The sequence below is a fragment of the Silene latifolia genome, chromosome 1, assembly GCF_048544455.1.
Source record: "Silene latifolia isolate original U9 population chromosome 1, ASM4854445v1, whole genome shotgun sequence".
Classification (NCBI taxonomy): Eukaryota; Viridiplantae; Streptophyta; class Magnoliopsida; order Caryophyllales; family Caryophyllaceae; genus Silene; species Silene latifolia.
Genome location: NC_133526.1, coordinates 30,856,894 through 30,928,982, shown reverse-complemented (window position 1 = coordinate 30,928,982; position 72,089 = coordinate 30,856,894). Strand labels below are relative to the sequence as shown.

At 40.7% G+C, this 72,089-nt stretch overlaps 1 protein-coding gene and 2 long non-coding RNA genes across 6 annotated transcripts; 2 read left to right on the top strand and 1 right to left on the bottom strand.

The window, feature by feature from the left end:
* Positions 1 to 32,264: 32,264 nt before the first annotated feature.
* On the top strand, positions 32,265 to 41,101 carry LOC141602211 (protein PIN-LIKES 3-like). The gene is made up of 10 exons (XM_074422517.1): positions 32,265 to 32,513; positions 32,655 to 32,734; positions 33,085 to 33,209; positions 38,393 to 38,514; positions 38,613 to 38,876; positions 39,332 to 39,424; positions 39,512 to 39,612; positions 39,776 to 39,828; positions 39,921 to 40,109; positions 40,784 to 41,101. The coding sequence occupies exons 1-10, from the start codon at positions 32,376 to 32,378 to the stop codon at positions 40,909 to 40,911; spliced, it is 1,293 nt and encodes a 430-aa protein (XP_074278618.1). The 5' UTR covers positions 32,265 to 32,375; the 3' UTR covers positions 40,912 to 41,101.
* LOC141602216 (uncharacterized) lies at positions 38,217 to 44,493 on the bottom strand. Of its 4 annotated transcripts, none has more exons than XR_012524386.1 (4): positions 43,403 to 44,493; positions 41,452 to 41,533; positions 39,373 to 40,939; positions 38,217 to 38,543 (listed from the first exon to the last, which is right to left on the bottom strand). It is a non-coding gene; the product is annotated as an uncharacterized LOC141602216 (long non-coding RNA). The 4 variants fall into 4 exon arrangements; XR_012524387.1 differs by having other exon boundaries at positions 39,373 to 40,508; positions 40,633 to 40,939; positions 41,452 to 44,488; XR_012524384.1 differs by having other exon boundaries at positions 41,452 to 44,492.
* A 13,354-nt stretch (positions 44,494 to 57,847) lies between these two features.
* Positions 57,848 to 59,542, top strand: LOC141602207 (uncharacterized). The gene is made up of 2 exons (XR_012524383.1): positions 57,848 to 57,933; positions 59,296 to 59,542. It is a non-coding gene; the product is annotated as an uncharacterized LOC141602207 (long non-coding RNA).
* The last annotated feature ends 12,547 nt before the right edge of the window (positions 59,543 to 72,089 follow it).

Below are 72,089 nucleotides of genomic sequence, written 5' to 3'. Positions count from 1 at the left end.
AAAGTGTTGCAGCGCTGTATTGAGGTTAATCTTGTGCTGAACTGGGAGAAGTGCTACTTTATGGTCAACGAGGGAGTTGTCTTAGGGCACTTAGTTTCTGATAGGGGAATAGAAGTTGACAAAGCAAAGGTGGAAGTGATTCAGCAATTACCACCTCCTGTTAATGTTAAGGGGGTGAGGAGCTTCCTTGGTCACGCTGGCTTTTATCGCCGGTTTATCAAGGATTTCTCCAAAATTGCTAAACCACTTACACAGCTGTTGCTTAAGGATGCCCCTTTTGTGTTTACTGACGCTTGTCTTTCTGCTTTTAACAGGTTAAAGCAGGCCTTAGTCTCTGCGCCGATCATACCGCCTCCAAACTGGGACTTGCCATTTGAGATTATGTGTGACGCGAGTGACTATGCACTAGGAGCGGTGCTGGGCCAGAGGAAAGACAAAGCCTTGAATGCTATTTACTATGCGAGCCGAACTCTGGATGAGGCTCAAGTGAAGTACACTACCACTGAGAAGGAGTTGTTAGCTGTGGTTTATGCCTTAGAGAAGTTTCGTACTTATTTAGTTGGGTCAGAAGTCACTGTTTTTACTGACCATGCAGCTTTGAGGCATCTCCTTGCTAAGAAGGAGGCCAAACCACGGCTACTGAGATGGATACTCCTTCTTCAGGAGTTTGATTTGCAGATTAAGGATAAGAAAGGAGCCGAGAACGTTGTAGGTCGATCACTTGTCGCGGTGATGCGACAAGAAGGGGAAGATTCTCTACCCATTGATGATTCTTTTCCCGACGATACTTTGATTCTTTGTTATATCGTCTATTGTTGACCAAGAACCTTGGTATGCAGATATAGCTAACTTCGTTGTCGGTGGCAAGCGCCTTTGACCTTTCTCATCGCCAGAAGAAGCGTTTTTTACGTATAACGCTAGCGATTTCCGGGACGATCCTTACTTGTTTAAGGAATGTGCAGACGGTCTCTACAGACGGTGTATTCCGCAATGGGAGACCAAAATAGTCCTGGAAGGCTGTCACTCCTCTTCATATGGTGGTCACCACGGTCCATCGCGCACCGTGGCTAAGGTACTTCAGTCTGGTTTTTACTGGCCTTCTTTGTTTGCTGACGCTAAGTCTTTTGTTTCAGCTTGCGATGCTTGCCAACGATCAGGGAACATTTCAAAGAGACATGAGATGCCACAGAACGGCATCCTAGAGGTCGAGGTCTTCGATGTCTGGGGCATTGACTTCCAAGGACCGTTCCCCTCCAGTAAAGGTAACAGGTATATCTTAGTAGCTGTAGACTATGTGTCAAAATGGGTTGAGGCAATTGCTTTGCCTCATTGTGATGCTAAGACCGTGATAAAGATGTTTAAAAAGATCATATTCCCCCGTTTGGTGTCCCTAGGGTCGTCATTAGTGATGGGGGAATGCATTTTAAAGAAAAGAAACTAACTTCGATACTGTCTAGAGTTGGTGTCCAACACCGGCGTGGTTTGGGGTATCATCTCCAAACTAGTGGTCAGGTAGAGGTCTCTAATCGCGAGTTGAAAGAGATCTTGTCTAAGGTAGTTTCTAAATCACGGAAGGACTGGAGTCTTAAGCTAGATGACACATTATGGGCTTACAGGACTGCCTTTAAGACACCAATTGGTGCATCACCTTATAGGCTAGTTTATGGGAAATCGTGTCACTTACCTGTTGAATTGGAATGTAAGGCCTGGTGGGCAATTCGTGAGCTTAATTATGATCCTAAGTTGTGTGGTGAGAACCGTCTTTTGCAGCTAGATGAACTGGAAGAGTTTAGGCTTAATGCCTATGACAGCTCGCGCATTTACAAGGAAAAGACGAAGAGATGGCATGACAAGAGAATCTTACCTCGTGAGTTTCATGTTGGGCAAAAGGTGCTTCTGTTCAATGCCCGGCTGAGATTATTTCCTGGCAAGCTGAAGTCCAGGCGGAGTGGTCCTTATACGGTAACAGTTATTACTAAATTTGGATCCGTGGAGCTAGAAGAATCAGAGGGTCGTAGATTCAAGGTGAATGTCCAATATGTGAAGCATTACCACGAGGCGAATGAAGCGGACAATCGTGTCGAAGTCTTACGCTTCGACGAGCTTGATGCGCCAGTAAATTGATGCCAGAAAGGTCGTGCGGGACCTCTTAAACCAGCGCTCTCCGGGAGGCAGCCCGGACTGTTTTATTGTACTTTTGTTGAACTATTTATTTTTCTTTAGCTTTACGTTGAACTTTAGACGCTGTTTTACGAACTTCCCATGTTTTTCCTTGCTTTTCATGCGTATTTTACAGGTCAATGTACTCGATCGAATGATATTGTGCTCGATCAAGCACTTTTTGAGGAGGATTTCACTCGATCGAGGGATGATAGTCCTCGATCGACCAAAACCAATACCACGTTTACTCGATCGAGTAGTTTTCTGCTCGATCGAGTCCCTCCATGCAGCAGTTCACTCGATCGAGCTGTTCCAAGTGCTCGATCGAATGGTTATGACTTCCAGCCGCTGTTTTACGTCTATGGAGCCCTGCTTGACTTTTCTTGACCTCCCATGTTCATGGTCGGTTTGGGGAGGTCCCTCCTTATGACGTTTTGTAAGTTTCCGACTCCATTTATCCTTTTCTCCTTAGTTTGCATTTCTTTCTCTATCCTTGGTACAATGAGGGCATTGTACGGTTTGGTTTGGGGAGGTATGCATCCATATCTGTGTCTGCATGTTTTCTTGCATTTTTGCTTCCATGTTTATTATTCCTGCATGCATTGTTGTTTGAAAAAAAAAATCGTATAAAAATCATATAATTTAAAAAAATTTCAAAAAATTTCACGTTTAAATTGAGTCGGAACGTTTGAACATTGACGCTACTTTGAATCCTTACTTGAGCCCTGCATATTCTTGACATTTAGTTGGCGTGGTCATGTGCATAATCTACGAGTTTTTGTTTCTTCTTTATCTGAACGAATAGACTTGATTCATTATGTCGGCAAGCTACATTACATTCTGAGGTTAGAGCTTATTAAACTGGTGACATTCATGACCGGTTTCATTTAGGATGTGAGTAGTACTCTCTTTAAGACATGTAACACCAATTTGCATAAGCATGAGTCTAGTCTTCTTAATACCTGTATGCATTCGGTCTGTGGATGGTGACACGTGTTAGGAGAGGCAATTCCCTTTATTTCATTCTACCCATGAACCTCACATAGCCAAATTGCCCTTTTTGTCCTGCCAACTACTTTCTATAATATTTCCTACCCTAGCTGAGCTAGTAATGAGTAGTTCTTGGAATGCTTTATTGCAATATGGTTATTTCATCTGATTTCAGAAGATGGTGGAAGAAAAAGGGAAAGAAGAAAAAAATTGTTGAATTGTTGCGAAAAATGAAAAGAAAAAAATGAAACGAAAAAAAGGAGATCGAAAAAGAAAAGAAGAAGAAAAAGAAAGAATAATCAAAAAAAAAAAAAAAAAGTGAATTGGATAATGATTTTCACTCCCATGTTTTATTTATATTTTATGGGGAGTTGACGGTTTCTGGTGTTTTGTGAGTTTAGTGCATAATTTTTGCACCGTTCCATCTTGCTGTTGTGAGTACGAAGTTGGGATGCAGTTTATATTTGGATTCGTTGTTGCTAGCCTAGCTATTAACTCCACATATCCAAATTCATTTTAGCCCCTTCTTACCCATTACCTCACTTACCCATATGTAAGTCCTCGGCACGTGTCTTGGTCATTAGTATGGTTGGAATGCATATGTACGGTTGTAGAGACTTTATTCATGTTAATTGCATGCATGTTCTTATAGGTCGAGTTAGGTGAGTGTCTGATTTCTTCCTATCTTTCACATTTATACTCACCTTATGCCTGATTTTGAGTGACGAGCGACCCGTGAGAGTCGGATATCTTTTGAGTCTTGCAAGGTCGACGGTTCAGTAAGTTTGAAACATTAATTTAACTCGTTTGCACTTTTCACTGCCGCCTTGTCATATTACTGCATTAAATTGGTTCTGGTGGATGATTTGTAGCTGATGCGTTGGTCCCGTTCCGTTGTTCACCCTTAGTTGCATTCATATTTGCTTAGGGACAAGCAAAGGTTTGGTTTGGGGAGATTTGATGCGTGTCTTTTATATAAGGTTTTCACCTCATTTTGCCACGCATTTTTGTGCTTTTTATGTAGCATCTGGCTACAAATACCCCCGAATATTCTACTTTGGTCCGTTTATTGTAATTTGCAGGAATTGACCGAAGAGGAGCTAAATCGAGCCTTAATTGTCCCAATTGTATGCATTCATGGAAAATAAGGAGCCGGAGCTTGGAAATCTAGCACTTGGAAGACGCGTGAGCTGAGTTCGGGAAGCAATTCAAGTCCTAACGTGCCTAATTAGCTCGATCGATAGGTTTTCTACTCGATCGAATGCTCTATATACTCAAGACTGGTCGATCGACCAGTTTAAGGAGCCATCGAGAAGTTTTTGCAAGAGCTGCTCGATCGAGTGATTTGTATCCCCTCGATCGAGTGGTTTGGTGATGATATTGCTCGATCGAGTAGATTATTCCTACTCGGTCGAATGGTTTCTCGTGCTTTAGTCCATTTCCGCCTAAGTTACTTATGGGCTTTTGTAATTAGTCCATAGGTTAGGTTTTAGAATGAATTTTAGTATAAGACTGAAGGAGTAACTACGTGACTCCTCTCTTCTATCTCACGTTGTTTTTGCTCTAATTTCTGCGACTGTTCTTTGGATTTCGTTGTTTCCTTTGCTCGGATTTGAGACACGATCGGTATTATCATTTTTAATATCTCATTTCTTAATCATTGCTGGAATTCTTCCCTCCTTTTATTGTTATCGTAATCGCTTTATTTAATCCTTTAGTTCTATCATTATGTCTAGTTTTGATTATCAACTTGTTGCTATTGTTGATTCGATGATTATGAGTAACTAATTCCTTACGCTAAGACTATAGGGGATCCATAATATGAAGGGAGAGTAATCGACTTATTATGTTAATGCCGGTACGGTTTTTGTTGGTTAAATGCTACATTTAATTGTATCTTTCTAATTGAGTCGACGCAATTAGACCTATAATTCTTAGTGATCCTTGACCTGGACCGAAAGGTTGGAAAAAGTAGACTAGTAGCGAACAATAGAGTATTGCAGTGAGGGCGAAAGTTAAGCTGTTTACACTTTAGGGTGAATTAAGGACCGAAAGGTGACGTTCGCTACCCCTTAAACCGCATTTGCATTGACTTGAGACCTAGATTACTTGACCGGATGATTATGGTGAACCGTTTGTCTTAGCTATCCTTCTCTATCTGTTATTTCCTCCCTTTTATTCTCTTTCCCTTATTCTTGCTAGTTTAGACAATCACATTTCACAACCCCCCAATTTGGTTACCTTGACGAACCTAGTTTTAGCCGACAAACTCCTACCTCTCTGTGGATTCGACCCGACTTCCCTAGCTATATTAGTTAGAGCCAGTTGGTATTTTTGACAGGTACGCGACAGACGTGTCATACACCCACGCCTGCAGACAAGATAATCATTTATTTTTCCTACAATAATGATCTTTCATAATTCAATAGCATTAAAAAATGAAGAAATAATGATCTTTCATAATGCAAAAGAAAGGTTCATACCTCTAACAGGAGCCCAGGACCAACAGTAGCAGGAGAAGTCCCCTTCTCCATCAACTCCGGACGTACCATGGCCCTCATGTAACGAGTGAGGACCGCAAAGCTAGGAGTAACCCAGTCCCAACGACCTAGGCTACTCAAGTCAGCAAGGAAGGGAAGAAGCTTCGTTGACAGCCTCTCCCCCTTGTCTCCGAGGTAAATCGAAGACAAGAACCACCACAACCACAGATGAGCCCTCTGCTCAGCAGTGCAAGGAGGAGGAGGCATCATCCTCCCATCCATCCTCACCCTCGTCGGGGTCCTATCCGCAAAGTAGTCCCTGACGTAAGAACTCGGCACTAACCCAGGAACGCTGGCAGCCCCCGCCGCTAGGTTCCAGCCGATCGGCCTCCTCGCCTCATCCGAGTCAACTCTCATGGTCGTCAACGGCCACACCAAAGTCTCATCTCCACACGGCAGACCCGAGATCATGTCGTAGTCCTACAAAGTGACCCCGACCTCTCCAAAAGGCATATGGAAAGTCGAGGTCGTGTCCCAGTACTGATCAAGGAAAGCTCGAATCAGGCAAAGCTTAGCCTGAATCTTCCTTTCCTTAATCGCCCTCCAAGCTCCGACCAAAGCCCCGAAGCTCGACGATGGCCTTCTCTTCCTCCAACAGTCTCTCGAAAGCCTTCATCATCGTCGTGTAGCCGGAAAAGAACCTCATGTTCCCGGCATCCTGTATCAATTCAAAGCAAAAGCTATCTTTAGCACAAGACGAATGAGAAATGAAACGACAAACAAATAGGAAAGGCAATGGGAAATGACAAGTTCAAAACTTACCAAACTCCTCACCGTCCTGTAAGACAGGTGGCTCTCTTCCGCCCAAATGAGATGTCTACCATCCCATTTCTCGGCCCACTCGGGTGCACCCACAAGCTGACGACCGCCTCGTCCCACGTTAGCCCTCCTCGGGACCTCCTCAACCTCCTCCTCGAGCATCTCCTCCGGTCTCTCTCCACCCACGAGAGTAAGAGAAGGGTCTAAGTCCACGTACATGAGGGACCTCCCCGACGTAGAAGGCCCATCACCTGCAAAACCATGGTAGACAAGGCCGTGTCAAGCCATGACAAGCCTCTTCGAGTTCATTTCAAGCATTTTCAAGCTCTAAAAGGGGATTTTCGGCCATCTTTGGCCTTTTGTTTCAAAACTCGATCACACACATGGAAGGTTGGGGCAGGTCAAGTCTAAGTTCAAGCCTAGTTGCGGGTTTGAGTCGAAATTTCGGCAGCATTTCGCTATAACGGCGATTATGCCCTAAAAAAAGTGTCCTGAAAAAGTTGTCACAAATCGAAAATTCGACATGATACCAAGTTTACCCATTACACAAGGGTTCCAAAACACTAAATTTCATCAAAAATGGACAATCTTAAGGTCATTTTCGAAGCAATTTCGAAACAGCTGAGAAACCATCTCATTTTTCGCCAAATGCTCAATACTTGACGAAAATGCAAAAAGAATACATAGTTGTGTTCCTAACATTGCCAATTATCCATTTCTAATGTCAATTTTATCAAACAAATCCGTTTGAGGCAAAAGCCCCAATTTTTTCGACATTAAGGGAGGGGGAACCCTAATTTTCGGCCCTAATTCAATCAAAAACGCAAATTAAAAGCAAGAATGAGATACATACCTCGATTGGTCATGATTTATGGCACAAATTGATCAAGTTTTGATGAGTTTTTGGTTGGAATTTGAGAGAATTTGAGAGGATTTTGTATTTTGTTATTATGAAATAAAACACGGGTTTAGTCGGGTTTTTTACCCAAATAGGGACAAGCCCAGGAAATGACGCAGCACTAGCTGCGCCCCTTCCAAATAACGCAGCTCTTGCTGCGCCTGTTCCTCAGCGTCGTTCCAGCTCAAAATTTTGAAAGTTCGTCATAAGTTTGTTATTTGTGGGCCCAAGTTTATGCGCCTTTTCTCCAACATCCTATATATTATACTTGGTTCTTTTGGGCGTTCTTTTCGTCCAGACCCGCATTATTTTTCTAAAATGGACTGCCAAGCCATCACGTTTTGTTTCCCGACAAGGATTTTTTTTGTTGAACCCAGTTCACAAGTTCATTCCTTTATTATCAGAATTTCGTTTGCAACAACCGAGCAGATTTCAAGCGGTGCTTAGGACGCGCCACTGTCAGTCAAGCCTCTCTATTTTCCTCAACGGTGTTTAGGACACACCTTTGTCAGTACATTTATCCTAGCAAGATTTCATGACAGCCGATGCACTCCTCGAGAAGCGGAGTTTGTTTGAAAGCAGATGCAAGCAGATCTCCCGAAAATGATTCAATCCAGACAGAGTCATCCATATTTCTCCCCAGCGCAGTAGTATTTTGCAGTATTGCTCACTCAAGATTTCTTCCACAACGATCAAGATGGTCCTAATCGTCGATATATGCTTCTCCAGCGATATTTTGTAATGTTGCTGTTGACAATCAAGACATTATATATTTCCCCAATGAGAGTTTTCTTGAGGACAGAGACAGGCAGATTCCCACAGTCAAGACATCTACATTTTCCCAGCGAGAGTTTGTTTGAGGACAGAGACAGGCAGATTCTCCAGGTATGGTTTCTTCTTATGGCTGGCGAGCTTCCTTACGTAGTCTAATGGACTTTAAACGACCCTCCCCGATAGTCGACAGACTCTAAAATGTTCCCGACGACAAGTCCTTGGTTCAGTCCCCTTGAGCCGCCTTGCGTCGCCATAGTCGTCAGGTTTTAATCTTCGATTGACCTGATGGCTATACTTTGACTTTCGCCTTGTCCAAGCCTCAGTCAAAGTGAGGGCTCTGTAGATACCTCATTTCTACACCTTCCGCCAACCACCCAGTGATGATTGGGCCGCATGTTTGGTACGCGGAATGATTTATGACAGTCCGTAAGTTTATCATCAAGTGATATCTCAAACACTTGTGTCTACCCCTTGGTCGTCATCTACGCGCCGATATAGTCGTTTTGACAGTAATTAGAAGAGTAAATTAATAATTACTCCCTTTTATATACCACTTTTCTAAAATAACTCCCTTATGAAAACTTTTTAATAATTTACTCCCATAAAATGTTCTCAGGTCAAATATTGCACCCATTTGCACTTTAAGACAAAAAATATTTTTTTAGGACCGTTTTGCCCCTGTCTTCTTCCCTATTTGTAAAAGGTGTTCTGGACTTTTAATTTTGAAGAAGCATAAAAAGCCAAACACTGTTACGTCAATGTTATAATCCAAATAACAAAAGTAGATTGTTCTTTCACTAATGTTCCGTGAAATTCCCTGCCAATCAAAATCCATTACCGTACTTTAAACTTATTATTATCCTAATTTTCAAGCACCATTTCCCACGTCCCTCTTCTTGCCTCAACAACGCATACGCACAAATGACACAATACACCGACCGTGGTCCATTTCCACCGTCTGAAGTCGATTTGCGCCGGCCTCTGATACGCCGGATGAAGCTTGATTGGATGGGGATAGCTCGTGGTGAGCACGAATCTGGGCTGCTTTGTGCTCGAGTTTGACACTGTTACGGTACTTAAGTGACGTGGGTGTTGAATTGAAGGTGAAGGAGCTGCTCATGTCGGAGACGGGTGGCTGCCTAGCTGGTGGATGTGAACGGAGGAGTAGGTGGTGGTTGCATCGCATTGAAGCGGTATGGCAATCGAGGTTCGATTTCGGTAGTGGAATGATGGCTTCGTGGGTTGAATGGTGGATTAAGTGGTTAATTGTGGGTTAATAATGGAGATTAATAGAGTTTGGGATTAAGTGGAAATTTACTCAATTGAAATTGAAAATGACGAAGAGCTTGGAGTCGCCCACCGCCGGCGATGGGTGTTGGTGTGGTAGTGGTAGTGGTAGCCGCATATTGGTGGTGGATGGTTATGGAGGATTGGAGGAAGTAAGGGAGTTAAGGAATGTGAATGATAAATGAAGAAGATGAACATAGAAGGGTATTTTCGTCATAAAATTAGGTTTTAAATCAGAAAATTCAAAAATTGACGGAATATGTCACCGGATCGTCCAAACGGGTGTAATTTTTGACCTGAGAACATTTTATGGGAGTAAATTATTAAAAAAAATTCATAAGGTAGTTATTTTAGAAAAGTGGTATCTAAAAGGGAGTAATTATTAAATTACTCTAATTAGAATTCATTTGGAGTCCGGGTAAAAACCCGCTTCATTTTCTAAGAAACCGTTTAAAATGCTGAGTCGGAACGTCCTAGAATATTCCAGATATTTATTCCATAATTTAATTTTATATCTTTTGGTAAAATATATCTCATATATCAAATTTTACGGAATAAGGAAGTAGAGATCTACCGCAATTCCCTAAAAGAAACGCGAAAATCTTTCTTCCGCAGGAGGAAACCTCTGGGGAAATGACGCAGCAGGTGTTGCGCCTCTTGGAAGGACCGCGGCAGCTGCTGCGCCTCTTCTCCAGCCTGTTTTTGCTGTTTACGGAATATTTCCGTGATTTCTTTCCAAAATTTGTGTCATCCCAAAACTCTTCACATTTTTTGGTATAAATAGAGACCTCCGGTCTCCATATTTTTTACGCAAGTGTCCGCCCTTCTCTTCTCCCTTTGCATTCTAGACCTTGCTCTAAGCATTTGACGCCTACGTGCTTGATCAATCGACCACGTAAGCTCAGATTTTTCTGAGTACCAGTCACGTTGCATGACCGACCAATTTGACCACTACACATCAATCAAATAAATCTAAAATCCTCCAACGAGGGCACTCTCTACATACATTCGAGTCGAGCAATCACTAACGTTAACTTAGTCAATCTCGTTTCGTCAATCATGTAAGTCTGAGGGTGTAAATCCCATCTTTTTTATTATATTTTATTTTTGTACTCATTATTGTAAGGTTTACGTCAAAAGTATATTTAAAACCAATTTTAAAAACCTTTATTACAAACTGTTTTTACGAAACAGCAGTAATCAGACGTCGAGAAGAAACGCAACAGCAGCTGCGCCTCTTCGAAGGGTCGCAGCTTTTGCTGCACCTCTTCCAGAAGTTGTCGCTGCTTCTGCTCTTCTTCTTCTTCCTCGGGTTTTCTGTGTTTCGTTCCTTTTGTCTTATTTTTCTTATTTTGTTTCTTTCTTTAGTACATAAACTATGTTTTTAATAATTCCTTTTAACTATCACGTTTTATTTTTCGACTTAAATCCCTTGTAATTCGATATTTGCGGGTTTACGTCATTAAATCAAACCCGGATGTTAGAAACTCGATTTGTTCATATCAAGTTTCTGGGATCCGTCTTTGGTACATGTTTCCTTGTTTAATTCTAGTTTATCAAGTTCTATTCGATTTTCAAGTTTGTTCCTTTTGTATTTTTTCGACATCGTAAATGAATTCAATTCATCCTAATTCGTTTTGACTCGTTTTAATCCGTTTTTTTTATCGCTTTTATGACGGTTCTAGATGTAGTTAATATGCTAAACCACTTCAACTTGAGTCTAAACATCAGTAATTAATCCTAAATATACCAACGAACATTAACAAATAGCGGTTCTAACTTTACAGCCAGAGCTCAACTCAAAAACAGACGCAGGAATAGCTGTGCCTCTTCCAAGGGACACAGCAGATGCTACGCCTTTTCTGAGATGATTTTTGTCCCTGGACTTTTGTTCTCTCTTTGACCTAGCCTTTAATTACGTAATTAATTAACTAATAATCGTAATATCACCCTTAATCTGACCTATTTTGTCACTTTAATTTCTACCTTTTATTTTCCTCTCTTTTATCTTCAGAATTCCGTCTTAAGTGTACTCTTGACGTAAATCAATTTAACCTTTGTAATTCAATTATCGTTTTTTATTCATTGTATTGTTTATGTATGGTTTATTTACTTGCTTTTTTACTTGCAATTAATTTCTAAATTCCGACTTCGACATTATTAATTGCTAAATTATTTATTCACCGACATAGTTTAATTCACATGCTAGGATTAATCTGTGGATGTTGCATTTCATGCATATAATCGACAACATATCAAATACAAATGATTTCCCTAATCATTAGTAGAGGCCGCTATCGAGGCGGGCGGGATTAGGTGTTCGATTAAAGAGCTTCCTAATACGTAACCTCACCCCTTACTCCAGATCTCTGTGAACATCCGTGTTCATTGGCATCCACGAGAGTCATTCTAGACATAGAATGCTAAGGGTAACGAGTTCTTAGTATTCATGTCATTACTTTGTGTCTTGACATGACACGAGGTATTTGAACGGTTGCAATTTCCCACAAAAATTGGTGGCGACTCCACAAATGCAGGCGTATTCAACCTTTCACCGGTTTCAATGCCTCACAAATCGGTAACGGCCCATGACGTTCTTTGGCTATCCAAGGTTCTGTGGGAGAAGTACCGCCGCCTTAAAACAATCATAAACACGCGGGTGCGCGCGGCGCGGGTGGCCCATGTCCACAGTGAGTAGTCAGTCTTAGAAGGTGTTGATATGTGGAGTTTCGCTGGGTGCTTTTGAGGGACGAGTCTATCACGAGTCATGGCATGGATAGTATCACCGTAGTTAATAATGTTTGTCACCAGTTGTATCTATCTTTTGTTGAGTTTGACTTGTAATAAACTTAATTGTTCTTTTATTGCCGTTTTATATTTACTATTCCTCGGCCAACGAGATGATAACTCTTTTATCTGTTGGGGAAGGTCTTGTTAAGGCTCCTTGGTAGATGGGGGTGTTACAAAGTGGTATCAGAGCGACGATTTTGGAACTTGTAACCAATGAACCTAATGAACGTAGTGAGTCTAATAAAATGAACCTGGTGTTTGTGTATTGGGAGCCCTAGCAATTGCTTGATTTTGGGTGAGAAGGCGCCCTCTTTCCAAAATCCTGGCCCCAATATGCTTAAGCCAGCCACTCCAAATGGGAATATTGAGTCGGGAATTGTGTGTGTGTGTGTGTGTATGTGTGTGTAGTGTACGAATGGATATAGGTATATGTGAGTCTGAGATGAGGTCTTGTGTGTACAAGTGGTAGAGTAGGAATGAGTAGTTGTTTGCATAGTTGTGTATACGTAATTGTATGTTGATGTATGACGGGGTGTTTGGACAGTCTATATGAGGATATATGTTGATGCGAAAGTTGGTAATGGGTTACAAGAGTGCTATATGTGATAGGCGATATGGACTTGCTATGTAGTGTTGTGGAATTTGACATATGAATAATGTAGAATGCCGTTTTGAATGTGCGTAAATGTGTGGATTATAACATGTGATCGCAGAATTGTATGTGGTACGGCAAGTAATAGAGTTGAGATATGAGTAAGTGGTAGTTGATTTACAGGTTGTAATATTTAATAAAATAGAATACACATGTTGTATGGTAGAATTTTATATGCATAAGTATGAGTAGAACATTGTTGTTGTTGTCGTTAAGATAGATATGTGAGTTAAAGTATGTCATGGTCGAATTGAATCGTGTGTTGTTTGGAATGTAATAGAACGGGAGTAGTAATGTTGATTGCGGTAGTCATGTTTTAATCGAGTTTGTAATCTTTTGTCACTTGTTTTAATATTACTCGGCCGAGTACGAGTGCCTACATGACCAAGTAGGCCTTACTCGATCTAGTAGTTGGGTCACTTGATCGAATTCCCTGAAAAACAGAATCGTTGTCTCTTCTGCCAAGCGGAAACTCGATCGAGTAACCCTAACTCGATCGACTAGAGGCTACTCAATCGCGTACCGCAGTTACTCGATCGAGTAAGTATAAATTAGTAGTAGGTAATAGTGTTGGATTTTCTGAAATTTCGATTTATGCCCAAAGTTCTTGCATTATAATTGTTGTATTTTGATAAGAATCACTTTAAATCATTATTGTTGATGTTATAAATTGCAAAATCAAACCGATTTGTGACTATATGTGGGCCGAATTTTCTAGGGTTTGCTCTTGAAAATTTGATTTATTCATCTTTTGCATGTTTAAAGGTTGAAATAGAGTAGGGAATGCTATTAGTATCATGTTTAGTGCTTGATTTTGGTTAATTTCACCCCAAATTTCATCTTAAAACTCCGTCTTAAAAGTGCCCAAAACTGAAATTTTGCCCCAATTTTGGTGATAATAATCAAATTGTGAAGTTTATTTTGAGGGATTAAGGTCCAATTACTTCCACCACATGTGAAAATTTGATGTTTTGAAGATTTGAAATCATCTTTTTCTAGAATTATAAGGGAAAAAGAAGTGGAAAATTCTTGTTTTGTCTCAAAATTGTACTTGTTTCGGCAAGTAAACCCACTTTAGTTGTTGTTTTTCTTCACATGAATCCTTTGAAAAGTTTACTTTGATTATATGAAACCCGATGTGTGTGGCTAAAAACATGTTGAAATAGATGCCGAGAGTTGCAGCTGCAACCCGCCAAGGCAAGAGGTCAAGAGCCGCTGAGCCTGAGGTAGGGGAGGGAAGTCAGGGGCTTACTGTTCCATCGGTTCCTGAATACCCTACTATAGTCTTTGCTGATTTTAAGCAAAGGGATGTTTTTTGTTGAGTTGATGAGTCGTCGCATGAGACCTACTAGGTGCATCGACACGGGTATTTTGAAAGACCTGAAAATAGAGGTAGATGTCAGCCACATCTTGGAGATACTGGGGTTGGAGGGGTTGTGTCATCTAAGGAAATACTCTTATCCTTTTATGACCTTAGAGTTTATGAGTGCCTTCACCTATGATGTGGTGGAGAAGACGGTAGAGTTCTGTCTGATGAACACTAGCTTTTATCTGACCATGGACCAGTTCATCGATCACCTAAGGCTTTCGCGAGCCAATAAGGGATATCTTAGAGATGTCTCGACTGAGTGTGGTGCCAGCAGCTACATGCCTTGTTTCACCGATAGACCTGCCCCTACTTCAAGTAACATGTTGATTAAAGACGTTCAACATGTTACTTTGAAGATCTTTCTCCTAGCCCTGACCTGTTTACTCTATGATAGGAAGGATGTGAGTAAGCTCAACTCACACGAGGTTATGTTGTTGGTCGCTTACCTGAACCCCACCCGAGTGCAGCGCATAGCTTACAGTGCCCCGGCCATCGTGTGTGCCAGTTTGGCCTTGATGGATAAGTCTCCGACCCGTTACCTCAGTTGTGGTGCTATTGCCACCCGTTTAGTAGAGAGGTTGACTAACTTTGAGGCCTCTTCGGCTCTCAAAACTTTGGTTCTGGTTGTTCCCACTATGAACATGGCTTACTTCATCGCTCAGAAGTGGCTGAGAGAGTTAGAGGAAGGTGGGTTGGCTTTAAGGGTGAGAGGTAGGAGTTGGATTAGAGTACCCGACCCGGACCATCTTCTAGTTACTGAGCCGTTGACTATGGTTGTGGTTGCATCGGACACAGATGATGATGAGCCCGCTCCTACCCGTCAGACCTATCTGATCCTAGACGACCTTTTGGAGGAGATGCTGTTGGAATATGTGTCCTCCGACAATAATGCGATCACGACTGATGATCATGATGATCACATGTTTAAGTCTCATTAAAATGAATACAATTGGGATGTAATTTTGTTACTGTCAACTGGTCAACATATATCGGTAATGATTGGTCGACTAGAGTTTGACATTCTCGTCGTGTGACGGTGGTGATCAGTTGACCCCCTAGGTCATACCTAAAGGGCAACACTCTTAATTGATTATTTAATTAATCGTATAATGTTACGAGTTAATTAAATTACTTGAAAATTGACGGACGATTTTGGAAGTAAAATTTACGTATCATATTAAAATGTGATTAAATTAGATACGGTCTGAGTAATTAAATTGTATAATTACTCGGATGAAATAAATTGTTTAATGAAACAATTAAATTTGAATGAATTGTTATAAATACAATCTGTTGTGATTTATAAATGGTAAAATATTTTGGCACAAGTAATTATGAAATTACTAAGTCGATTTTTGTATGTGACGTATTTTTATTAATACGTTGATTTTTAATATGTTAAAAATACATAACATATATATGTGACATATGACATGTAACATATAGACAATTGACAAAAATAATATGGATTCCATATTACCAAATGGGCCGAAATATAGAGGGATTTAAGCTAATTATATGTTGTTTGTAATTAGTGGAAAACACAATGATTAAAGGCAACCCTAGCCATGCATACCTATTGTTCCTTGTGAAGAACAATTTCTTCATGCATTGGCTCCCCTTATGTCCTCCTCTTACACGGTTTGGAGAAGCACAATGCCATCATTGTTTTTCTTATAATTTTCACCTAATAACACTAAAATGTTTTAGTGTATTCATTCTAATTCCATCATCAAATATAGGGATTTCTAGTGAGATAAAATCCTCTCTTCCTCTCTCTAAATAACCGAAAATAAATAAGAGTTTTATATTTATTTTGGTTCAATTTTCTACTAAGATTAATATTATACTAGATCTTATAATATTAATTGTATTAAGGGTTAAGCCTTGGGTATAATACATAGGGAGAGATCTTACACTTAGATCTTCATTCTTCCATTGGAAAAGCTCAAGAACAAGAAGAGAAAGGTGATCTCTCTTGTGCCCTAATAGCCGAAATCTACTATGTAAGGACATGATTTCTCCTCTATTTATATTATTGTTTGCATGCATAAGATCCGTAATTAATTTTATGACAATTTATTTAGACATATAAGAGTATGTTAATTTGTATATGAATCTACATTTCCTTCAATCGGTATCAAGAGCCACGGTTGTTTGCATGCAAATTGGTTAAAAGTTTTTCCGAGTTATATGAATAACAAAATAAAACTTGTAAAATTTGTGTTATTATGATATATCACGAAATAATTACATGCATGTTAATATTTCTGGTCCTAAACTTGTAAAATTTGTGTTATTATGATATATCACGATAGTGGAGTCTTTCACTCCTACGGAGTGGACCCGGCCACGTTGGGAGTCCTTGAGAGCTATCCCTACGAATGTCTAGCGCCATGGAGAGCATGAGGAGACATCAGCACGGGAGCGACGACCGGAGGAGGCACGTCAGGAGCCGACACATCTGGAGGAGGAGGAGGAGATGAGGAGATAGAGGAGGACCGAGGTGGCGACCCCGAGTGATTTCTTGTTGTTGTTGTTTAGCGGACTTATGATACTTGTTACATTCGTTTTGATCGTACTTGGATTTATCTTGGTTTGTAGTTGGCCATAAGGCCGTATTTTGTTGGATTTCTGAATTTGTCATGCAGGTATATGATGTCGGGGTGAAACCCCGGAGATTTGTTATATTTTTTGGCGTAACGTTGCATGAAGAGGGAATTCTGACCTGCAGCTACTCGATCAAGTGCCCTCAACTCGATCGAGTACCTGCTTTGGACCATTTAGGGAGTGTTCTGACCTCTAGATACTCGATCGAGTACGCTTCACTCGATCGAGTAGCCTACCCTGGACTTGATCGAGTAGGCCCAACTCGATCGAGTGCCCCCTGTTGTGTTTTTAATCCGTTTCTATGTATTAGTTGGCATCATAAGAGTACCATATTTATAATATATTTCGTTCTCATGACTAGTAAACACATTTTTATGCTTTATATTGCAATACATGTGATATCAAGACGGTTTACACTAGTTCTAATCCTATGTGCTTAACTAAACTCCTTCAGTATTATCCTGCATGGTGGTTAAGTTATATCATCATTGGTAATAATTTCAAAGCTAGTTATGTTGAGTAATCATGTTTGTAATGTCACCTAAACAGTTAAAATAATTTCCACATATATTGGTTTGGTAAGTTGCGCTTCATTTAGTCGTTTGTGCGTTGTTTTATTTAGTATACCCATATGCATACATGTTATACAAGTAATGTCAAAGGAGGTTAGATTGCAATTGTTGGTTTTCAGCATGTGTTGGATCATCTCATAATGTCAAGATAATGTGACAATTTTATTTCCATGTAATTTTTTATATCTCATCTTGAAGGTGAACTTCGGGGACGAAGTTCCTTTTAAGAGGGGAAGAGTAATGTCGCATGAGAAAAATGTCAAAAATATCGTGTTTTGTGTAATTTATTAGTAAAAGTTTAATATGTTGTACACCATTTTGTTAAATAAAATTTAAACTTTGGTTGCGTGAAAGTAATGTAAGTAATTGTTAAGTAAAATTTATTAAGTAATTTAATTTGTTGTGCAATATAAGTGTTGTGTAAATAATTTAAATGAATGTTGAATCATTTATTGAATAATTGATTGGTAATTTACTGTACATTGGATGCTTAATGATTAATTGTTGGATGAGTAAGTAGAGTGTTTGTGCCAATTGTCTATGATATGTATGGTGCATGGAGTGGTGCAGTGTTAAAATTTGGTTGGTAAAATAGAAGTACCAGTCTGTGATAGTGTGTCTTTTCGTGGGCAATACGTGGTTGATGACTCAGTAGGAAGTTATGTGGATGGTCACATTTGCGGAAGTAGATGCTGATGATGAGTAGTCGGTATGGAAATTGGGTGGTATGTTGGGAATGCCTAAAATCATTTTCGTCAAGACGAGTTGTCGTCGGTTACCTTAGTTCATGTTACACCTTGAGTTGTGGGAGACGACGAGTTGAACTTCGGGGACGAAGTTCTTTTTAAGGGGGGAAGACTGTAATACCCGCCCTGTTAGGGACCCGTTGATCGTCGTTGACTGATCTTAGACACGTGTCTAGACCTCTTGAGACCTTTGTTGGTTCGATTTTACGTTATGATAACTCTTGGGATTGGAAGCTCGATCTAGAGTAGGCTACTCGATCGAGTAGCTTAGTGACTAGATCGAGTAAGTCGAGTTCAGCGGTAAAATATAAATCGTGAAGTCATGAACCCAAAATCAGTTTTCATTTCATTTCTCCTAAACCTAATCGTCGATACATCTCCCTCTTTCACCAACCTTCATTCCTTGGAACCCTTTGAGCTTTGATACACCATGGGATTTGGAGGCATGAGTCGGGTAGCGGTCTTGTCGCCGGAACACTGAGCATAGGTAAGTCATCATCATCATCGTCTTCCTTATTTTTGGTTGTGGCTGTGATTGATAGTAATAGGGTTTGTCATACTGTTTGTAATAGGTGGTAATGGTGGTTGCTTGTCGTCATATGGTCATATGCGGTGTTGTTACTGTTTGCTGAAGGTAGGTTTTCCTACTCAGTATTGTTGATTGTCTGGTATGTCGGTTGTGTTGATTAGTTTGTATTGGTATTGTTGATAGTGTAATTGGTTGTTGTTGTTTGTCTGTGGTTCGCGAGGTGCGCCCTTGGCTGAGTGGAGTCACTTGTGGGAGTGGCTTCATGCCCTTGATTCGCCTGTTGTGGAACCCGCCACAAGAGGGGATGTGAACATTAAGGAACATGGGTTTTCCCTCGGTAAAGATGAGCGGGGCTTAGGTGGGAACGGCTGCGGTCCCCTATTGGCGGTTTGGAATATCTGTTGCGATGGATATTCTGGCAGGACTTTACCTTCGGGTAGTCAGATGAGTGATGGGTGATTGGAAGTGGTGTTGGGTTGTGTATGTTGTACCTAGTGTTTTGTGTTGTTCTGCAGTTACTGACCTTGTGTGGTGTTGTCTGTGTTTCTTCTTGTGGTGTGTCTGTCGTGATCAATTATGGTGAGCAGTCAGTCTTAGCAGGTGTTGATATATGGAGCTTAGCTGGGTGCTTTGGAGGGACGAGTCTATCACGAGTCATGGCATGGACAGTATCACCGTAGTTAATAGTGTTGGGCACCAGTTGTATCTATTTTTTGTTGAGTTTGACTTGTAATAAACTTAATTGTTCTTCTATTGATGTTTGATATTTACTATTCCTCGGGCAACCGAGATGGTAACGCCCTTATCTGCTGGGGAAAGTCTTGTTAAGACTCCTTGGTAGATGCGGGTGTTACACATTATCCGTACAAAAAGACAAAAAAAAAACTAGTCGTCATACACGTCTTCATAGTAGGGACGCATGTCCGCAAACAAATCCTCTAGACGCTCTCTCTCCATCTCCTCATTGGGTTGTTGGAAGACGTTCTTGAATTGACGACTAAGAGCTAAGGCGATCTCCGGCTCCTCATGAAACTCGACAGTACGAAAATGGAGGCGGTGTGAGGGAGGATAGAAATAGGGGTGTGAAATCTATGCATACCAACTCATGTACCCCTGAGCATGCTGTAAAGGCATAACTGCTTTAGTTGACCGATGCCGGAATGATATGATAGAAGTTGGGATTCCCCATGACCTATCAGGCTCTTCCCCGAACTGAAGCCTTTAATTCTCGTTTCCCGGGCGATACTCAAGAGACGGAATCGGCATCGGGTACGGGATAGTCTGATGATAACCAAACCAACGCATGCACCGATCGGGCTGGTACGGCTCTACTATATCAAGATGTCTGATAAAACCCGAGTAAAGCGACACCCTACAAGATACCTGGGGACGATTCCTGTAGGGCAACCATCGGACATGCTCTATCCTAAGATCATCCAAACTATGGCGATACATCTGAAAACTCTCGGAATCACCCTTAGCTCGAGGCAAGCGGGCCCAAGCCTCGACTAGATGTCGGTCCTCAAGAAAGAATCTGGCGCCGGGTCGGAACTTGGGAAAACATTTGTATATCCATGCCTGGAGTAGCGGTAGACACCCACTAACACCAGTACTATCTCGGCGCGATGTTATCCCAAACTATCGGTATAAGTAAGCCAAACAAGCGGCACCCCAAGCATAGGAATCAACCTGATCAAGACTTTCAAGCAAGAGCAACAACTGAGCGTTCACCCTATCACCGCTCTTATCCATGAAAATAGTATGTCCCAATAAAATCAAGAGGTAGGCCCGGAACGAGTCATGCAAGGCATTCCTCAGCTCTGTCGTAAGTAAACTAATATTCTTATAGCGCGGTGGTACAACCTTGGACTTAAGAACTCCATAAAACCTAGCAATCTTCCTCCTCAAACCACTATCATCAGCCTCGGTCATATCGTCCACAAACACCCGCTCACCACTAACAGGTAGGCCAAGAATCTAATCTCTCCAAAAGGTATATGGAAAGTGTTAGTATCCGGGTGCCACCTCTCGATAAAAGCACCAAGGAGGTTATCGTCTAGACCGGTGGTAAAATAACCCCTCAAAACCCCAAGCCCGCTCGCCTCTACCCTAGCGGCAACAACCTCGCAGAGATATATCTCCTTAATATCTCTCGCAACTTTCGGCCTCTCGTAGCACTTGAGCCACAACCTCATAGTCTCCGGGTTAGGATCCAACCAACACTTGAATGAAACTTGTCCGGCAAAACTCCGTAAGATGGCAATGTTACTAGGACCACCAGGAACGGGTTCTCTCAGGACCCAAGAAGTATCCCTCTTCGGCCTCCTCGCCCTATCCGTGCTAGAGGACGTCTCTCTAACACTCGAATAGCGTCCTCTACGATCCCGGTGAACCCTCTGAGTCAACACTCTCTTGTATGACGGGTTCTCTACGACCCGATACTCTCCAACATCCTCGTCCTTTGATCCCTCATCCAACGGCTCCTCCTCTCCAACATGCCAGTAACTATCGGCAACCTCTCGTGACCTCGCCTCCTCCGAATCACTACGGACGTGACCAGGAGTAGGCATATTAACCATGCGAGTCGGCTCTCGAAGTGGAGGTCGCTCTAGGTGGGCTTGTTTAACCCGTAAACGACACTTCGACATCGTAACAATCCGACCATGGTACGGTCGTGTCCGGGTGGCGGAGGCGGAGGTTGCATAATGGCCTTTCCTCTCTCATTTCGATCTCCCATCATCATTAATCAAATAAAAATTGTTATAAAACACACTCACCGACTAGAAAACTTATAAAGAAAATTTGGCAAAGAATAGCAATAAACACGGTTTTTAAAAATAAAAATTGAACGAACCATGGACAAAAGTTGACATTCAACAATCGACCATGGACCAAATAAGGAGATTCAACGTTTGACCATGGGCGAAAGTTGAATCTCAACGTTTGATCATGGACGAAAGTTGAATCTCAACGTTTGACCATGGATCAAACGAAGAGACTCAACGTTTGCCATGGTACTAACGTTCAAATCCAACGTTTGTCCATGGTGCGTGGCAACGTTGAATGCTCACGTTTCAGCCATGGTTCAACATTGAAATCCAACTTTCACCATGGGTTCAACGTTGAACACCAACGTTTCATCATGGCTTCCCCTTCCGCAATTCCTTCGAATATAATTCGACACCAACAACAACATAAATCGACATATAATTCAACCTATTTCGCATACAACAAGACAATTACAACTAATTAACACGAAACAACTAACCAATTCAAAAATAATTCAACTAATTGGATACATCCAAAAACATAAACTGATTACACCTAATTCAATTAAATAACCAAATCCAAGTCATATAATCGATTACCAACAACAATAAGGGAAAGAAACAATTATAAACAATTTAATTTCAAAGTTTAAATTCAATTATAAACAATTTCATTCAATTCCTAAACTAATTTAGCAAAAACAAAAACAAAGGAAAATTCACTAACCTTTTATAGTGTTGGACGACGGTTAATGGCAGTGGTGGTGGCGTGGTGTCTGCGGCGTGGTGATAGCAGCGGCGACGGCGTGGCAATGGTGGTGGCAGAAAGAAGGGAAGGTGGTGAAAGGTGATGGGTTTATTTTTGAGTTTTTTGAATTAGAGAAGATGTGTGTTTGTTTAGTGAGATACTAGGGGTAATTATCGTCTTTTTTTTTGGAAAAATGTCGTCGATAGTTACTAAATCGTCGTTGATGTTTACAAATCAGGATATAATATAGGAATATCCTTGGATTATTCCCCAAGATAACTCTGTTATAAATTGTATCTGATTCTCATCAATGATAATCATCATTCATCTCATTATATCTAATTATATCGTCTTACAAACCCATATATAAAATCATATATAGTAAGAATCTAGATAACTTCTGGATGATGGTAATGGCTTGACTACCATGTCCTAGGAGTCTAGGACTCTTAGTAAATACTCACAAAGGGAGGCCTAGAATATGAAAAATATAGTGAAAGACAAAGACGACATCTGAATTCGGTAAAGCATCGATTTTGAGGTAGTAAAAGTAGAAAATCAAAGCATAATTTCTTTTAGGGTCCATGTAGATAAACCATAAATGATGGAGACTGATTTTTCTCTATTTTCTTTTTTCTTTAATGTTCACACCAATTAGCTTCACTTAGGTTTTCGATCAACTCGAAGTGAAATCAAAACCTTTTTTTTCCAACCAAAAGCTCACCAAAAAGTCAATATCTCACAACTCATTAGGACTCAAACTCATTAGGACTCAATTACTCAAATAATATATAAATACTTAATCAGACCTTCATAATACGCATAAAAGTATAATCTACTCCGTATTAATCAATTTTATCAACAAATGTGCTTTTCAATACTCTCCCAACTTTTTTTCCGCAAGTCTCAATGCCGTTGTAAATTCTTCTTCAACTTTCTAAAATTGGCGGCTTTATCTTCAAAGTTAGTAGTACAATATGACTACTGAGTAGGGGATAAAGCCAAAAATTTAATCAATAATCAATTGGTTATGCAAACAACTTGAATTCAATTTTTTAGGGTAAAAACATTGTTGTTAAACTCCCGATCTGGACAATTCTTGTGACACCCCCGGATTTCTACGAAAAGAAAATGCAAACTTTGCAGCGGAAAAACCGATGTTTTAAACACTTTGATATTGAAAACCACGGAGTCACTATACAAACCAGAAAGTTGAGTTTTAATAAAGTTTTTATACAAAATACAACTTAGCAAGGTGAGCGGGATCTTAATCCCTAAATAAAACTCAAAGATAAAAAAAATATGTACAATTCTAAACTACAACGAGGAAGGTCAATCGTTGTAAGTACAACGCTCGCTAGCTCACACGTCTTCACCCCCAAGAAGCAACATTATCACCTGTCATTCCACTACTACAGATACAGGCTATAACAACGGTTAAAAACCGTTGTTATATAAAAAAGCGGACGTTGTTAAAGCGTCCGTTGTAGTAGGTTTTAACAACGGTTGGTTTTTCTAAGAAACCCGTTGTGAAAACTATTAACAACGGTTTAAACTAGAAAAAACCGTTGTGGAAAGTGTGACTAAAATTTGGTGGGAACGTTATAACAACGGTTACAGTATAAAAAACCGTTGTTATAACTAAAGACAACAGGTTTTTTTTAAATAACCGTTGTTATTGATTTTTTTTTAAAAAAAAAATAATTTATATATTACTAGATGCATGCATTACCATTTACTGATGCAAAATCCCTGCATATGAAAGGACATAATATATGGAATGAGAAGGGTTATAAGATTTGAAGAAGATATGATGGCACAACTTCCTAAACATATATTAATTAAAAAACAACTCAAAGGACACATTACTAAGTATAAATTCATGCATTATCTCAATAATCATTCCATATTATCTCACTATCACGTCCTAAACTGCTCCAAACCCTAAATCTTTAAAACAAACTTCAAACTTCCTTCAACACTTCCTTCAACAATGAATGATACCATCCGTAATACATGCATCATGACCAAGTACAACAAGAGTTTCATCCGCCGGCTGCTGGACATCGAGGACATGTTCAGGAGTTACCCTGAGGACGCTCGGACCGCACTCAAGGACGCCAAAAAAAACGGCTTGACAGAGCAGAAGCTGTTGCAGCTATATGACGTTATAGCAAATGCGGAACGAAACCTCCAAATAGCAAAGGAGGAGAGGATGGATATCATAGAAGAGAATAAGACTCTCTATGCATATCTAAGAATTGAATTTTTAGCAATGTAATTCGTTTTTTATGTATTTATATTATATATTAATTAATTAAGTTTATTATGCATTCCTCTCCATCATCTTCTTCTTTTGTTTTATTTTATTTAATTTGTTTTACAAGCTAATAAACGCAGAAAAACAATAGTGACAAAACTAATAATGCAAATTAAATGAAATAATTAGAGAAAGAAAATAATTAATGAGATGATGACAAAACCTAAAACCATGCATATAAAGCGATACCTGATAATTAGAGAAAATAAGAGATAACGACAACAACAGTGCTGACGGAGATGATAAAGCAGTGACGATGAGAAAGAGAGAAAGAGACGATGATAAAGTGTGTGTTTGTGTTTCTGTATGTGTTTGTGTTTGTGTTAGGTTTAATTTGTGTTTGTGGCTGTAGCTGATCTGTGTTTGTGTGGTTTATATTATGGAAAGTATTGACAACGGTTTTTACACAAAAACCCGTTGTCATTAGATTATATATTAACAACGGGTCCTTAGAAAACCGTTGTTAAAAAGTATTAACAACGGCTTCAAATATAACCGGTGTAATTACTTTTCGCTAATTTTGCGGCAAATTATTAAAAACTGTTATTATGTATTACAGAGTAAACTGTTGTTATTAGTTTTTATATTAACAACGGTTGTGAAAGTTTGACCCGTTGTTAAAACCTATAACAACGGTTATCAACACATAACCGTTGTAGTTAAGTTTAGTAAAATTCGCGCCATCCATTCTACAACGTCTATGGTAATTTTCGTGAATAAGCGTTGTTAAAGGGGCGTTGTAGTTGCCTGGATTTGTAGTAGTGTTCATGTAAACATGAACGCCACAGTCAGTGGGGAGTAACTCAAGGTTCTCCCAGCCACATTATATCAAAATGAACATAACAAAGAACTCAAATAAGGCAATGCATAATAAATACGGGATACAATTCACTTGAACAAATAAGCATGGGATCATTCATGTTAGAATAATAAGAGAAAGCAAGATAGAATAGCAAATGAGCATATCATAGGCATATTTAAGTGAAGTAAAGGAAAGAACATAGATACGGTTATTTAATCACAAGCACTAATTTCAAAGAAATGTGACATATGTGACTATCCAAATTACACAAAACTAGTACTTAAGTCATGTGAGATAGATAAACGAGTAGTCAATCATCGCAACACATATAGTTGAAAACCATAGCCATTACTTTGGAAATCTTCTAACAAACATTGCATGGGACGTGGCTGTTAACGTCGTATGCGCACTCATGGCTTGCATCTCACCATAAGAATGGATGAGCATCAATCCCGGTGATCATATCGCAAGTAGAAGGCTTGCATCTCACCTCTAGTGTCTGATAGGACCAAGACTTTCACATTCAACCACATAAGACGTAAAATCTCGGGTAGAAAGACATATGCCAATGACCAATCAAGCAAGACATTTACTACTCTTAGACTAAATTTTCCCCGGGTAGGACTACGATAATAATACGGTCCTAGTCTAAACCTGGTCAGACTCTCGGAATAAATATTTTCCGATTCGATATACGGCAGAACGGCCCGTATCCAAGACTCGATGACAGACAGAAATTGAGTACCCCAATCGCCAGAACAGCACGAAAGTGGCGGAAAAGACTAAGATAAAACTCACTTGCCAGAACAGTACAAGTGGGTCAAACCCGTACTTAGCAGAACAGTGCAAGTAGGGCGTAAATATAAGTCAAGCAAGAAGACATAGCATTATGGCATTTTCACAAGAATACGACTCATTACAAGTAGTTACTTAGAATAAATCACTCATACTTGAAATATGATGAAACACGTGAAAAGGAGCAAGTAACAACTCATAAGTGAAATATACTATACCATTTCATTCTTTTATACCATGAATAAACATTATGTGTCATATATACATGTTGCTTAAGCATAGTATAAACAAACGATAGCAAATGAGTTAAGTAATGCGAAACACTAGGCAAAATGTAAACAAACCCAAACCGAACCACATTTAAGCTTAACAGCCAAAACCGATGTTTATCATGTGAATAAGACATAAGCAAGGGCTCCAATGATAACAAGTATCAACACACCATACACAAGCATTAGAGCCAAGGTTAATAAGTATACCCATCAAGAAACTAAAACCCCAATTCAAAACAACAAGTTTAGAACTCGATTACAACAAGGGTCAACTTCAAACGACCATAACTCAAGTTTTAAACATGAAAATTATGTGAAAACAATTGTAGGTGATAGCTTATCCTCTTACGGTTCTAACGGTAGGTCATAAGCCTAAAACGAACAAGTAACGAAGGAGTTAGGGCCATTTTACGAAAACTGGTCAGGCTGAAACCGGAACGGGCGGCTTCCCGCGACACATACAAACTACATCTTTATCCCCAAATCAATCTTATCTTATCATTACAATCCAATTGAATAATAACATGTAATTAACAAGGAATTTCATATGTATACTTGAGACGGAAATCAATAGTTTACATATCCAAGCAACCAACTTTACCCAATTGTTCTCAACTCAATAGTCTACAAACTAACAAGTTCATGACATAATTAAACACAAATATTAAGCATGAACAAGACGGTTTACTCACTAACTAGTTTAGATCCCGCGCAATGAATGCGCGGTATTCATAGAGTTACTAATATAGACCTCGTGCAATATATACACGGTATTTATTGAGTGTTACTTTTTAGTGTGTTGTTTATCACTTATTTTTCATGTTTCTCCTCAATGTATTTTGATTAGAGAAATAAATAAAAGTTTAAATCGTAAGAACTAATAAAATGAGTATTTTTTTTTTTTACCGAGAAATTAATGATGTTAATTTACAAATATTTACTAATATAACATATTTTTTAGTTGCAATTTTTTATCATTAAAATTCAATGAATTTTAACAAATATTTACTAATACCATATTTTTTAGCCGCAACTTCTTATCATAAAAAGTCAATAATTTTTTATCAATAAGTTCTTTAAAAAAAGAATTTCCTTATCCTAAAAAAATCGGAGATAAATTTGTGCAGAATGTCAAATATTAAATGTTATAAATATTTAAATATAAAAGATTATATCCATTTATAACTTATCATGTCCACACATAGTATATGCTAAAAATACCAAGCACTATTCTAGGAAATATTTTTAGGCGGGAAAAGTTGGAGTTTCGTCTATTCATTTAGTAAATAGGGGATTCATCCATGTAACTAACTAAATTCACATCCATGTAAACACTCATGTAACCAAAAGACTAGAAATTTCTCAAACAACCATAAGATGGTTTCACATACAAACTTATTCAACAATAAACATGTAAAACATGTAAAGATTCAAACTTTAACACACATGTGAGTATACTACAACATATAAACACACAAAATTGACATAATGTCGAGTAACCTATCACTGTTACTTTTTAGCTCTTCTATGAACACGATTCCGACTCAATACTACCCGGGAATGCTAAAGCTTCATCCTAGAACAAGTTTAAGGCAAAAAGGGTGAGAAAACTCATCTCACAAAAAGATGGATTTTCTAAAAGGTACAAAAGACTAGAACTTTCTTACCTAGAAAGATGGAGGACGGAAAGAGGAAGAATTTGGTGCGAAAATGACTCGATTCGGAGGAGAATTGAGCAAGTAATGGTGTTTTGAAGATTTGTAAGAGAAATGTGTAAAAATGGTGATGGTTGTTGAAGATGGTGTGCTGAAAGTTTGAGGAAGAAGGAGTAGTTTGGGTTTCCTTCATGAGTTTTATGAGGAGAAAGGAGTGGTAGGGTAGCCCAATAGTCATACTAGGCCCAAAATGTAAAATTGAGTCGATATACACTAAAAACACTTAAGACGGATATTATTATCATCGTTATTATTATTATACATCTAAAGCTATATTTTTATAAAAATAAATTTTTAAAGTATAATTAATTTAAATAAAAGGCTAAACCGATTTAAAACCGTAACGAAAAGCGCGGGTGTTACAATTCTACTATCCAAAAAGTGGTGACCGATCCCGATCCTAGGTAGGATCTTAATTTTGTTGGATCTTACAATTCAACTTGGGTCAATTTTTTTCAAAGTAGAATCTTAACCCGATCCTAGGATCCTATGGTTATACGACCCGATCCTACATTATTAACATTTCAATTTCTTCGGTTACTAAAATTTTATATATGACTTTTAAGATAAAAATCAACTATAAACGAGATTAATTAGTATACACGTGCTAAGATAATAGTTCTCTGAGATTTAAGCTTTTAACATATTTTATTTGATAACACAATTTTGTATTTTAGTTAATTTGTAGGATCTTACGATTTTACGATCCGATCCTACCGATTCGATTCTAGGAAGCTCATCAATCAAAAGTAGGATCCCGATCCTAACAACTGTGTAAAAATATATTACGGTGTAATTATGGTAGAAATCAATTTGTTTTGCAGAAAACTTAACTCAAAAGCCCGCTTATTTTTCCCGTCAGTCTCAATGTCGTCATACATATACCATGTACTGTATTTTTATGGTAGAAATGTATCACGGTGTGATTAGTGTATTTGATGATAAATCACATACGAGATATTAATGATATATTGACTTAGATTTCACGTGGGAGCAAAGTTAAGAGGTTGAATTTCACTTATTAGCAAAGTAAATAGATTTATTTACCACTTTTGCGGATTTTAATCTTGATTTTTAGTTGCCAATTGAAGAAGCGTAGTTTACATAGAAATTCCATTGGGTGCTTGGTTTTCTTGTTCATGTAATTGAACTGTCAATTGGTCTCCCTTGTGACGGGTTACCATTTGTGGCGGATATTTTGTGAGATAAAATGGTAACAAAATGGGTTAGTGGAGAAAGGGGACCACATGAATAGTGTTGCAGAGAGAGAAAAAGTGGGTACATTGTGAGGTAAAGTGGTATCCGTCACAAGCTTGTGACGGATATGTCATGTCTTCAATGAGAATTTGTGTTGAACTGTAGGCAACTTTTAGTGGTTATGAATCGCATACGGTCTATTTTATCGATGTACACAGGAAAAGGTCGGGACCGTGTAATTCGTATTGAATACGTATACATATTAGACAAAGCTTTCAAAAACCAAGTAAAATCTCTATATATACAAGTTTGACCCTTCAGTACGATTACAAGGTTAAACTAGGGATTAAGGTAATTTTATGTTTGAGTCAGAAGATAACTGCGTCCAGTGACAACCAAGTACAGAGGTGCGCAAAATTGACCTGATCCTGCACTTTATTACAGGGTTTAGCGGATAGGTTTCTATGGCTAGATAGATTAAGGTTAGATTCTTTCAGGATTTACTGTAAAAATAATTCTTTTTCGTGACAATTAAATAACAAGTTATTATAGATTGACCATTTTAATGTAAAGGGAACACAATTGAATAATACAAGTACTTGTGTATGAATGTTAGTTTAGACAATAACCTCGGCCTTTTATTCAATTATGGATGTATTAAGACTTAAAGTCATAACCTTAACATTATGTAACTGAATATTATTAACGATGAAAAAAAAAACTATGAAATATACTCTCCCGTCTCACTCTTGAGCCTAATTTTGAACTCTGTTGGCTTAGCCAATTGACTTTTAAGTTTTAACCTGAAATACCATGTGTCAGTATTTATTCGATGTTCGATCCAAAATATACTTCCTAGTCCCTTCGTCTCAATCATTTTAGTCACATACTCACATGCTCCTTTTTTTTATATTTTGAGAAAAAGATAATAAAAAAAAAAATCATCCCTGGGTAATGGTATTGAATGTCAGCGAGCACTAATGAGTGACTAGAAGTCTAGAAACATCCTACCACTAATCGGCAGTGGCTATGTTCTCTTTCCTTATCCACACTCTTTAAAAAACCCAAACTTGGATTACTGTTTCCAGCACAGTACTTTTGTACTCTTCTACCCATTTTACCCTCCCTTTCATTTTCTTCTGCCCATTTTACGCCCCTTCCATTCTTGCTTCACTGCGTATTCTCTTTTTGTTCCAGTTTCCCTTTCTTTGTTTCTTTTTATTTAAAAAAGTAACGATACCAACAACTACTTCCTCCTATTCAATATAAAATTTCATATTTTCTTTTCCGTCTATTCTCAATAACTTTCCCTATTTTTTTTTTGTAAGTATTTATATGATCTAAATTTAATTGTAGGGTAGGGTAGTGTATTTGTGTAGTCTATATTTATTTATATTGTGGGGTAATGTTTCCTTAATTTTTGTGTCAAAATGAAATTAGAAGTTTTGATGCCAAAAGTAAAGGACAATAATTAACTAGAACAAAGTGAGTAATACTAATACTAATTAATACTCCCTCCAATCCTCTATTTTCTTCCTCTTTAGTTTGGGCACAAGAATTAAGAAATGGAGTATTATATTGATAAAAAGTTGGGTGGGGTTTGGTGATAGGAGAGATGGATGAATAATTAAGAGTTAAATAATGAATTGTGGGCCACAAATATTAAAGTAAGGAATAAAATAGGATTAAAAGAGTTGGGTGGGTGGACTAATAGGAGAGAGGTATGAATAAAATAAGAGTAAAAAGTTACCAAAAATAGAAAGGGGAAGAAAACCTGAATAACCGTTTTAGGAAATAGGAAAGAATATGATGAATTGGAGGGAGTACTATTCACTAAAATATTAGCAATAATCATTAGAAGAGTAAAAAAGGAGTAACTATTTAGAAGGTCAATTTCACTTAAATTTACAACGTACCATATTTTATTTTATTATCGGACAAGCTAAGCTTACAAGAGTATATTTGGATTATTCAGTGTTTTTTTTTTTTTTTTTTTTGCTATAATAGCATATACACTATTGGCGGGTTATGATTTACGAGTAGAATTCTTATGTAAGACCATCCCCAAGCAAGGTCAATTGGTAGGTCATGACCTTGCTTGGGTCAAGTTAATCACAAATTAAGAAGAGGATTAGGATGACCCAAGGTAGAGAAGGTCAATTTGTGACCTAAGGTAGAGCAAATTGACCCACCAATTGACCCTCCATGTGTCACAATTCTACTAGTTACAACATTTAAAACAAAACAAAAACTAAATAAAGTGGAAGTAAGAGAAAGATTTTGGTGGGGTAATGAATATGGTAAATGATTGGAAATGTTGGAAAGTGGAAAAATGATTGGGTTGGTGACCTAGGTCGCGACTTTCTGCTTGGGAGGGTGAAAGTGGGTCAAGATCAATAAGATGTGATTAAGAGCAAAAATTGAATTGACCCGATTAAGTCGACCTTTTGCTTGGGGATGGTCTAAAATCACTTTATATGAATGTGTAATGCATATAATCATATACTCCGTATCATCCAACAATATAATAATCTCATTTTCTTTTCTTGTTTAGATTAGACTCCCAAGTTCGAATCATGATGTTGCGGTGGGACTTAATGAACAAAAGAAATGTGGCAAAGGTGTTTGAACAGTGAGTTGCGGTGGGACTTAATGAACAAAAGAAATGTGGCAAAGGTGTTTAAACAGTGAGTAGTACATTTGAGATATCAAAGGGTACAAGTACAACTAGGTTGTATAATTCTTAAGTTTTATAATAAAATTTTCGATTTTTGTTTTAAAGATTGTGAGTTTCATTATAAAATTTCTGAGCTTGTTCACTTAAATATTAAGCAAAAATATTACAAAGTTCAAAAACTATACATATAAATTCATTAAATTTTGTGTGAATGTAACTCATAAATCTTTAAAAAAGTACAAAAAAATATGCATGAGCTCTATGATAATGTAACATGAGATACGTGTTCCTTTTTCTTTGAAACCGCATGGGGAATATTTATACTTAGGCTATAAATAAATGATGTTGAGGCATCATCTGTATGACCCTTAGGCCTTAGTGTTTTGAGGGTTTTGGGAGAAAAAAATGGGGTCATTTATACAACTTCTATTAATAACTTCAATGCCAATTATTAAGTTTTTGTTGATGACTGTGTTGGGCGTTTTTCTTGCAACCAAACGTATCGACATCTTGAGTGAGACGGCTCGTCATCACTTGAACCAAGTTCGTTTTCTTTTCATTTGCTCCTTTATGAGAAATTTTGAACAAACGTAAAGAATCAGCTAAGTTCATTAAAAAGATCAGTACTATACGATTTATCAAACTTATATGAAGCTTGCTTTATTTTGATGTGGATTTTATTAGATGGTGTTTTATGTATTCGGTCCGGCTTTGGTGGGTAGCTACATAGCTCAGACAATCACCTTGGAAGGCTTCATCACCATGTAAGCATGCATCTCTTTACTAGTCTTGTTAAAAAGTCATTTTACAAGCATTTTGACTTCTAGTTTGGACTTTGGATTACTAACATTTCAGTTCAGTCGAGTTCAAATTTAGGTTCATTCAATTCAGTTTATTTTCATTCAATGTTCTTTCAGTTCAACTAATTTCAATCCAAAGAACGCAACCTTAGTTCATTGGTATCATGTATGTAGTGTCGTGCTTATAATCTTACGAGCTTTAGGTAAAAACTAGGGGCTAACCTAGCTTATAATTATGAATACCATTTTGCGTGACTTTATCGACTAGGTTAAGTAACGACACACCTTGATACGATAATTTTGTGAGATGACAGGTGGTTTATGCCAATAAACATCATGCTGACATTTGTGATAGGCTCCGCATTGGGTTGGGTACTTGGAAAAATCACAAGAGCTCCCAAACACATGATGGGTCTCGTTGTTTCATCTTGTTCTGCAGGTAATTTTGTTATTTCATTTAGTATATTTCTCGGATTGCATGTCGCCTGTCGGTAGCCCGATAAGGCTTCTCATCCCGGGATTGATTAGTAAGGGTGGTCGCTCTTAAAAATTAAACAAATATACCATATCAAATAAAAATGTTTGTAGTTTGTTTTTCGAATCCTAGATTTAAACTTTACCGTTTTCTATTCCCATGGTATTTTTTAAATCCGTCAATGATCAAACCTTCCTACCTTTATATTTGGCATTGTAACTAGCTAAGACAATTATACATAATGTATGTCTTTTTTGGGGATTAAATGAGTCATAAAAGCATTACGGTACAATTTAGGAACAGAAAAAAATCAAATTTAAAATCTATTCAATAAAACTAAGACATCTTCGGTATAATTCAATAAAACTAAGACATCTCTCCTTTACTAAAGTTTAGTTCCTTATTAATGTAAGTGTAGGTCAGCTCCCATTTCCACGAGCATACCATCCTACTCTATAGAAGGCAGTGGACAACTTTTTAAGTGCTAAAACTAATTTACCATTTCTGATCATGCTTTAGTAACGTATGGTCCATAATTAAGATCAGTATTAAAGTCAAATTAAGCCAGCTGGCCCTTGATAAAACGATTATATCCGTTTTAATTGTAAAACGAGTAACTATTACCCGATATTTAGAAGAATGGGACAAAGAGTTTGTTACTCTCTAGACATTATGTTTTTTGTCTTATTTATGTATTTGACTTGTTTTATTATCGGGATTTTCTACATTGTACCCTCGTAATTTTTGCGATTTCTACATGGTATTCCTTGGTTTTTAAAAACATCACTGGTACCCCTAAATTTTTAAAAATTTTCACAAAATACCCAAGCTAGTAAAATTTGAGTATTCTAATCGTTAAATTTAATGAAGAAAATATATTTAAATTGAATCGATAGAATCGGTGATAATGATCTGACAAATTATTGCCAAAACATTAATAGAAAATGCATAAATAAACATCTAGAAATGACGAATTGGAGCATTTTGGGTATTTTAAGAAGTTTTCATTAAATTTAAGGGTACTAATAATGTTATCAAAAGATAAGAGGTACCACGTAGAATTTAAAAAAGGGTTTTTCTAACGTGTGCCCTTAGGGCACACATTAATAATCCATATATGGCAAGATTATCAACATATTCTCATTAAATATGGTAAATATGAGAATATACTTGAGTATTTCATTTGAATATGTTGATAATCTTGCCATATATGGGTTATTAATGTGTGCCCTAAGGGCACACGTTAGAAAAACCCTTTAAAAAAATACAAAAGTGTCATATAGAAATAATAAAGACGAATATATCCGTTTTAAGCAAAAAATGGTGAAATTAACCTGAAGTCTGTTGCAATAGTGCAATATGTTTTAAGACGAATATATTTTTCAACTTTATGCATTGGCTGGAATATATTTTGCCTATGTTTCCACTAATACATGGGTCTAATCAAATAATGGAACCGCTTTACACAATGACACTCTTATTCTATTGCACTAGTTCTTGGCTTCTTGCTAATTAAAAGATGTTGTCTCAATGATATTTTTAACCATTAATTTCAAATATCATCCAAGAACAAACATATGGAACAAATTCCATATTTATACGTATAATATACTTCTATGGTTGTTGAGGAATATGCGAAAAAAATATATGATACTTTAGTAATAGATATTGTGACTTGAGGAAAGTGTCTAGTTAAAAGTTTAAAACAACGGTGTTACTCTTTCACATACGACTTTTTCTCTTTCACATACATTTTATTCACATTGTTTCCAACCACTAACCTTTCCTCACTGAAAACCTTGTTCTCTTTCTCCTAAAACCTAATTCAATTTCGCTCAAATTTTTAAATTATGAATCTTAATTCTCATATCAAATTAATAATTACTCAATTTATAAATAATCTAAATTAATTTGCTTTGTATTTCACAAAATTGTATTGTGTAATTAGATTATTTTGTGTTGCATAAAGCAGTACACAATCGGCTGTACACAACTGGCAATTTCAACAAGATTTAATTGCTTGTCAAATTGATTTAGGACAAATTTCTTACGAAGAATTTCTTTCGTCAGAATGACCAATACAATGTCATTGCTTGTCAATTTAAGATTTCAATCAAATTGTCATTCAAAACTTAATTGTCTTGTCAATTTTTTTTTTTTTTTCAATTAATGAACTTAAACATACATGAGTGAACTGGGAAGATGTATGATGTGCCATTGTAGTGGATGGGGACATGGTTCTGTGCGGATATTGCATCGGGATTGACTAGGGCCAGAGGCCGCGTGAAGGCTAGTTCATTGATGGAGTTATAGCTGTGGTGGTCGGTTGGGGAAAGAGGCTGGTGTCAGGTCGGCGAGTCGCTGGTGATAGAGGTGGTTAGTCGGGAATGGTGGTGTCGTGGTGGTGGCAGTTGTGGGGAAGGGTTGATTAGTTTCTTTAATTACTGGGGTATAAATGTAAAATGTAGCATGAGAGACCAGGGATGAGAGAGATAGGGGAAAAAATGGAAGGGGTAAGAAGGTAATTTGCGTATGTGAATGAGTAAAATGCGTATGTGAAAGAGCAATACCCTAAAACAACACTTGATGCCAAGGTCAACTTCTCTTTTGCAATTTTCCTGTTAGAATTCTTGTGTATCGTTTTAAAATGAGAGATAAAACAAAATGTACTCTGTATGTAATAACTTAATCTCATACTACGGTCGAATATAAAAGTTTCATTAACAATATTATAGGAGTAAATAGTGAAGTGGCAAGGTAAAGTTGTCACAAATTCAGAATAAGGCTCTGTTTGGCAGTACGTTTCAGGTACCTGATTTGTCTCAAGTAGCTTTTTTGTAAAAAATTTCAGGTACCTGATTTTTTTTAAAGTGTTTGGCAACTACCTTTTTTTACCTGAAAAGGTACCTGAAATAAAATGCTACCTCATGTAGCATTTGAGAAATCAGGTACCTGATTTCTTTTTAACTACCTATTTTACCCTTATTTTTCTTTAATGTTACCAATTAAAAAAAAACCTCATTCAATTCAATAGTTCTCCAAAAAAAATTACCACTGCCGTTTCACTATATTCTTGAGCACTCTTGGCCTCAAAAAAAAGTGAATTTCTTCAACACAAGTACAAGACTTGAACATCGGATTGCTCCGCCGACTTTAATTTGGGATGCAACTTAATTAATTTCTTTTTTCTTATGTACGAGTTTAATAGAGAATTAATTTTTTATCCATAAAATACATTTTTCGATGATATATTGTTTTATTTTATTTTTTTTCGTTTTACCTAATTGTTGATATATTAATTATTGTTCTCATTTTCTTTGAAACATGTTGGAGACTTGTACATATATATTGATAAAATTACATTATGACTTTATTACTAATAACGCCAACGCCAATAACACAAAAATAATAGTAAAAACATAAACGATAACAATAATAAACCATGTCCTTTTACGTCATTTCGTCAAATATCAGCTACCTTTTCAGGTTGTTTCCAAACAGTTTTAATAAAAATCAGCTACCTTATCAGCTTTCAGGTTTCAAGTACCTTTTCAGATTTCAGGTACCTTTTCAGCTAATTTTGCCAAACAGAGCCTAAATGAATAATATACAAGAGCCACTTTAAATTCTTGAGTAAGATGATCCATAACTCATACTGTAGTTTTTTTTGGTTTGCATGTCGGTGCATAGTGGAGGACCTTCTTATGCGCGGAGCACTTATGTTAGAAAAGAGCCGGCCTTATTGATCTTCTAAGTCCATATAGTACATTTTATTGAACACATTATATCCACCGTTATTGGTCCTGTCATCCCGGTGTTGGCGGGTTAGCTAGTTGCCTAGTAGGGATAATCCCTCTTGAAATTTGAATAAATGTTATTTTTCGAGTCCCGGAGTTAAAACGTTACGATAATTTTCAGTTCTTATTGTAATTTCTAGCTCCGTCAAGGCGTTAATGATCACACTCTTTTAATGAGACAATTATGTAATTCATGTCCTTTTTACAAGTACACTAAAAATATTACGGAGTACTAAATGTTAGATGTTCGATTTTCTCTCTTTTAGTTTATTCCACACACTTCCATCGGGAACTACTCCGATAAGTTAGATAAACATCTTCGATATATAATTATATAGAGTACTCATTATAAGTGCACTTGAGCTCCCATTGTTTTAATTACTACTCCAACTACTTCGTATTTGTTTGTCATTCTTTATTCTGCGAGTTGTGAAGGTTATTTTAATCAAAGATAAACAAATTAGGACACAAATTGATTTGAATGCTAAGAATTATTAGCATTTGTGTTCATTCTTTAACAACGTATGGTCCGTAATTAATATTAGTATTAAAGTCAAATTAGCAATATTTATGTTTCTCAACTTTATTATACATTGTTTAGAATATATTTTGTCTATCAAATAGTGGAACTGCTTTGCACACTCTTATTCAATGCATTATGAGCACTACTTCTTGTAGTCGAGCCTACTACTAGGACACAAGTTTTTAATACTCCTTCCGATTCAGACAGATGTAAACATAAGCAAAAAGTGGTTATTTAAGAAAAGGTGAAAAAGTAAGGGGTAAAGTAGGAATTATTGATTGGGGCCACATGAGTTTAGGTGGATTAAATAAGTAGTTAGTGAGTGGGTGAGTGGATGATAAAGTTGTAAATAAGTAGTGGATGTAAGGTTAATTTAGTTATTTTTCATACCAAATATGGTATGTTACCATTGGCGTGGTTCATCCATTTTAGGTAAGTGTTACTATCTATCTGGATCGGAGGGAGTATTTTCTTATCGCACTGAACCATAAAGGTAACAGCAATAGTACAAAAATAAGGATCTGAGCTTGTTTATGCTGAAGGTAGTGGTGTGAACCACGCCACCCACGACGTGACGACACTCGCCCACGGAACTCCTGGGAGGGGCGCTAAGGGTAAGATAAGTGACCCAAGTTTTACCAGAATCATGTATAAAAGGGAACAAAAGTATGGCATATATATTTCTGTGGAATTAATACATTACAATTTACAACAGTTAGGTTAAAATTTTTTGTCGAAAATGTCACCGTTTTACAACTGCTGATATAGAATTATGATCCAGTATTTTTTCCATCATACACAAATAAGTTGATGTAACCCCTGCACAGGGAACCTTGGGATATTGCCCATCATTATCATTCCTGCAATTTGCAATCAACCAGGCAGTCCCCTCGGAGCAGCGGCTGTCTGTAATCAGCACGGTCTAGCTTACGCTTCACTTTCCATGGCGGTAATAGCTTCTTAGCATTACAGTAATACCTTCAACAATGTGTCAAACATATTGCAGTGTTACTAACAGATCAACTAACTTCTACTTCCTATATTTAGATGGCGTCAATCTATCAGTGGCTCTATGTTTACAACATTGTGAGGATCTCTTCAAAGAAAAAAGTCGAAACCACAACCGCCGACCGTTGTGATGGCATTGACAAGCAATCAGGTGCCGCCACAGTGCTGAACATCCCTGACTCTGAACGTGTCAGTTCTTCAGAGTTTACTCAAACAGCAACTGTGGATGTCGTAGAACGACTTCCTTCTACACATCAGTCAGCTGCAGGTTCTATAGACCACTTCTCCGGCAACAAGTTCATGGTACAAAAAACTCCCCTGTTTTATAGACCACTTATCCATTACCTATAACCACAAATGGTCCCCTCCTCTCTCCTTGGTTTTTGTGTCAAAGGTAAACAACTGATTGGGACGGAGGGAGAATTTATATAAACTTTTTGTTTCTCAAAATTGCATTTTGATATTTAATTTAACCAATAAGGTATTTCGAAGAAATTATCGAGATCTATAACACAAGCTACATAAGATTAATTATTTCATCAAGAGTTTACGTTACTCACTCTGTCTCTAATCATTTGTTTTACTTTTGCTTTTTTTATTCTTTTAACGGGAATTGAAAAAATAAACGAATGACTCAGACAGGGAATATAATTTGAGAGACGGAGGAATCGAGGGGGTATGAACCGATATGTTCTTGCTTAATTGGGCTTTATGTTGCTACTATGATCTGACTAACTGTGTTATGAGCTTCTTGGCAGATTGCAACTTCATTCAAGATAAAGCAGGGTTTAAGAAATACCTGCAAGAACATCAATCTGAAAGCAGTATTGGCTCCTACTACAATTGCTGCGGTAACATAGAAAGAATCTCTGCTTTCACTTTAATCTCCATTCTTTGAGAAATTGACGAACTCAGTACTTGCATCTTTCCTGATCTAGGCAGTCGGATTTTTCATTGGGATGATTCCTCTTTTTCGAAAGCTCCTTTTTGGCAAAAATGCACCTCTACGTGTTGTCGCAGACACTACTTCTATGATTAGGTATGCAATCTGTCTAATATAGTAATATCACAATCCTCAAAGTTAGCATTTATTTAAAAACTGACTTATGAACATTCTAATCTTGTACTTGACATGTTCTGCATACAAAATTTTGTTCATTATTGAGAATCAAAGCTAATTGTACCATAATTTTGTTCAACAGAGATGCAGCCATACCATTGGCAACCTTGATAATTGGCGCAAACCTCCTTAAAGGTAATTAGCTCAATTTTATTAATTACCGAGAATCCAAGATAACATCATTGATTTTCACTCTGAGTTTCTAATGGAAACTGAATTTTTAACAGGTTTGAAAGGATCGAGAGTTAAACTTACAATTATTCTTGGAATAATAGTAGTTCGCTACATAATTCTTCCACTGCTGGGCATTCTGGTGCTCAAGGGTGCGGTTCGTGCAGGCTTTGTGCAATCTCATGATATACTCCTTCAATTTGTTATTCTGCTTCAATATGCCCTCCCGCCTTCAGTGGCAATCGGTATGCAACAGTTTTTGCATAGTTTCCCATGACACTTCTTTCATTTGATCGTTTCAGAACTCAACAGACATTCACATACTAAAAATTCATCCACAGCAAAAAATCCCAAACTTTGGACATGACCAGAAGGACCAGATCAGAATGACGACCAGAGATCCCATTTAGAATGGAAAAGAACAGAATTGATTTAATTGACTAAATCTGATGGGTACCCGACCTGGACTTTGTTGGACTCGATATTGAATTAATCCAGAAATGCCCAACCCAAAACCACCGGAACCAAAACCAACCAACCACGAAATTGATACAAAATGATCATATGAATTTGCATTTGATTTTATCGGCATTACAAATAAAAAAAAAAGTTAAAATTTACGACGCAAAATGGACCATTCATACCTGATTGTCCTGACTATTAACCCTTGACCAGAGAATAACCCGACTGGACTAAACTGAAGTACTGAACCATACCCTAAATCATCCAATAATCGAACACTTCACAACACGTGCAAAACGACCCAACTAGAAATGCATAGTATACCGAGATGGCCAAAGAACTATATCTACCTGAATATAATGACCCCTTTGTCAAATGACCACATATACTAGCATAGTCGTACATACCATCTCACATCTTTCGAAAAATAACTTAACTCATTAATAATGTTCAACAGCAACCATAACCCAGCTATTTGGAGAAGGTGAGAGTGAATGTTCAGTTATCATGCTTTGGACTTATGTTGTCGCCCCTGCGACAGTCACTCTTTGGTGTACTTTCTTCCTGTGGCTTCTATCTCACTAAATACTGACATCACTTTCGCATGCTGCTGCTGTTTGGAGAAGTATTTTGAAGAAAAACAAGAAACTTATATTATTGTCCTTGTAGCAAAAACCTCCTTAAGACTTTAAGAGTATACACACTCTTCAAAAACAATGATAATACTAGTATTTATAATTGAAATGAGAATCTCAAATTGTGAATATCATTTACAACAACATTACCCAATGCCAAAATGGCTCCCGCAAATTGTAGGGTAGGGGGTCGGATGTCCGCAGCCTTACCTTTGTGTTAGCAACACAAAGAGGCTGTTTCCGAGTGACCCAAGATGAAAATTGCGTCGAGAACTACATCGAAGGACCACTACTTCACAAGAGAAAGAAGCGCTGCCACTTTAGTGAGTCATTTTGCTTTATTCCATCATAATCCAGAACCAAAGAGTAATGAAGCTTTGGCTCCATTGGAAATATGGAAACATGTGAATATCATTTACATACCAATAAAAAAACACTTAAAGTAATAGCAGCTTATAAAATACTGCGCAGCTCCGTGTTGCACATTTACCTTATAGACAGGGCTAAGTAACTAAGTAACTGCAGATCCATTTCCTGTGTCGTTCTGGTCTTCCAACGCTTCAACATATTGCCTGTGTCAGATCTAGCAATTATGCCAGATATCGAGAGCTCGTAATAAAAATTTAAGAAAAACGGAAAAAAATATCCACGAGACGGCCTAACACGTTAGGTCAACCTATGAACATAACCTTACAAGATGAGAAGAAAACAAGGATATTGACTGATCACACGTGAAATAGCTGACCTGCGGTCGTGTAGGAATGCAAGCTGTGCCTGGAACACAGTTACACAACTGAAGATTGGTATGAATGGTGTGGTATATTGCGCAACAGTGCTATACAAGAAACACGGCGTATTTTCTTATACGGAATAACCCACGGAGTACAAAACAAGCGAAATGGCCAAACCATTAGACGGGAAAAGAATGGTTGAATGAAATTCGGAAAAAGATGCACCAAAGGCTAACAACACAATCATTGCTAAAAGCAACACATGAAAAAATGTACAGATTTGACTCACATCAAATGCAGTAAATCGTCTTATATGGACACTATCGCAGAAAGGAATCCGAATAGTTATGTAGTTCTCACTTAATTATATGAATAACGAGCTGACCACATTTGTTTTAAACCATCTGTCGTAACTTGACAAGTTTTTGTAACATCCAAGTACAGTTGTCACTATTCACGCCATTTTCCTATATATATCAAGTTACAAATGGCAATGTTCGCAAAAGGAACAACAGAACAACTAATTACTAATCAACTTTACTCCCGCATTTATCTTGCCGAAATAAATTATGTTACTCCGACACTTACTTGGCCGCCGTGTCGCATGTCCGACACGACGCATCGGCACTTCACTTTAGACAAAAAAAAAGAACTCGAACAATATAGCCGTATCCGTCACTCGGACACGTGTCAGACACGACACTACGACACTATGCCAGGACACGTGTCAGACACGACACTACGATACTATGCCAGAGAGTAAGGGTAATACAAAAATAAAAGCTCAGTGACATGATATGCATTTAACTTTCCATATTCCCAATGGAGCGAAAGACTAATTCCTCTTTGATTCTGAATAATGATGGAATAAATCAAAATGGCTCACTAAAGTGGTTGCGCTTCTTTCTCTTGTGAAGTAGTGGTCATTTGATGAAGTTCTTGATGAATTTTTCATTTTGTGTCATTTTGAAACAACCTCTTTGTGTTAATAATAGTCGGGTCCAAGACCCGACTCATACCCTTCGGGTTGGACACTAATGGGACGGGTATGGGTCTTAATTTTTCGGACCTATGGGCATGGGTCAGATATGTGTCCATGCTACCTAGCTATAGTACTCCATACTTTATTAGCAGGTCCCCCCATTCTAACTAATCACTAAATGCAACCTGTCAATTGGCAATCAATGAAAATGAACAAGAGTAACTGAAACTCCAAAACTAGCACCGTCCGACAAGCTATTGAAAGAAAAGTTACTGCCGGTTGGCAGGTCTTCATTCACTCAGGAGTCGGGACCCTAATTGATTAATTTTCTTCATTACCCGACTCTTCCTAATTGTATAGCTCACATATCTTCTTTCTCATGGAACTAATTCACATTTCAGTGCAGTCCAATGCTTTAACACTTGGAACTGTACTTCACAAAGAAATCACTCTATCTAAACCGTAATTGATACCTCTACGACATGATACTCTCTATACATCAGTTTAGTTCAAAAACGCAAAATACTCGTGTCGGACACACAACACCATTATCCATACTTGCGTCGAGTGTCCGACACTACGCAGTAAACAACAGCATGTATCCAAATCAAACAAAATTCAAGTCACAGTCACACAGTGTGCTAAAGTCAGAAAATAAACCCTAATTATAGACAAATTATAGAAAACTAACTCTAATTGTAGACAAATGACCGGGACAGAGGGAGTACTTCTTTACCAACTCCGACTTCTCCAACGCAACAATCAATGGCAGCGAAACTGGCATATACGTAACCATATACTTCTCCACCGCCGCCAATTTCTTCTCAAAATCAAATCTCTCCATCATCATCAGCATTTCCGATAACGTCACCGCACGCAACAACATCGTGAATCCGAACACATGGAACAACGGCAAAAGAACGAGTGAAATCGGCCGAGTTGACGGAGTCTCCTCGTCCTCCTCGTGACACTTATTGTAGTATATGAAGATTCGCGCGATTAGGTTTCGGTCAGTCAACTCGACTCCCTGGACTCGGCCGGTTGTCCCGGACGAGTAAAGAACAACAGCGAAATCGTCTTGCGACGCGGTCGATGACGGTGAAACCGTGAAGTAGAACTCGGACGAGTCGGGGAGGATAACGGTGGCGGAGGCGGTGTGGAGAGCATGGGTAACAGGTCGATGACGGTGAAACCGTGAAGTTGACGGCGGGGTAAGAGGATTGGAGAGAGGATTGGCGGGGAAACGACGACGTTTAGGAGAGAGAAGTACAGGACGGGGAGGTGACACGACGAGTGCCTCGCGGCGGGCGGTGATTGGAAGGAGGGAAGAAGAGAAGGACTGAGAGAGTCGACGTGGCGGAGGAAGGATGAATAGGAGAGAAGGGATGATTTAAGTGGCGTCGACTAGGAGAGGGGAAGAAAGGGAGAGTGCATAGTGTACAGGGTAGGGGTGCTCACCGGTCCAAAACCGGACCGGACCGGATGAACCCGCGGACCGGATAACCACATATCCCAAGACCGCAGATCGGACCGGTTAGAAGGGGACCCGGACCGGACCGGACCGGAACCCTTTAGGTCCGGTTTTTTCCGGGTTTGGACCGGACCGGTACTAATTTATAAGGCAATTTAGTTTTATTTTTTTATGTGGACCGGACCGGACCGGAGACCGGTCGCCATATTTTTTGGGACCCGGAGACCGGACCGGTATGTATCCGGTCTGGACCGGACCGGACCGGCCGGTCCGGTTTGCCGGTCCGGACCACTTTTTGTTCACCCCTAGTACAGGGACCGGATTAGGGATGTCAATAGATCGGATTTGGGTCGGGTGAAGCCTCATCCATCATCCATCCGTCCTTTTAAAATCTTGTCCAACTCGTTCGTCATCCGTGAAACATATCATCCATCATCCATGGATGAAACGGGTGGATCGGGTGATAAACGGGTGTTGTGTATTTATATGTTTCAAGTTACAAAACATGATGATTTTTTATTCTCTACAAAAATAAAGTTAGATTATTATTTTACTTTAACTTTCTAATGGGTTGGTTAACAAAATATCTATATTAAGAGTATAAAAATAAGAATATTGTAACACCCGCGAATTTCCCATTGTAACACCCGCGAATTTCCCATTTTGACATTTAAAATTTATTTAGCCGTTTAATCACCTTATTTTATATTTTTAAATTATTTAATTTAATTAATTCCTTTCAAGCACGATTTTAATGAAAAGAATATTTTTAAAGTACGTATTATTAAATTATATTTCGAGACATAATTTATATGAGAATAAATGTATACGTATTTTGGTCGGATAATAATAGTGACGGTAATAATAATAACTTCCATCTCAATTTCCGTCTAGCTATAGACCGTCACATTTCTACTGGTGAGACTAACCTTTCTCGACCTACCCTATTTTGACAACACGAATTGGGTTTATCCAATGAAAACTTTCACTATGAATTTGAAGTTTTATACAATTTTCACTAGTTTTGAATGAAGTATAATATCTAGTTTTGCTCCTACAAACACGTACCGAAAAGGATTTCGATTTCATTCTTTGTTTCATTTTAGTCTCTACATTGGAGTGTTGGTGTTCTAGTCCGCAGGGAGAACACTTATGCTCAAGTGTGGAAGACGTCAATTTTTGTTACTCCATAAAACATGTTTGAAAGATATCTGGTAAAACATACTATGTATTTTTTTTCACCTTTTTGTTCGTAACCGAATAATCTAATTGATGGGGCATATTCTGCACCGCTGACCAAATCAACATATTGAACGAGGTCAAAGATACCCACAGCAAGCCAATGACTTAGACATCCCAGTCGATGCAGCCTTTCGGCTGCCCGCCACCGGGTCTCGGATGGCAACCTACCGGCCGGGGCACATACCCGCGTACTCATATCCAAGAACCCTCGGCATGGAGTCAACCAGGCTCGCCGGCTTGCCATAGGTCCCTCGGCCGAGGGTAGATCGATCTTTCCACCCTTTGGGCCACTTGGCCCACTTGGCCACTACGTGACAAAAGGTGAAAGTCTATAAATACTCCTCAATCCTCATTGAGGAAGGGATCCAGGATCTAACCTAAGAACCACTTAAATTGGTATTATCTCTCTCATCTCTCTATCATACTACTTAATCACAGTAAGTTCACTGACTTAAGCGTCGGAGTGAGTACGCTTGGCACAAAGCCAAGCCCTCAGTTTGCTCATTGTCGCAGGAGAGGCCGAGGAGAGCAAATCAAGGCTAGAAGAGGCATTATTCGACAAAGCTAGCGTGGTAAACAAACCCTTGGAATTCATACCCGGAACAATTGGCGCCGTCGTGGGGAAAACAGATACTAGAAGCTAGTCATTCCCAAACACAAAAAAAAAAAAAAAAAAAAAAAAAAAAAAAAAAAAACCACCCAAAAAGCTAAGAAGATGTCAAAAGAACAAGAGGTGTTCAGAATCGAAGAGCCCCTCCACCCGAGGATACCGTCCACACTCTGCAGAGTTGTGCGCCCTCCACCAGCCGGATAATTCAACCGGAGTTCGGGATGCCAATAATGCCAGATACGCCACTGCCCGCCGACCAGGTCACCGTCATGGGGCGTGTGGTTGATGCAAAGAAAGCCGGCGCCTCCCGGACTCGATTGTCGCCGCGCCGGCTCACACCTGTCACACCGACAAGAGCGGCGGGACCCGTCCAGAAGCTAGGGCCCAAAAGGTGACTCCGAGAAACCCGAACGAAGCGCTAAGAGAGGCCGAACCTACCAAGACGCCGGGGAGCCCAGAGTGTCGGTGGTAGAACTAAGCCCTTCCCGCACTCGCGGAAGGACGATGTCGCCGCGACGCCCACGAGGCATGCCCCGCACGAGCGAGAGGAGTCCGACTCACCGTAGTCGAAGAAGGAGTCCGACTCACCGAGTCGAAGAAGGAGTCCGACTCACCGTAGTCGAAGAAGGAGTCCGACTCACCAGAGTCGGAGAAGAAGCCCTTCCCGCCACGGGGAGAGGGACCGGACTAGGGATGCGAGGAGCCGATCGCCGCGTGTCATTAGACACGTGGTCAGACAGCCCCTCAGTGCCTACGTCCTAGAGACCCAGGTGCCACCGAAGCTAAAGCTACCGTCTATATCATACAAAGGAGAGGGCGACCCAACCGATCATGCCGAGGCTTTCGAGTCTCACATGTCGGTGTGGGAGCAACCTGACGAGGTCTGGTGCCGAATTTTCCCAACGACCTTGGTTGGAATGGCGCAAAGCTGGTACAAGGGGCTACCCGATGGGTCGGTATACTCCTATTCCGACCTAAGAGACGCGTTCTTGGCCCAGTACTCTACCAATAAAAGGAGAGCCGTTGAGACATCGGATCTCCTGACCATCAGGCAGGAGGGAGGCGAGTCACTCCGAAGCTATGTGAAGAGGTTCGATGCCAGGGTTCAGCAGATTAGGGAGCTGAACAGCGAACTAGCGGCCTTCGCGCTGATGAAAGGCCTCCCCGCAGGGGACTTGAAAACGAGCTCATCAAGTGCGGTGGCCCGAGCCTTGAGTCCGCCAGAAATTGGCCGACCTGTGCCATTAAGGTCGAAGACTATCACAAAATATGGATAGGCCACGGCGAGGCCGGGCACTCAGAAAGAAAGAGCCACCGGGAGGACAAGCCGGACGAAGGGCGCCGTGACAATAATAGGTCACGAACCGACAGGCCCGCCAGAAGAGTAACCCGCCGGACGCCGGGGAGTTCAGTCCGTACTACCATAAGAAGTACAAAGATCACACCCCCCCTGGTCGTATCGGCCGCCGAGGTCTTCTCCCGAGCGTAAACGAGGGGCGAAATGGGAAAGGCCCCCAAACCTAGGGGGACGGTGACACGAGCCCGCATCTTGTGAGTACCACGGCCACACCGGTCACTTAACCAACGACTGCCGGCATTTGAAGAATGCCATTGAAGAGCTGATCCGAAAAGGGAGCCTCGGCAAGTATATTGCCGGAGGCCAAAAGACCAACACCGGTGGCTCAGATAAGAAATCCGTCTTTGAACGGATAGGGACAATTCATGTTGTCATCGGGGGAAACGAGAACGGCGGATCCGCTCGCGGACACAAACGGCACCTGAACGGACTGTATCAGGCCGTCAACTTCGTGCCCACTACAGCGGCCCTGGCTTCCAACATCCCGAACATAACTATTGGGAAGGAGGACTACGAAGGAATCATCGCCCCACATAGCGACCCACTCGTAGTCCACTTAGACATAGCTAACCACCTGGTCATGAGATGCCTGATTGACACGGGTGCTTACACGAACATCATGTTCAGGGAGTGCTTTCGGGGCTCGGCTGAAAATTGCGGACCTTAGCCCATGCACCAACCCATTGTACAGCTTCTCCGGGGCAGGCTTGGTCCCCCTGGGGTCTATCAAGTTACCAGTGATGTTCGGCCAGTCCGACGCGGCCAAGAATGTGATGTCCGAGTTCGTAGTCATCGACGGCTCATCCGCATACAACGTTCTCATCGGTCGTATCACCCTGAGTGAGGTCGATGCTGTAATGTCCATCCGGGCCCTGACACTGATGTATATCTCGGACCGCGGGGAGGTTCATAAACTCGTCTCAAAGAACGAAAAAGACGAGGTGGTCAACGTCCAAATATCGGCCAGAGGATGCAACATGCAATCCTTCAAAGTGGCAAAGAAAGAGGAAAAAGGGAAGAACCCATCCTTAAGACAGGAGGACGAACCGATGAGTACCAACCACGTCGCCATGGTCGAAGGGGTTGAGACAGAACAGATAGAGATTGATCCAGGACGCACCGTGATCGTCGGTGTCGGCCCGGAACCAAAATTCGGGCCGATCTCCTAGACCGCCGAGAAGGAACAAAGACGTCTTTGCGTACTCGGCCCGCCGAGATGCCAGTGTAAGCCGAGAAGTCATCGTTCACAAGCCGAACGTACTCCCCCCGCTCGCCCTGTGAAGCGAGAGGATGAGAAACTCCTCGGCCGAAAAGGAAGATGCCATCAAGGCCGAGGTTGATAAGTTGTTAGATGCAGGCTTTATCATCCCTTGTACATACCCTGAATGGCTAGCTAATGTTGTAATGGTTAAAAAGTCATCAGGGGGGTGGAGGATGTGTGTTGATTTTACGCAACTTAATAAAGCATGCCCGAAAGATTGCTACCCCTTGCCTCGGATAGATAGTTTAATAGACGCAACGGCAGGCTACACAATGCCGAGCCTCGCTCGACGCCTTTTCAGGATACCATCGGTATTCATGGCAGAGGAAGACATGCCTAAATGCGCATTCATCACCATACACGGCACCTACATGTACAAGATGATGCCGTTTGGTTTGAAAAACGCCGGCGCGACTTACACAAGACTGGTGGACAAAGTGTTCCAAAATCAAAAAGGGCGAAACATTGAGGCTTACGTCGACGATGCTATTGTCAAGAGCAAGTCCGACGGCGAGCACCTAGCCGATTTACACGAGACATTTTGTTCACTAAGGAAATACAAGATGAAGCTTAACCCTACAAAGTGCAACCATTTGTCCGGGCCGGCAAATTCCTCGGCGTGCTTGTTAGCGCCAGGGGAATTGATGCCAATCCAGAGAAAGTCCAAGCAATTCTAGACCTGCCGGAGCCGAGGAATCGCAAAGAGGTTATGATACTGACCGGGAGGATGGCGGCCCTAGCCCGTTTTATCTCTCGGTCAGCCGACAAGAGCACCCCATTCTTCAAAGTGTTAAAAGGGAATAAAGACTTCTGCTGGGGGGAGGAACAGAGCACGGCTTTCAAACAATCGAAGGCCCACCCGCAAACTCTCCCGACCCCGTCCGCACCGACGCCTGGGGAAACGCTATATCTATATTTAGCAAGAACCTCGGCCACGGTCGATCGTAATCGTCGTCGGGAAGAAAACAAGCAAGAAGACCAATATACTTTATCGCCCATACACTGTTGCCGCCGAGAGAAACTACCCGCCGATTGAAAAAGCAGCCTTTGCCGTGGTTGTTGCCGCAAGGAAGTTGAAACCCTACTTCGACGCACATCCCATGACGGTCTTAACCGACCAGCCGTTGGAAAAAGCATTGGAAAAATTCGAACATCAGCAGACTTATCAAATGGGCGGTGGAGCTATCCGGCTTCGGCATTCAATACAAACCGAGGCCTTCGATAAAGGGGCGGCGCGCGCAGACTTCTTGGCCGAGTGCACGTATCGGGAAGAATCGTGTCCCGGCATGTGGGAGGTATATACCGATGGATCCTCCACAACGAACGGCTCGGGAGCCGGCATCCTTATCATCGCCCCAAACGGGGACGAGTTCGAGTACGCTTTGAAGTTTACCTTCTCGACCTCAAACAACGAATCCGAATATGAGGCGGTGATAACCGGAGTTGAGTTAGCCGAGCCGCCGGCGTAACACATCATTTTGAAAATGGACTCTCTCTTGGTGACTAACCAATACGAAGGAGAGTACGAAGCTCGGGACGATGGGATGGTAAGATACCTGGAAAAGGTAAAAGCCGAGACCTCAAAATTGAAGTCATTCAAAATGCGACACATCCCTGTGTCCGAGAACAACCGGGCCGACGCTCTCTCAAAGCCGGCGGTTCAACCATAAAGAATATCACCGAACCGTCTTTGGTGGACATCAGGAACGCTAAAAGCATTGACGAAACCATCGGCATGGTGTGCGACGTGGAAGCCGAGACGACATGGATGACTCCGATAAAGAGGTATAAACTGTCAAACGAATTACCAGGGGACCGCAACCTCTCGCAAAAGATAAAGAGGATCGCAGCAAGGTACTTGGTGTTTGAAGGAGAGTTATACAGGAGGTCCGTGACAAGGCCACTCCTGAAATGTGTCGGTCCAGCCGATGCAGAGCTAATACTGACAGAGATACACGAAGGCATCTGTGGTCATCACATGGGGGCAAGAACACTAGCCCACAAAGCTCTCCGAGCCGGCTACTTCTGGCCCACCATGCTTGAAGATTCCAGAAACAAAACCAGAAAATGCAACAGCTGTCAGATGCACGCTCCGGTGATACACGCACCTTCCCGAGACCTGCAACCAGTGCTTAATCCCCTTCCCTTTGCACAGTGGGGAATGGATCTACTAGGGCCATTTCCAACGGCATCCGGAGGAAGAAAGTTCCTAATCGTCGCCGTCGACTACTTCACCAAATGGGTTGAGGCCGTGGCAGTGTCTGCGAAAACTGCGGCGGCCGTAAGAAAGGTGATCTGGGAAAATGTCATAACTCGCTTTGGGTTACCCCAAGTCATGGTGTTCGACCATGGCCGAGAATTTTGGAGTGACACAATAATGAGCTGGTTGGAAGAACTCGGCATCAAATTTGCATACTCCTCCGTCCGCCACCCCCGCAGCAACGGACAAAGCGGAGGCAGCCAATAAAACGATCCTCAACGGCTTGAAGAAGACAGTTGAAGACCTCAAGGGAAGATGGGCCGATGAGCTACCCGGCGTACTATGGTCCCTCCGGACCACGGAGAAAGAAGCAACGGGGTACAGTCCTTTTCACCTAGTCTACGGGCCCGGCGCGATCCCGCCGATTGAAGCAACGGTGCCAACATTCGAACGGCCACTTTTAACCCGGATGGAAACGAGGAAGGCCTAAGAACCTCCCTGGACCTGGTCGAAGAAAGCCGAGATACAAAGACGCCTTAACTTAGCAAAGATATCGAGCCGAATGAAAAGGGCCTACAACCGAAGAGTCCACAAAAGGGACTTAAAAGTAGGAGATCCGGTCCTAAGGAAGTCACCGCCACCAACAAAGGAAACATCCATGGCAAGTTGACGGCCAATCGGGAGGGTCCCTACAAGGTAGTTGAAGAAATGAGGCGGGTACATACCGGCCGACGGACATGGGAGATATACCTTTGATGAGCCATTGGAACACCGACAATCTCAGAAAATACTTTGTATAACAGCGGAGTTGCCCAAAACAAATTGTTGGCACCCCAATGCATATTCATATCTAATGAGGAATCATCCAAGTTTTTCATCGAAGTGTTAATCCACCCCAATCAGAAGGCATACTAACATATGTACACAGCAGACAGAGCCAAAACCTCGATCATCCCGGCCTTTAACGGGAGTGACGGGGGGACGAGCCGTTATGCTAACATACGTTCAACGGCGGTCAAAACGTAAACTCCGTTGCCCAGAATCGGCCGGGAAGAGACGAGTGAAACGCGATCGCCTCGGCAAATTAAGACCGAGCTTAAAGACGTTAAACACCGTTGAGATACGCATTCTAACCGCTCGGCCAAGCCGAAGGTAAAACGAAAAGCGCTCAATTAATTAACGCAACTGTTCTCGGCAAATTAAGACCGAGCTTAAAGACGTTAAACACAGTTGAGATACGCATTCTAACTGCCTCGGCTAAAGCCAAAGGTAAAAACGAAAAGCGCTCAATTAATTAACGCAAGAAGACAAGTGAAGGAATAAATCAAAAGGCCTCGGCCAAGCCAGAGGCAAAGCAAGCAAAATCTCATTAAGGAAAAGATAACGAAGTTACAAGAAGGAGAAATACAGACGACGGCCGTCCCCTTTGGGATAAGCCAAGACTCTACCTACCAAGGTCTTACAAAATACAAAGAAAAGTAAAGCAAAAGGTTACGGACTGGTTCTTTGAAGCGCCAAAAGGATGGCAGGGAGAAAAGGCTTAATAGTTGGCCCCGAATAGCCGAAGCTATCCGAGACGCCGGGTGAGCCCGGTGACGACCGCCCGTCTCCCTATGCCCGTTCTCGCTTGCCCTTACCGCCATCGCCAGCGTTACCCTCGGTGAGCGACTTAGATGCAATCTGGGCAGCCTTAGCATCCTCGGCTTTCTTGGCAACCTTAGCATCCTCAGATGCCTTATCCGCCGCAGCTTTCTTAGCTGCCTTAGCATCCTCAGCTGCCTTATCCGCCGCAGACTTTCTTAGTCGCCTTAGCATCCTCATGCCTTTCTCTCGCAAGGGCCACCTTTGCGGCGGTCGCCTCCTCCTCCTTCTTGGCCCTCGCATCCTCGGCGGCCTTATCCGCCGCAGCCTTCTCTTTAGCCTCGAGCCTATCGTCGAACAGCTCGTCAAATTTTGTCCACGGAAAGGAGCCATCCGGATAGACCTCATCTATCACCTCCCTGAAAGCTTCTTCGGTCGGGTCCCTATATCGAGCACACATGCGAGGGAGAATCGTGCTTTGAAGTGTCTCAATATCCTTCTCCCTTTGGGCAAGGATAGCACTAGTCTCCCTATGCGACTCAGCTTGGAGCCGATACGCCCTTTTCGACTCCTCCCTTTGGGCGACAACAACGTCGTAGCCGCCCTTGTACCGGTCCCGTTCCTCCTTGACTTGGCGGCGGCAGATCGCAGCCTCTACCTTGGCCTTCTCGGCCGACAAGCAGGCTTCTCAATTTCCTCGACCCGCGCTTGTGCGGCAAGGAGGTCATTCTTAGCCTTCCGGCCACCCCTTTGCGGCAACAACATCGAGCCTCACTGCTCTATCAACGGTCCCGTCTCGGCCAAAGCCTTTTCTTGCTCCCTAATACGAGAGCCGACGCGATTCGGACCAAATCCCAACCTTCTTGCTCGCTTTGTACCCTCCGCTATGAGCCGGTCGTTGGATATCGACGCGAGTACGGAGTCGACATTTTTTCCCGCCGTCTGCATGGGCCTCTTCTCAACTCGCCGCTCGAATTGGGACGGATCGCGCCGGTTGATCTACAAAAATTCAACCAAAGAGTCCACGTCAACGTTCATGGACATACCAGAGAGCCGGTCATCGGGTATATCTAATGAGCCGGCTAAACCGAGCCGCAAGTTAGATCATGTACCGGAGGGCTTGCTCTTCTTGGCCGGTTGACCCGTTTCCTCGGCTACCGGCATTAACATGAGCGACGGACGGGACGCATCGGCGGCATGGGGAGATTTTTTCCTCTTACGCCTAAGCGGAGACCCTCAAGATCGGAATCCTCTCCATCGACAATGTCAACGACCTCCACCCTCGGTTGAGGCGTAATCGAGGTTGACACCGTCGCCGCCGTAGACTTGGATTTTCGGACCCGGCGAGGCAAGGCAAAGCAGCCTACCTTGGCACGGGCCGCCGTCTCGTCCAAGCCCTTCAGAGGTCGAGAGGCGACGGACGGCGGTCATGCACATCGACCTTCGGATTCTTCTCCTTAACGTTTCCGTCTTTGTCCAGCCCCATCTTCTCGAGGAGTTGCTCAGACAGTTCGGGACCAAAGTGCTCTGTAAAAGAAACAAAGTAAAACTTAGACAAAGGGACATGTCAAGATACAAACAACGAAAAACATTAAAGCAGAAATGGGCCTCACACCGACCCCACTCACCCTGTGCTAGGGCCGGTATGAGGCCGACATAGCAAAGCGGCTCGTCCATCAAGATGATTTGCGTCGGGGGCAACCAAACCTTCGGCACCCCATCATCATCGACCTCGAAAAGCTTCAGTGCCTGCTTCTCGTCCTCATTAAGATAGACATTCCCGGCGTCCATCTTATTCTTGCCCTTGGGGATCATCTTCTCACGCTCCCCTTTGCTCTCGCACCGCAAGTTGACGCGATGCTCAAAAGACCGAGGCAACGGATAATCATCTGGGACCTCAACATACACCCACCGTTCCTTCCAGCCCTTGCAAGAGGTGAGCTTAGGCACGGTGAGAAAGCCTGGCTCAGTCTGGACGCTATACCACCCCCGGCCACCTTGAACATTCATTCGAAGAAAATGAATTCGGCGGAATAAGTTCACCGTTGGGATCACCCCCCTGAAGCGACACAGCCACACGAAGCCGACTATAGTCCTAACGGCAAACGGGTGAAGCTGCGCCACTGCAACGTTCATCGCCTGTATTATGGTAGAGACGTAAATATTGAGAGGAAACCGGAGACCATACTCCAGGTGTCTCATATATACGCCGATGTGACCCGGAGGAGGGCAACAGACGGTCTGATCCTCTCTAGGGATGACAATGTTGTACCCCTTGCCAAAAAAGAAGTGCTCCTCGAAAAATTCAGAGCCAGAGCAGCGGGCGAGCTCATCGGTCCAAGCACGATTGGGGCCGATGGTACAGGCATCGTAATGATGCAAGACTGTCGCCCTCTCCGCACCGGAAGGATTCCTTTCCTCATCATCGTCATCATCCTCCCACTTTGCTCCGAACTCGCGGTCAACTTCGGGGGAAGGAGACCTAGGGCCCTCGACCTTAACGGAATTGCGGCTACCGCCTCCTCCTCATCAAAGCGCGACGGGGAACCCCGGCGCACGGCATCTTGGGACCGACGTCGAGAAGACATGGTTCACAACAATTACTTAAACAAAACAAAAAGTTGAAAAGGTTTTTTGGTTTACCTTGAAGAAAAGTGCTACGCCGACGTAAAAATTCTGAAGATCGGAAGAGAGGGAAAGACTTGGAATTTTGGGAAAGAAGAAAATTTTTAGAATGAATGAAATTGTTAACCAATTTCACTTCAAAGATCTGGTATTTATAGGCAAAGGCCCATAAAGGAGGACCAATCAAAACGCAGCCCATGAAGCGTCAGCCAATCAACGAAGAGACACATGTCAGGCATGCGTACACGGAATGTCAATCGACGCAATAGCGGTTGAATGTCAATCAAAGCAACAAGAACAAGCGTCTTCAACACGCCCCTTCATATCCCTTTGCCTATTCATCTTCCTCAGCAAAACTCCTAAAGTATCTATTCTCCGCCGGCAACACGACTAACCAAGCTAGGCAGCACCGGCCAGGGGCAATCAACATACACCGGCACTCTCAACCTTGGGTCCGCCGGCCAGCATCACCTTCTCTTCCACATTTTGATGTCCATTACACATCCATGTGGAGGGGGGATACGGTACGGCCTGTACAGAAGTAAGCCGAAGGAGAAAAAGCCGGGGCAGAAAATTTTCACTTGCACAGAATATACACTCAGCATACATCGGAGCCCATACCACGGCATAGACTACGCTGGGGGCAAATTGATGGGGCATATTCTGCACCGCTGACCAAATCAACATATTGAACGAGGTCAAAGATACCCACAGCAAGCCAATGACTTAGACATCCCAGTCGATGCGCCTTTCGGCTGCCGGCCACTGGTCTCGGCATGGCAACCTACCAGCCGGGGCACATACCCGCGTACTCATATCCAAGAACCCTCGGCATGGAGTCAACCAGGCTCGCCGGCCTGCCATAGGTCCCTCGGCCGAGGGTAGATCAGTCTTTCCACCTGCTGGGCCACTTGGCCCACTTGGCCACTACGTGACAAAAGGTGAAAGTCTATAAATACTCCTCAATCCTCATTGAGGAAGGGATCCAGGATCTAACCTAAGAACCACTTAAATTGGTATTATCTCTCTCATCTCTCTATCATACTACTTAATCACAGTAAGTTCACTGACTTAAGCGTCGGAGTGAGTACGCTTGGCACAAAGCCAAGCCCTCAGTTTGCTCATTGTCGCAGGAGAGGCCGAGGAGAGCAGTCAAGGCTAGAAGAGGCATTATTCGACAAAGCTAGCGTGGTAAACAAACCTGCTTCGGAATTCATACCCGGAACACTAATAATGTCTTGAACTTTTGATTCTTCCCAATCTGTTTCAAGTTTCGAGGACGAAACTTTTTGAAGGTGGGGTGATTGTAACACCCCGTATTTTATTAAGTAGGATAAAATTATTTTAATTGATATTTTGGATTTAATTATGTTATTTAACTATTTCAGTATCTTTTACGAGTCTTTTTTTGAAATTCAGTCCTTAGTGGACTCAAGTCGGACCCGGGAAAAAGTCATCGAGTTAACCATTTTGAATTTATTTTGCTAAATGAACAAATTTCGTTAAAATCCGCTAATTTAGTAAAATCGCTAATAATTCCGTTTCAAGCCGATTTCTTATTATTTCCGTTAACTATCTGAGTTTATTTTATTTTTCATTCTTTAAACTTATTTATTATTGATTCCGTTTCATTTATAAGACTCTTTCTTAAACCGGTTAAATTTAACTCGAAACGGTTTTAATAACTATCGAAGTTTCTTAACGACGAAGAAACGTACGTATAATAAATAGCTAGTTAGCTAGCTGCTCCCTCATTTCTCACGTATCATTCCTTCTTCTCCCTTCCTTTTTTTCTTCTTTTTCGTTCTGTTTCATTTTTTTTAATTTTAAATTGATTCTGTCACTCCGTTTGTCATCCGTTATCAATGATTTTCGTTCCATAGTGCTGCTTTCATCGTTCCTGTCAATCCGTTGTAAGTAAAATTCATTTTCGTCATGTATTTTTACAAACGCAATTTATACTTTCAGCTTTATTTATTATAAGACGGTTGTAGATGCTAAGATAGACGGTCTTGTATAAGATTTGTTAGTCATGAAGGACTAATTCGATCGGAAAAAGGTAACGATGACGGGTTACTCGATATTACTTGTAAAATATGTTTATTTTGAATGCTGGTTAGTCTGTTTTATAATTGAGACGGTGTATAATTATATATAGGGATCCTTATGGATGTTAATTAGTCAGTTGTATAGTTGAGACGGTGTATACTGATATGTGGAGATGATTGAGACGGTGTATACTGACCTGTAGGGATCATTTGGGATGCTAGCTAGTAAGTGGTATATTTAAGTCGGGGTATGTTGACATGTAAGGATTGTTTTGGGTGTTAATTGTTGTCTTTTATAGTTGAGACGGTGTATCTTGATATGTAGGGCTGTTTTGGGTCCGCTAGATGGTACTCGAATAGGTCGCTTTAGATGGCTAAAATGAATGCTTGGATCGGGTTTTTGAGAACCCAAAACTGGCTGTCCCGCACTGTGGTGGTGGCTGGTTGTCTGAGTTCGTGTAGGGGCTATCCAAATGGCCACTTTGAGTCTGGGGTCGGGTTTATTTTGGCACAAATGTGATTCTTTTGAATGACTTAAAACCCGCCTCGTATTTCATATAACGTAAATCATTAATATTGCTCCTTCACATATTTAGTTTAGTGGACTCATTTAATTTTGATAAAAGGGCTAGATATATTTGGTAACTTTGGGCTAGTTGTGTTCATAAATTGTTTTGGCGCTAACTCATTTTATTTAAAATATAATTAAATTAATTTTCGTCTCATATTTTATATAACGATAATTCGTTAATATCGTCCTTTCACATAATTATTTTAGGTGACTCATATGTGGTTGAAGATGAAGAGTAATTTTGGGTTTTAGAAGCTTTCTCAAGTTATTTCTTGTCTCTTTGCTAGCTTAAGGTAACTATTCCGAGTTACTCGACGATTTAATGTCACATTGATGTTGTGTTTGGTGTTTGTTAAGTGTTTAGGTGATTGGATAATGTGTTACTTTCGTTTCTCACATGATAGAAATTGAAAATAGCATGAGAATGATATTGTGATAAATTTTGTGATTTGGGCCAAAGTAGGCCAAGACTCTGAACTGGGCCAGATTGACCGAACGAGTTTGGTCAAACTAGGTTTAAACCGGTCAGCCTCGATTTGACCGATGACCCGTCGCGGGACTCGGGTCGAGGGTTTGTCTTTGAGGTGAGATTGGTTGTTATTGGATGTTTTACGTTGATGCCTTAATATTTGTGACTATCATTTCACATGTTGGTTGTTGGATGAATTGGTTGCCTTATACTTGATTCTTTTTATCTTGTTGCCATTTTAGCTTGTTCTCATGAATTATGAGATTAACGGTTAGCTGGAATTTGGATTATTATTGATATTGGAGATTTTGTTGGAATGTCATTGGATTATATTCTTGTGTAGCCTTCCATATGCTAGCTTGTGATCATTTATATTTACAAGTTTGGACTTTTTGCTCTTTTTATTGTTAAGTTGGCCTAAGTATTCACTTGGGACGAGGTCTTAAGTGAGTATTTTCAGTTATTGTCATAGATAGGTCATTATAGTCTTTGACGAGTGTATGTTCACGGCTTAATAGCCTTTGTGTTCCTGGCTTGGTGGGTTTATATCCAAGCTGGGGCATGACCTTCTCGCCTATTTTGTGAGTAGATGGTCGGCTTAAGTACTAGCCAACCCTTTGGTGGACTCCTTAGGGTACTCATGTGGTTTTATCATGAGTCTTGGGTGCGGTGGTTTTATCCGCATTTCTCTAGGTCTGCTGTGAGTCTAGGATTAGAGTTGAGTCGTATCTTGGCCATGTTTTAAATGTAACCTCTGAGCCAAAATACTAGCTTCCCTACCTCGTGGTATAGACTCGAGTTACAAAGTGACTATTGACTGTACTAGGAACTTATGCCTGTCTCTAGATATATTGCCCTTTCTTGTTTGATGATTCTATGAATCATAGAAGGTGAGATGCAAGCCGGCTATGGTTGATAGAGTTTGGATTCCCGTGTGTTATTTGACTCACATGATAGTGTAGCTTGAGTTGGTCTAGTATTCACATGCTAGGACTATGTGTTGTTATATTGTTGTTCACATGATAAGCACGATTGCCTAGCATCTTTATGCTAAGGCTATGTGTTATTCGTATTCATATTCTTATGTTTACATGTTATATTAATTATGACATTTTGTGGCTGGGAGAACTCGGAGTTACTCCCCACTGACTGTGGCTTTCGTATTTGTATAAAATGCGATTGACAGGTAGGTGATGCATATATGGGGTACATGGACGAGCTAGCGAGCAAAGTAACCTTGGGACCTAGATTGGCTTTATTATGTTGTGACCCTTAAACACTTTTTATGTCATATACTTTTTAGGGACATATGTCTCCCTTTCTCATATTTGGGTTGTATAACTTTGTTTCGCGACTTTAGCGATATTTCATTCATGAGATTTATTTTGGACCTTGCATGTTTGACACCTTCCTAATTGGATATTTTTATAACAGGTTCAGGTTTCGTTTTCGGTTTTAAAAATTACAGGTTTTTACCCAAATGAACCTATTACAAATATATCCATGCAGTTTTTATCTAGAATTATGTGTTTACTTTTCCGCGATTTTTGAGGGTGTCACGGTTGGCATCGAGCATATTTGCTCCGACGCACGTTTGTGCACCCCAATGTAAATAACTTGACCTTTAAATAATAAACTTGAGAGACGGGTAGGATGGGTAGATTTAGGATCTTATGTTGTAGTCTCTTTGTGATTGCTCTTTGTTAGGTACTAACCTGTTTGTTGATTGTCATTTAATAATTGTTGCGTTCTTGGATCAATGACCGTGAGCTTATCTATACGAAGATCAAGACTTGGTGCCTATTCTTTGAAGATTGAAGATTTGTTCAACCTTTGAAGAATGCTTCTACTTCCTTAAAGATGTTTCTCGTTCTTTTGGTATCTCGCCTTATTCTTAATCTCTTGGTGCTTATCCTCCTTCTAAACTCCCTTCTGTTTTACTTTAAAAGCTACGCTTGTACTCCTAACTTGTCCTTTGTTCCTTGCTTATCCTCCCTTAACGCCATTTGATAGTACTCTTTCTTGTGAGGAATGTTGACCTTGGTTGGAAAACTTGACTCTTGAGGAGATTGTTTGTGTTTGACCCTTAACCCTGGCTTTGAGAAGTCGTGATGTTAGAAAGACTTAGGTAAGGTGATGAGACATACTTAGTGATTCTTATACCTAGTTTCCTTGACAAAGTGAGTATAATTGATTGGTGGATTATTTGTGTTAGGAATGAGTTGCCTATGTGATTAAAGTTATAGAACTTGGCTTTGTTGTTTATGTTTGGGATTTGAAAGCTTAGTAGGTTGAGCGTCGTCACCTTAGGAGTAAACATGAGATAAGTTTAGAATATGAATTTGGAAGAAAACCCATTTTCAGATGTTAACAATCCCGTATAGATTGGTGATGTGATTTGATGTTAGTTGTTCCTTGAGGACTTTGTTGAGAAGTCTTTGTCAATTCATTCTTTGGTTTTTAAAACATTAAGGTTGTGTCGAGTGCTTGAGATAAAGAGATGCTTTTATACTTGAGTGATATATTTGCTTTAGGGAAATCCTAATATGTGATAAGATAGGTGGAAGAAGTATCTAACCGATTTATCACCCCTTAAGCGAGCGTTTATTTTACCTTGACCTTTGTTTTGGGATTTGGTCGTTTTGTTATGAAGGTACAATACCCTAATAGGCGTGGCCTTGTTAGAGAGAACCTTAAGTTTTAGGAAGCGTATGGATTAAGCCTTAAAATCCTCTTTCGTACCATTAATCGTTTTCCTTCCTTTCGTTCATACCTTGGTTGGATTTGATTCTTAAGTATAAAAGTTTACTCGTTATTTCCTTGTCTTGAATACCTCCCTAATTCTAATATCTCTTACTGGTTGTTAACTAGTTATCTTTATGATTCGACTCTTTTAGTCTCACATCTTGACATGTTCATATATCCCTTTTTTAAATTTCCTATCATTTCCTGACCTGGTTATTACCCTTTGTTTCCTTAGTGGAGTGATGACATTGTTGTTTGAGATTTGAGTATCTGGCATTTCCTTGTTGTCTAATTTCCCTTTCTCCTCGATCATAAGCGTTACCGTTCATACCTCATTTTCTCGCTTCATCTTGCTCCTCCTTTAAGTTTGACACTCGTATCTTGTAAAACTCTATCTTTGTCATCCTTGTAATTTTGACTTCAATTTCTACCCTATGAAATTCATTATAACTCTCTTGTTGCTTAAGTTTGAGCTCTCTTAACATACTTTGTTTTTTTTATGCTATCTAAGTTACTTTCCTTTTTGTACAACTTCTAAACTTTCAAGCTACCAGTTTCGATTCATTCTTAAAAGTTTATGTCACTTCTGCAAACCTAACCTATTTTTAAAGATTTGAAAATGAAAATTTGATTTAATTCCATATTTTTTCCTTGAGTATAGACTTCTTTATCATGATTTTAATCGCTAAACCCGAGATTTCTTTAAATTTTATCCAATTTCTATTAACCTTGATCTATTTATGATTTCTTTGTCAAAGTTTAAGATTACATTTTCAGAAATTTGATTCCCTTTCGAGTTTAAAAGTGAAACCTTTATTTCTATCTTGACTTTTTGCAAAAGTAAATTTGAGTAGATTACCTTTCTCTTATTTTGATTTTAACGTTGATCGGATGTTAGAACTAGTTATTGGAGACGTTTGATAACTTGTTCTACGCTTGTCGGCGAATAGTTTTTGTTTTAAATTTGTCCCTGACTTGGAAAGTTAGCGTTCTTGTGTGCACGACAAGAGCAATTCCGTTCCATGAATGAGACTTATGTTTTTGAAAACTCTTCATTAATGTTTTTGAAGGTATTTTGATTTTTGATTTATACAAATGATTTGCCTTTTAACCTTATCTTTGATTTGGAATGTGATGTTCTTGAATACGTAACGAGAACACTTCCATTCCTCTGATGAGAGTCTGATTCTGTCGGAAAATTTTAGTTGAAACTCTTGAAAGGATTTTGATTCTTACGATAAGTGACCTTTTAAATGTTTTAGTTACCGATTTCAATTCCAGTTTTATTTTCATAACCTTTCATTTCTACTATCAAGTTTCGAGGACGAAACTTTTTAAAAGGTGGGGTGATTGTAACACCCGCGAATTTCCCATTGTAACACCCGCGAATTTCCCATTTTGACATTTAAAATTTATTTAGCCGTTTAATCACCTTATTTTATATTTTTAAATTATTTAATTTAATTAATTCCTTTCAAACACGATTTTAATGAAAAGAATATTTTTAAAGTACGTATTATTAAATTATATTTCGAGACATAATTTATATGAGAATAAATGTATACGTATTTTGGTCGGATAATAATAGTGACGGTAATAATAATAACTTCCATCTCAATTTCCGTCTAGCTATAGACCGTCACATTTCTACTGGTGAGACTAACCTTTCTCGACCTACCCTATTTTGACAACACGAATTGGGTTTATCCAATGAAAACTTTCACTATGAATTTGAAGTTTTATACAATTTTCACTAGTTTTGAATGAAGTATAATATCTAGTTTTGCTCCTACAAACACGTACCGAAAAGGATTTTGATTTCATTCTTTGTTTCATTTTAGTCTTGTGGACAAGGCCCTCGGGAACTGCGTCCGCGGGATCCACACTAGGCATAATCGACTCGAGGTTCTTTCGAATCGAATTAAGACAAATTAGAGTCGCCACCAAGTTTTTTGGGAACTTGGAACCGTTCAAGTCAACTTTACACCTTTCATCGAAAAGCATAAAGCCAATCGACTACGAGTGATTAAAGATAAAGACTTGTACCCTATATCACTCGATTTGAATGACTCTCGTAATCCAATGGTATTTAGACGGATCCACAAACCATAGATCTTGAGTAAGGGGTGAGGGTACGTGTTGGGAAGCCCATAAGGACACCCAACCCCGCACGTCGATAACGGCCTCTACTAAGTCAAGTGTCGAATTTCAAACAAGGTCATAGCTACTACGATATATGAAATGCAAACATCGTTTTCAAAACCCTAACATGTGACAATAATTTCTATGTCGTTTTAGATGCAACTAAACTAACTTCGTCAAAGTTGTAATTTAGCATGTGGGTTGATTAATCTAACAACATACAAAACAAAGCAAACAAGGCTTAAGGGGGAATGGGGGAGCCGTGGGATCTACCTATTACAAACCAGGCATTTCATGCCGACACAACAATAAATTAGAAATACAACTCGATCTAAATACAATTGCTACATACGACACCATACACGACACATGGCCATTCGGCCTAGGAAAACGTGCACAAAGGGGTGACTCACGGCCTACATGACTCACGACCTTGGGTCACTCCTCGTAATGTGTGCTTTCACTTGATCTTATCGAATTAGACATAGGGCCACACACCAAAGCATGCATTAGCATAAATCGGGCCATGTTGCTTTAAACAACATGCGATTTACTACGCTCTCACTTGCATTGGGTCACAACCGTCTAACTAAACAAAACTAAGGTTTTTAGAAATCGTTTGACTCGATAAAGGAGAACTAATTACAAACAAGTTACAAAACGCGACTCGATAAACACAAATTGATTACAAGATACAAACAATGAGACTAAGATAAAAAAACGAGAAAAGGGATACAAAAAACACGGCCAAACACGACCTCATACACGGCTATCCTAGTTCCTAGGTTAGATTGATTAGGTTGGATGGATTTGCAAAGCGATGCGGAAAATACATTAGAAATCGATGACAAAAAGAGGTCAGAAGGCTTCGCCTAAAGCCGGGTGTTCTACACGGCCTAAGGGGTCAAATTAGGTCAAACTCGCTAATTAAATTTAACTCATCGAGTGTTAATAAGAAGGTGCTAATCACGCACTCTTATACTAGCGAGAAATTATGTGAAAGAGAGAGATGCGTTCATTAAGTTACAGAATTGTCGATTGATTTTAGAAGCTATGTCGAAGCACCCTAACATGTCTAATTAGGTTATTTAAATGATCGAATGTCGTCTAAATAAGTCATATGTTAAAAATCAGAGGTCGTATTAACATGTAAATGGTCCAGGGGTAGGTCGAATCACACGAGAGAAGAGAGGGGTCAAAAGACGAAGAACGAAGTTAGAAATCGTTTTATTAATGCCCTACCTTGAACACGAGGATATGTAAATGAGACGGGGGTGTACGACCGACTGATGTAGCGGTTTCTTTTCCCATCTCAAGTCAACGCGGGTGTTCATGGTGGTACCTTAACTCATACTCGGACTAAAATAGTTTCATAGTTAATTAAACAATCGATAAACAAAAACGATAAACGAATAAAACAAACTATAAAAAAACAAACATAAAAAAAACGAAATAAAAGGGAGAAAGAGGAGGATTTGATGCACCCTCAACCTACATGTATTGTTGACACCGTCTTGGGTCGTAATCGATGGTAGATTTTATCTCGAGAGGCCGTCGTCGACGAACAAACAAAGCAAACAACACGTTTTTATCGAATCTGGACAGCAACTTTCAAACAGCGATTTCTCTACAGAGTGTATAAGTGTAGAAATGAAATGGAAATTCGTTAAAAAATGAAAACAAAAGAAAGTGAAATTTATTTCCTAAAAATGAAAATGAAATTTATTTCCTAAAAAGAAAAGGAAATTTAGTGTGATGAAATGGCGAAGGTGTCGACGTCGCCTCGAAATGCGTGCCCGCGAGTTTAGGAAACTTGAAGTATGGTAATCTCCCGTATTTTACCAAAATAAAACCCCGTAGGAATAGGAAATCATGCGTCATAGAATAAGGAAAGATCCAACGCGGAAATCACAGGAGTGAGACTGGGGAAGAGGCGCAGCATGAGCTGCGTCCCTTTGAAGAGGCGCAGCAGGTGCTGCGCCTGTTCCCAGGCTGGTCCGTTCTGGCGGATTTTTGGAAACAGCAATTGGTATAAATAGAAGCGTCGATGGAGTTTTAATTCACATAAATCTTCCGTCTTTTCTTCGTCTATTCACATAAAACTCCCAAAATAAATCTTCAAAAGAAAATTATCATCATGGATACTTTGGAGATCCGCTTGAAGGAATGGACCAATGAATTTTCGAATATGGAGAAGCATGACATGGGTGCTTATAACCTTGGATCTTTATTGAGTTTGAAACTCATTAAGATTGTAAAACCATTCTTGGATGCTTGCCTTGATTATTGGGACCCGAATTATCATGTTTTCGCGTTCCCAGGAGGTGATATTTGTCCATTTCCTGAAGAGATAGCTGCTATTGGTGGGTGGGATCCCGAACATCTTCCTGCCATTCCTTCCACTTCACAAGGGTATAAGAGACTTGCTTGGACTGACCAGACTTGAGGTCGATCGTCTAGTTACCCCGAAAGGCGTGAGGATGTTGGACTTTATAGATCGATTCATCAACAGGGCCGACCCTACTGTCTCTCATGTTGCTAGGAGGAGAGCATTTGGCTTTTGTTTGTTGCATGTGTATGTCTTCCAAGGGCATGTTGATGAAGACTTGAGAGGTGATCCCCGTCTTTTGAGCCTTATTGAGCAAATGGAGCTGCGCAGGAGCCCAGCTTGCTTATGCTTAGGGGAGATTATTTTGGGCTTGGATAATAGGAAATCCAACCGCGATCTGCCGTTTTTGGGGAGTCCCGTCATTTTGCAGGTAAAAGACATCTTTTCTTCCTTTTTTTTTTTTTTTTTTTTTTTGATTGGTGTCTAATACCTGCTTTTGGTAGGTTTGGCTTATGGAACGGCTCCGATTAATCGAGCCCCCAGTTCATGCACTTTCCTATCATTCCCGTATGATTGCGATGAGGACGCGGTTGTACATGGTGGACTTTACCCGGGTCTGCGATTATTGGAAGAACAAGCTGAAAAGTGATGATGGCCCGTTGATTAGGTGGGTTGTACCGTGGTGGCACCTCAAGTCTGTCACTGGAGTGTCTTCATTGGATCCCACTAGGTCTGTGCGCATTCCCGGATTGGAATTTATGGTATGCATCTTTCCGGAAAGACTGATGAGGCAAGTTGGGCTGAAGCAGACGATCCCTAGGCTTGACACCGTCCCGCAGACTGCCATGGCGCTTACTACCGAGAGCCGAAGGGAGTGGGCTACTAAATGGGCCCAAAGAAACATGTGGTTCTTGAACTTCTCCGCCAATGCTTTATGGGTGTCGGATTCCTATCTGAGGTGGAGAAAGGCTGCAACTCCGGAGGAGCGCGAGAGACTGAGGAAACGCGAGCCTGTTGACTACAAGGTGCGCGAGGGAGAGAAAGAGAAGGAGAAGCATCTGACAGAGGGAGAAGAAGAAGCCGGGTTTCAGGTCATTCGTCCTTCGAAGAAATCAAAGACTACTCCTGTCGCGGAGATGGTGGTTGGCAAGAATGGAAGAGTCAGGCCTCGAGAAAGACCGTTGGTGATTAGGTCTGAAGTGGTGCAAGAGCGCCCAGCTCGAGGTCGTGACAAGAAATATGACAAGAATGACAAGGGCAAAGGGAAGATGGAGGAATAGCCCGAGTCTTTATTTATTATTTGGTTATTATTATTATTGTTGTTGTAATAAAAAGGAGGGATTTTTAGAATCCTAGCCTATTCTATTTTTATTATGTAACGTACTATTATTATTTTGGAATTGAATGAAATAAAAGGTTAAATGGTTATGAAACCGTTGTGATTTTCTTTTATTATAATTGTCGAATTTCAAATGCAATGCAAATGTCCTTCTATTTACATTTTAGATATAATGGGTTGAATCCTGTGAAGGATTGCCTACGTATTCACTTTAAAAAAGTGAAATCAAACCCTTGCGCGTAGTTCGAGTAAATGTAAAAGAACAATTATTCGAAGCAAGAGCTTGTAATGAACTTAGAAAATAAGCATGAGCTTTTGCTTGTTCTCAAGGTGCGAATTTAGTTTATTTGATGATATGAGGATGACAATCTTGTCAAAATGCAAGAGCACAGTGACACTTAGCTTATTTCAGCTTGGCCAGGGGCCGTTTATTTAGTTCCATAAGAGCGACACATAGGTTTACGCGAGGCGCGTGTTTGGTCCTATTCTAGGCATAGTACCGTTTCAGTTGGTCAAGGTTTGTGGGGTTGGAAAACTCATTCCCATCTAGGTCTGTGATTCTAACCGCACCCCCTGGGAGTATGGATTTGACTAGAAATGGTCTGGCCCAATTAGGTTTGAATTTTCCCCTTGGGTCAACAGGTAAAAGAGCTCTAACCGATTTGAGTATTAAGTCTCCTTCTTTGATGTTTCTTGGCCTAACCCTTTTGTTGAAAGCTCGTTTGATACGTGCTTGATATGTTTGGACATTATGTAAGGCGCGTAGCCTACGTTCATCCAGGAGGATGAGTTCTTCATATCTGTCTCTCTTCCAATCGGCTTCCGGGATTTGACTTTCTAGTAGAATACGGAGGGATGGTATTTCTAGCTCGACTGGTTGTACGGCTTCCATGCCGTAGGTCAAATAGAAAGGAGTAGCCCCAGTGGGCGTCCTGACAGATGTATGATACCCCCATAAAGCAAAGGGTATCTTGCTTGGCCAATCTCTGTAGTTGTCGATCATTTTCTTGAGGATTGTGACAACATTTTTGTTTGCCGCCTCTACCGCGCCGTTAGTCTGTGGTCTATAGGGCGAAGAGTGGTGATGCTTAATCTTGTATTTGGCTAGCAATTGTTCGGTTTCAGCTTGGAAGTGTGACCCATTATCGCTAATGATCTCATGTGGGCAACCATATCGACAGATGATGTTGTTTTGTATGAATTTTGCCACATTTTTAGCCGTAAGACCAGTGTAGGAAGCCGCTTCTACCCATTTGGTGAAGTAGTCAATTGCCACTAGGATGAAACAGTGACCTCCTGTTCCGGCTGGGATTATCTTCCCGATTATGTCAATTCCCCATGCGGAAAATGGCCAAGGAGATGTCATTGTGTAGAGCAACGAAGGAGGGACATGTTGTACATTCCCGAAGATTTGACAATTGTGGCAATGTCTTACGTATTTGATGCAATCGGATTCCATTGTGGTCCAATAATATCCCAAACGCGTGATTTTCTTTGCCATCATAGGCCCACTCATGTGGGGACCGCATTCTCCGTCGTGGACTTCTTCCATCACCTTTCGTGCCTGTGAATGATCAAGGCAACGTAGGACTACACCAAGAGGTGTTCTTTTGTATAATTCTCCTTGCGTCAGAATGTATTGGGAAGCTAATAGGCGTATAGCACGTTGTCCCCTCTTGTCCATATCTGGTGGATAGGTACCATTAAGCTTAAAGTTTAAGATTGCTTGGAACCAGGGTTCCTGCGCGATTTCCTCTTCATCGGTGATTTGGTGGACATAAGCCGGTTCTGACCGTCGTTCGATGCATAAAGGCATTTCCATCATGTGATCTGGCATGTTTATCAAAGATGCAAGTTTCGCAAGAGCGTCTGCAAATTGATTTTCCTCTCGAGGTAGGTGTAAGTAGGTTACGTGATCAAAGAATTGAGCGACTTGGTCTATCCTAGCCTGATAGGGTGCGAGGCTTTCACTTCGGATTTTCCAAGATCCTGTAACTTGGTTGATGATCAGTGATGAATCCCCATGTACTCGGAGATTTTTGATGCCTAAGCTTACTGCCGCTTGTAGTCCAATGAGACAAGCTTCATACTCTGCAGCGTTGTTTGTCACCTCGAAGTCGAGTTTGACAGCAATCGGTGTATGCTCACCTTCAGGAGAAATGAGCAACACTCCTATTCCGAATCCCCTTAAGTTTGATGCTCCATCAAAGTATAGATTCCAGGAGTCTACATCTGTTTGAAGTATATCCTCGTCGGGAAATGACCAAGTATCTATGGTTTGTGCGTCGTTGATAGGATTTTCTGCGAAGAATTCGGCGACGGCGCGACCTTTTATGACTTTCAGTGGTACGTATTTAAGGTCGAATTCTGAGAGCATCAGAGTCCATCTTGCCAGACGTCCGTTGAGGACGGGTTTCTCGAAAAGGTATTTGACTGGATCCATTTTGGAGTATATCTTGACGGAGTAGCTAAGCATGTAGTGACGTAGTTTCTTCGTTGCCCACACAAGAGCGAGGCATGTCTTTTCGAGTTGTGAGTATTTGCACTCATATTCCAAGAACTTCTTACTTAGGTAGTAAATAGCTCTTTCTTCACTTCCTACAGTTTGAGCCAGCATAGCACCCATGGCGGTTTCAGTTACTGTGAGATATAAACCAAGAGGTTGATCTCGTTGTGGTGGCATGAGCACTGGTGGTTTAGCCAATATCTCCTTGATTCGGTCAAACGCCTTTTGACAATAATCATCCCACATGGTGTGGTCTGTTTTCTTGAGTTTCTTGAAGATAGGCTCACAAATCATCGTAAGTTTCGATATGAATCGACTTATGTACTGTACTTTTCCCAGGAATCCTCTGACTTCTTTTTCTGTTTGGGGTTGTGGCATTTCGATCAGAGCCTTGATTTTGGAAGGATCTATTTCTATTCCTCTTTGACTAACTACGTATCCCAGGAGTTTGCCAGATGTTACCCCAAATGTGCATTTCTGAGGATTGAGCCTCATGTTGTACTTTCGTAGCCTTGCGAAGAACTTGCGAAGGTTCGCAATATGTCCCTCTCTTTCCTTGGATTTGACGATCATGTCATCTACGTATACCTCAACTTCTTTGTGCATCATGTCATGTAGGAGTGTAGTTGCGGTGCGTTGGTATGTAGCTCCGGCGTTGATCAATCCGAACGGCATTACTGTATAGCAATAGGTTCCCCATTGGGTGACGAATGCGGTCTTATGCATATCTTCCATGGCCATCTTGATTTGGTTATAACCCGCATATCCATCCATGAAGGATAGTAATGCGTGGTCTGCAGTATTGTCCACTAATATGTCGATGTGAGGTAGCGGAAAGTCATCTTTTGGACTCGCTTTGTTCAAGTCCCTAAAATCAACACAAACGCGGATTCTCCCATCCTTTTTGGGTACGGGTACTATGTTAGCTACCCAGTCAGAATACTCGGAAACTTTGATGAACCCGGCCTTGAATTGCTTGTCAACTTCTTCTTTAATCTTTAGAGCCCACTCTGTTCTCATTCGTCGAAGCTTCTGTTTCACAGGTTTGAAACCTGGCTTAATCGGAATCCTATGTTCGGCAATATCCCTGTCGATCCCTGGCATGTCTTTGTAGGACCAAGCGAAAACGTCTTTGAATTCATTTAGGAGGTCTATGAAATCGGCCCTTTCGGTAGAGCTCAAGGTAGTCCCTATCCTAAGTTCTTGGGGTTCTAGTTCGGTTCCTACGTTGATGGGTTCGGTGTCCTCTATTACTGGTCCCCCTTCCCCTTCCTGTAGTATTTCTTTGGCTACGTAGGGAGGTATTTCGGTCAAGTCTGGGTCTTGGTCATCCTCAGTATCATCATAAACAGAATTGCACTCGAAAGAACACAGAGAGTAAGCAGAACCTGATTTATTCATATTAAGATTTGAGTAAAGTTGAAACAAAGAAGCCAACTGATCCATGGTCAGTGGCGGCAAAGGGACAGTGGTTGGGGCATTTCCCGAACCACTGTGACTACTTGAGGCTAAGCTAGGAGAAACGAAGGGAGTGGGGATGACGACAGGAGTAGACTCTCTAATGACTTCTCTAGACTCCGACTCTGACTCCGACTCCGACTCGAACTCATCGTCTTCTGGTTCTCCTTTGAACATCTCTCCTTCTCCAGTGGTGAGCTTGAAGAGTCTTCCTTGGTTGTTGGTCCACTTGATCGATTTTCTCCATCCTTTCTGCTGCTTTGCGTTGGTTTCTGTGATCAACGCGGTGGGGTTGAAGCGATCGTCTTGAAGTATCATGGTAATGATCTCATCCTGCGCGGCCTTAATGAATCGATCTTCTCCAAACAATAGGCTAACAGCTTGTTCGTCTAAGCAAGGTGCTTGACGGGTTTTGACGGTAGGAACCGTTTCTGGAGGAATGAAGTAGCAATCGTGAAAGATCTCGATTCCGGCTAGCTTCCTATCAAGATAATGCCAAGGTTCGGGAAATCCATGAAAGAGCTCTGAACTTCCTTCTTGAACAAAGTATCCATTTAAGGTAGGGAGATAGGGCCTCATTTGGACTCCCACGTGCTTGCGGTTTTGGACTTGGGCCAGCATTTCGAGGACTTCCTCTTTTGTAGGTTTGTACCCTAGTCCAAGTGGTATCCTTGTTGAGTTGCCTTCCTTGTAGGGTGAGAAGGTATTCTTCCGAATAGGGTTTAAAGGCATTCCAGGGAAGTATCCCTGGGATTTAAGTATGTGGTTGACCACCAAGTTGGAGTAGGGATTATAGTATAAGGGTGCCAACTCACTTTCTATGACACTTACACTTTGGAAGCCCCCAAGTTCGTATACGGGATCCGCAAGGACTTGATTGTTTGATTGCTTCTCGATTATTGCTTTGATGGGTGACGAAGTGATCGTCACTACTTTGCCATTTAGTGGGATCTTGATCTTTTGATGAAGGGTGGGTGTTACCGCTTTGGAAGCATGAATCCAAGGCCTTCCCAGAAGTATGTTGAATGAAGCTTCGATGTCCACTATTTGGAAGTTAACTTTTCGTTCGATTGGTCCCGTGGCAATGGTTAGATTAGCAAGTCCAACCACCTTTCGTCGTGTACCGTCATATGCGCGTACCCCTTGATTAGTGGGAGTCCAATCCGACTCTTTCATGCCTAGCTTGTATGCCGTTTTGAGGGGTATGACGTTGACCGCGGAGCCATCATCTACCAAGGTCATTGGCACATTCTTCTTTAGACAAATGACAGTGATGTATAGCGCAAGGTTGTGACTAGCGCCGAAAGGCGGCAAATCTTCGTCTGAGAAAGTAATAGGATTACTTAGCTTAGGTGATTCTTGGAAGACCAAGTTGACTACATCTTCAGGGGTGGAGTTATGTGCTACATTTAGCTTGGCCAAAGCTTGCAGTAAAGCTTGGCGATGTGGGAATGAGCTTGC

Bases quoted from the DNA above. Each gene is read 5' to 3' on its own strand.
- LOC141602211 (XM_074422517.1), top strand. From the start codon at position 32,376: ATGGGGTCATTTATACAACTTCTATTAATAACTTCAATGCCAATTATT. The intron at 38,877-39,331 runs GTACAAAAAACT...GCTTCTTGGCAG, and splicing joins TCTCCGGCAACAAGTTCATG to ATTGCAACTTCATTCAAGAT. The intron at 39,829-39,920 runs GTAATTAGCTCA...AATTTTTAACAG, and splicing joins TGGCGCAAACCTCCTTAAAG to GTTTGAAAGGATCGAGAGTT.